The sequence below is a fragment of the Platichthys flesus genome, chromosome 19 (assembly GCF_949316205.1).
Source record: "Platichthys flesus chromosome 19, fPlaFle2.1, whole genome shotgun sequence".
Taxonomy (NCBI): Eukaryota; Metazoa; Chordata; class Actinopteri; order Pleuronectiformes; family Pleuronectidae; genus Platichthys; species Platichthys flesus.
In genome coordinates, this window is record NC_084963.1 from 1476466 (window position 1) to 1546944 (window position 70479).

Here is a 70479-nt window from a genome sequence, read left to right on the forward strand (position 1 = left end):
GAGGCCAATAAACTGTGTGTGTTTACATCCACGCAGCTCACACACCGGTTCACGTCTTATTGTGATTTACATGATTACAAACAACAACATCACCTCTTTGTCGTACGCAAGAGTCAAACTGATCTTAGCTGCACCTCATGTCAGACATCTTAGCACCTGACCTGGTGAAAGAGGACATGAGAAAAAAAATGATATTTGTGTGCACGTACCAAAGATTGTGCATATTTGTGTTGGAGCTGAAACAGGATGTTAAGTTTCTGGTGCACATGTTGTTACACTCCATGTAAACAGGAAGTCGTCAAGGACACATTAGTGACGCTCAAACAATCACAATTTGCTCATTTTGTTGATTTAATGGACATTTTGATTTGTAGGATTTTGTAATTTGAATATAATCCGTCCATCAGGTTCTGTGATGTCCTCTTTAAGATATTTGACACAACACATCTACACATCACCTGATTTCTGTGTGTGTGTGTGTGTGTGTGTGTGACTGCATGAATGTAAACACACCGACTTGATTCGCTCGTCAGGAAGGAAAAGTCCCTTAAAGTTCGCTGCTTCTCAAACTGACTTGTGTGTAAAAAGTAAAAAAGAAAACGTTCTATCTCGATAGTGAGAAGCAGAGAGGCTACCTCACTGACTTCCCTTTGTCCTTTTAATCGTGTTGATGAAACCAAAGAAACCAAAGATTCTTTTCCTCTTCAGTACGGTCTGCGCTCACCTCCATGACTCTCTGCCACACTCTCCTCCTTCCCTCTCTCCTCCTTCCCTCTCTCCTCCTCTCCTCCCTCTCTCCTCCTCTCCTCCCTCTCTCGGCAGCCTCCTGGTGAAGAACACGTGTGAAGTGTGTTAGCGTCGGGTCGGATGCTGAATTTCAGGGAACACGGGCTGAAACACACAGATTGAACTCTGATCTGCACGGTTGCATCTATAGTTTAACATCATTTTACACTTGTCGTTGTTTTAATTTGAAATTCAGCCAAATGTCAGGCAACAAAGAGACTTAAGAACTCGTATATTCTGGATTCTTTCTGAAGCCACGGGACCAGAACCACAAACCAGACGCTACACAAACGATACTGAAATACTTTTTCATTCAATTAAAACAATATGCAACTAAGATTAGTTTTCTGGGATCAAGACTTAGAACTTTGCCCTTTTGCTTCCCTTCTTACGAGCTTGTGGCTGTAAAATCAAACCAGGGAAGCCAAATGGCTGAAGGGACGAACCTGTGGCTCAAGGGCTCGGTCAGTTTTCAGTCTTCAGTCTGTGCTTCAAAACGTTTTGCTCTGGTGCTTTGCAATCAACACAAAGACTTCCAGAGGGATTCCAGAGGGATTCCTCTTCTGCCCCACGATACTAGTTGTGATCATAAAACTAAATTAATCAAACACACATAGAAATCCGATTCTTTCAATCCACACATATGAATAATTCTCTCACAAAACAATGAAGATGTTGAAAAAACGTCCAATCGCACGACGTTAAAGAAAATAAACAAGATTTCTATAAAACCTCAAAATCATTTTGAGAAATAGACGAAATTATAACGAGAATATTTCCTTGGAATCACAGGAAATCGTGTTTACATAAAACGTGTCCTAAGAAAACGAAGCCTGTTCATCAGAGATCTTAATTTACCACGACAGTCTCTTTACCTTGTATCTGTTTGAATCTAGATTAATACCTGGAGACTCCGCCCCCCTCCCTCTCCTCCCCTCCTCCTCCTCTTCCTCCTCTTCGTCTTCCTCCTCCTCTTCCTCCTTCAAATGGTTGCAAAGCTTTAAATGATGAACCCATGGAGACAAGCGTGTGCGCAGACCGTGCTCTTTACCGAACTGTTGCAGATATACCTCATAGACACTAGTGGTAGGATGTTATAATAGCGTATGTCATAAATTATTCACTTGCTCTTCTTCCTTTTTTTTTTATGGTAACTGTAACTTAAAAATGAAACAAATGTGGGAAAAAAAAGCTTTATACATTTTTAATTTTTTTTTTTGTAATCGTTAAAAAGGTGCGCTAAAACCAAAAATGAGAAATGCTTGTCTTCTTCTATGCTCTCTCTCTTGTTGATGTATTTCCTGTTTGCTCTCCGTCCTCGTGCCGTGGACGGAGAGATGTATGCTTTCAAATCTTGTTTTATTTTTTTGGGGGTTATTTTCCAGGGGACGCTGTTATCCTCATGTGGATAATAGTTTGTTTTTTTTTGGGGGGGGGGGGGATCGGGTACATTGTTGGAATGATGCCAGAATAATACCGGCTTCTCTGATCCATCGGTTTCATTTTAAATCCGAGTTTCATGCATCGTTATTTTAAAATCTGCCGTCATCACAGCTTCACTCGCCACACAGCCGCGCTATAGCCCAGACCTTATGCATGAGTATATTTACGATTAGCTAGCCGTGTAATGCATTGTGATTATTAATCTCATCTTTAGCTCCCTCTCATTTCATTTCACACTCTGTTTGCTCGACCACACAACTTTACGTTGCATTAGTCTGACCTTTGACCTGCTGAGATGAAGCATGGAGCAGGAATCAGGGGATAGAAAATCTGTCAGCGAATGAGGACACTCAGGATTAATGTGACGTTGAGATGAAGCACAGCTCCACTGACCTGGTTCAGCTCGAGCTCCAGGTCCATGAACACCACTTCGTCCCGACCTGGAAACCCCAAAGAGAAACTGAGGTTATTACGAGGTGCATTCAAATTATGAAATGATTTTTACATGATTGCCGAAGCAGAACATACCTGAGAAAAGAAGAAAGTCAGGTGAATGGGAAGGTTGGTCTTACTGGGGCCGTGAAATTATTCTCTGTGGTTTTAACCACTTTAAAGTAGAAAAGTGGAACATTTCAGCCACTAGGGGGCATAAAGTGACGACTTCACATTTGAACAATGCAAAAAGAGCGAGAGAACAAATGAGCAAAAGAACAAATCGAACACAGACTCCCGATAACAAGAAGATGATTTTCTTCCAGAGTTTCCTCTGAATCCAGCCTCGAGATCGTTAGTGACGAAGAAGAAAACTTCTGATTTTACAGTTTGATGCTCGCGTCACATCGAGTGTTCGAGGTCGACGAGTTCGACCAAAGGCCGAAGGTATTTTGAGTTTTAATAGTGTTCATAAAAAACAAAGCACTTCCATATTCGTACACGTCTTCCATCGTTGATCTGAGTCTGAGCATCAAACAGAAACTGATCCCAGAAGAGACTTGAACTGATCGATGACCCTCGGGTCGTCCATCTTGATTCACTCTGCGTGGCTGTGCCCCCTGACGTCCACTAGGAGGATTTTTATTTACTTTTGCAAAATCAGAATCAGAAAGGATTTATTGCCAAGTAAAAACACAAAAGATCTTTTGTGTAACAAGATAAATCTGCATCATTTTTCTGGATATGATTTAATCGTGTATTAAATTTGCATTTTCAGAACAAAAACAACAGTTTTGATTTGATCATCAGCAATAACAACAGTGAGAGGTCAAAGGTCACAGGGTTTTTGAACAGAACGTTTTTTTTAAATTCACTCCCGAGCTGAACATCCACCGTCATCAAAGTGTTTTCTATCCAATCACAATCTCTCCCGCCAAAAACCCATCAATCGTTCATTCCTTTCCATTTACTGTTGTTTTATTTGTTTTTGTTTTTTTTTACATTTTCTTTCATGGTTGTCGTACAGTAATCAAGAATCAAATTATGCATTTTTATTTTTTTACATTTGGTTGGAACAGAAAAGAGACGTGACTGAAAACTTGTGGTGTGGAATAAAAAACGATGATCAAACATGAAGGAGATCTTTGGAGAATTAATGTTGTTCCACTCTATGTATAAAAGACAGAAAAAAAAGACAATAAAGAAATCACAATGGTCTGATCCATGTACAGCTGCCCCCCCCCGTGTCTTCTTTACTATAAATACACTCAGATTTTATATCTTGTGTTTTCAAATGTGCTCTTTGTTACGAAAAGACAAAACGTCCCCATAATTCCATGTGTCCTGTTCATTGTTAGGCATTATATCCACTAGAGGGCAGTGTACCTCTTAAGAAAGGGAAAAGGCGATGTGTATCGTTGTGTTACTGCAGGAAGTTTCTCACTTGGTACCTTTAAGAAGTTCTGCCATTGTTGACGTTTCTTCCTCGTGTGCTTTCATCGTCTCTCTCTTTATGATCCTCTTCGTTGGCCTCCTGTGATTTATCTGCCGGTTCTAACGCCTCCGTCACCTTCCGTCTTTTCCTTTGTCTCTCGTCTCCATCACTCACTTCTCTCTCTCTCTGTCATCACACCAGCGTCCATCTCCTCCCTTCAGTCCAACCTGTCCCTCGTCCCCTTTAACCCTCGTCCTCGTCCCATTCAATCACCCGCTCCTCTTCCTGTTAATAGGGAAACAGCGGTCCATCCTGTCACTGTTAATCAAACGCTGTCTTTCTATTTCCTGCCAGTCAGATGCCTGATCAGGAGGCCGGGGGGGGGGGGGGTAACCACAGAACAACTGAGTTCTAAAGTGAAACATCGGTGTTCTTCAACCGGACCTGCAGCGCCACAACCAACCTGCAGGGGGAAACGTCGGCTGTGGCAGAAATAGATTTTATTCTCATCAATCCGAGCATCCGACGAGCTGTCTGTCACGCTCCCCCCCGCCCCCCCCCCCCAGCTCCCCCTAAATATGGTAACTAAAAAAACAAGATGGCGCTGATCACATTGTCAAACCACGTCCCGGTGGTTCGATGCTCGGCTCCACGTCCGATCTGAGGGAGCAGCGAGGATCAAATGAATTCATGAAACACATGGAAGTACCGTACAGGACATTTTCGCTCTTCTTCTTCTCCAGAGGTTTAATCGTGTTCAAGGAGAAGATGAGCGCCACCTGCTGTTCATCTTATTTGCATGTTTGGAATTTGTCCTAGATTTAGATGAGAAATTGGAAACTGAGGATTGAATCGTGTGAAAGATTCCCATCCAACCCTGAGAGCTCCCTCTGACGCCCCCTGGTGGACGGGAGCAACAACCTGACAACAACACGTCACACTTTTTGGAATCGTGAATCAGCAGAACAGATTTGTTTGAATCCAAAATGTCCTTCCCTCCCTGTCCGTTCGTCTGCCTCCTCTCTTCTGTCCTTTGTCTCCTTCCCTCCTTCTCTCTCCTCCTTTCATCCTCCCACCTCACCTCTGTTGCCTCCCTTTAATTGTTACCCTCCTCTCCCTCCCTGTTGTCTTTCATTCCTCTTCCTCCCATCTTCTCCCAATTTTTTTTTTCCAATTTCTCCTTCACTTTATTCCTCACTCCGTCTCTTTCTCTGTAGAAATCAATGGTCGTTCTCTAAATAGGAGGTCACGGGGGTTGCAGGCGCTCGCGTCCCGGCTTTTCAATTACTGGCAGCCTGCAGTCACCGCAAACACACACACACACACACACACACACAGACACACAAACAGCCCCTCCCCCTCAGAGCTGCTGGGCCGACAGAAAAAAAGAGTCCAAAGAAAAGATTTTAGAATGACAGAAAGATGTGAACGTTTAAGAGTTCGAGAAGTTAAATACTTTTGGTGAGTTACTGGACATATTCCCTTTCTTTACTCTGTGTGTCGGGCTGTAGGTGGCGCTGAAGCACAGCATTAAAGGTCCAATGTGTAGGATTTACTGACATCTAGTGGTGTCCAGTGTCACTTTCTTCAAAATAAAAGATATTGCACATTTTCCGTTGTTTTCTCAGAGAATAATTCACGGATCTTATTGATATAATTCAGAAACATCTAGACGACGGATGTCAATGATTGTGGGAAAGTTGATGCAGATTCAAATAAAAATCTAGACTTAGTGAATTTAAATGTGGTTTCATGAGGAGACTGATATTTTGGCTCTGAGGTTTGTTCGAACATCTACGAAAGTCTAGAAGCAGATCAGATAATCTGATGTAGTTTGTCTCGTGATCCACCAGAGGGCGCTCACTGTCAGCTCGACTCATTGGGAGGGTGTATTAATACGTTTGAACGAATTGAGCTTTTTTTTTAATTCGCTTAAAGTTGAGTTTCGGAAAATATCCCAGAACCGTCACCATCTGTGAGTGAAGGTGAGGAAGAGGAGGAGGAGAGAGAGAGTGAGGAAGAGGGGACACGGGTTGAGAGGTGATGAGAAGACAAGGAGACAAGGAGAGGAAAAGGAGGGAGTGATGATGAAAAGAGGAGAGAAAACAAGGAGACAAGAGGAAAAAGGAAGAGAGATGAAAAGGTCATGGAGGAGAACAGCAGAAAAGGTGAGGAGGAAAAAAAGAAGGTGAATTGAACGGAGGGATTGTAGCTGGCTCAGATGGGGGGGGGGGGGGGGGGGGTGGGGGAGGACGGGTGGGGGGGGGGTGGGGGGGGAAGAGGGGAGGCGCCCTCAGGGGTTATTGGGTCGTGGACAGCCAATCTCTCTCAGCTTAATCAACAGCAGCAGAGGTGATTGCAACACCGCAGGGGACTGCTGGGAAAAAAGAGAGATGGAGGGAGGAGGCGGGGGGGTGAACGAGAGAGGAATGAATGGGAAGGTGAGGAGGGGAGGAGGGGGAGGACGGACATGGGAGATGAGGAAAAGATTGGAATGGGGGGGGAATAACAGGGGTGAGGATGAAGAGAGATGGGGTGGAGGGATGAGAGGGAGGACAGAAGATTGGAAAAGATAAGGAGAGGGAAGAGAGGGAGAGAGAGAGAGAGAGAGAGATGCACAAGGAGGAAGAAGAGGGGAGGAAAAATGAAGCGCTGGGAAAATGACGGGAGGAGAAAGAAGAGTCTAATGAAGAAAAATGAGAATGAGGGGGGGAAAGAAAAGAGGTGAAAAACAGACAAAGGGAAGAGAAGAAAGAACAGAACCTGAAGGAAGCAAGGAAACAACTTCCATCCTCAAACCTGAAGCCAAATCATCTGGAACGCCCCCTGGTGGCTGGATGCAGTATATATCATAAACCCTGCCTCCTCCATGTTAGCAGATGGGACATGACCACAAATTCAAACTACACATCAATGTACACTATATAACTTCGGCCACTAGGGGTCGACTCAACTAAATAAATATGACCTGGTGCAGCAGCGTGGGATCATGGGAGATGTTACCAGTACAGATATATTTTGGCTCAGATACAGTAGAGGCCGGTCGTCCATCTTTATTCACTCTGTGGTCATAACCTTATGATAATTGATGTTTCCGAGCAGTTGACTTTGTCTCTAAAGATGTAAACAGTGTGAATCTCACTCAGTGAACAGAAGAGGAAACCAAACAGAGCAGAAGCCATTCTGTCTTTATAATATTTTATTAAGCAGGAAGACTCTTGGTTGGACGTCATCGCACTGTTAGCATCATGTCTCTCAAATAAACAAAGAGACAGAACAGAGGAGACACTCTGTGCACATCGAAGAAAACAAACGGAAATAAATAAATCCAAACAACCCAAAATATACTGGAGCTGAGGCTTCTTTGTTTGATACACACACACACACGACAGAAGCTTCCCACAACAAACCCTCAGCTACACACTCAACAGAGTCGTCAAAAACACACACCAAATAATTCAAAATAATACAGAAAACACGTTTGTGCAGGAAAAAGCAGCCGAACTGACTTCAACAAACTGGACTTCTTCCGTTGTCACAGTTTCAGTGAAGAGACAAATTTCTATTTCTGTTTTTCTTTTGTCAAACTGATTCGTGTTTGAAGGTTTTGAGCAACAACAAAACCACCAACTGTTGGTTTTAGCTCCAGAACACATCGGAGAAATCGTTTCTGGAGCTCGTCTGCGTCTGACTGGTCCTCGACAGGAACATGTGGGACCAGTCAGGGGAGGGGCGGAGCCTGTGGAGCGGCAGCACTGCTCCTCTTCTTCATCCTGAGAGACTTGGATTCTCTTTCTGTCCACAGAAGTCATGAAACCAGCGTGGATCTAAAACTCACTGGGGTCTTTGAGGCGCCGCCATGGACTCAGATCCCAGCAGCAACGTGTGAAGTCAGACTTCAGGCTGGATTTCTCCCGGCAGCGTTTGGTTAAGCACATATGAAACGTACATAAAGCACAAAGTCCTGTATTTCTAATCAGCCAGTGTAAAGGCACATCGTCATGGAGTAAGAAAACTTAAACAGCAAGAGATAGGGGGGCAAGGTCAGAGGTCGAGTTACTCCCCGTGAACAGTGGAAGATTTCACTTTGATGGTTTACACATTATCAGAGCCTCGTCCCGAGGGGCCGGGGCAGCGTTTGGGAATCAACCCAGCAACCTAAGAGACATGTTCTGGAGCTGAAGGACCAGCGATGAAATAAAAACAGCAGATTTTTCACTGCACCGAGTTTCAGGAGGTATGACAACAAACAGACTGCATCCTGGGAAATCTGTCAACGCTGAAGCTAAACTCTTACACGTCAGTTCTAACTCGAGACGAGAACAAAAAGTTTATTTCAGATTTAACTCCCCTGTGGTTTATGTTTTTATGCTTTTCCTGCAGAAAGTGACGACATTTTTTAACCTAACATATTTTGTGATTTAATGGTAAAAACCTTATTTTTCATCTAAACGCCTACAACTGAAAACTGTTCGTCCGAAGCCTCTATAGCTAAATACTTTATTAAATCATACATCTATTCCATTATCAATAAGTATTAGATAAGCGTCTGAGATGGAAAGTAGTGATTGATTTTAGCCTTGAGGCTCCGAGTGTCTTTCATGACATCTGAGAATTCCATGAAGCGCCACCTACTGGAGAGCGTCTGAAGGACCCATGACCATCGGTACAAAGATTTTCCCTTTTCACCGTCACAGAGAGTCAGTCGTCTGTTTCTTTACTCGTACGATAACATTGTGTTCTACTCGGAGTGGAAGCTACGGATGTTTGCTCGGATTTTCTCACTTTTCGTTCGACGTTATTTCGTAGCCTTGACTCTGAGCATCGTGAAGAGGAAGCTGATAATCGACACTGACATCACACAATGAGGTCATTAGTTTGAACTTTAAATCCTGAGAATTGCAAAGTGAGGGACCGTCATCACATTTAAAGCAACAACACGCAACTTTAACTCAACGACAGCGCCCTCTACAGACACACACAGGGATTGATTAATTTGGGCTGGCACAGTGTTGCATTCATAAAGAATTCCTTTGCATTTCTTCTCATCACGTGTACAGATACACATCATCACTGCTAATTACATCAGTGACTTTACTTTCAGATTCATAACCGGTTGATTCTCTGTCCGCTTGCACTCGAAAAATGAAAATAAAGAGATGACGGTAAGTTTGTTTTAATACAACAATTAATTTACCTTCTTCTCTGGAATCCACTTTGTGCATCTAAGTTTAGTGATCGGGTTTCACTGACATCTGGCCTGAACGTAACATTTCCCTTTTAATCATGTGATCTTTTATTAGCGTAAACAGGAAAAAAAATCCAACAGCACTTTAACAAACATGTTAATGAATTTGTGTTCCGCAGTGAAATTCTCCTTGTGAGTAAACCAACGTTACGAAACACTTTATCGTAAAACCTCAGCTGACCGACAGCTTCTCTCTGATCATAGTAGAAATAATGCGTGGCCTCTTTTTACTCGTTTGCGCTCTTCAGGAGGAACGACACAGTGACAGACGCCAACGTTCACATGAATAAATCTGTGCGTCGTGACAGGAACAGGAAAAATCTCATGAATTATTTTAAGTCGGCAGAAGCAGTCGAGCACCACCCACCTCCACCAATCACATTGCAAGGATTTCAGCAGGATGGGCGGGGTTAGTAGCACGAGGGCCGGTGACGTGAAGCTGAGATGGTGAGGAAGAGGAACGGCCAACCAACCAGATCCCATGTGCGATTGATTGAGCACCAGAGGGAAGTGAAACAGGGTCTCTGATAGAGGTTTGCAGGGGGTGTGTGAACGGAATGTTAGCCACGAAACGTTAAAAAATAAAGTAGTGCAAAGCCTGTTTCGATGTAGCTGAGGTGAGACATGAACAGTTTCTGGAGAGCGACAGTTCGTCTCTCGAAGCTAACGCTCGACTAATAGTTTCTGCAAATCCCCACAGTTTCTCTTACTATCATTTCAATTTAAACGTTTCTTTATTATCGAGCGTGTTCTTTCAGTTTGAGAACAGGACTTATTAATGCTTTCACTCAACACCCTGCGCTTACACTCATTTACCTGGATCGATTTCCTCCAGCTTTAGCTCTTCTCTTCTAGACTTTCTTCCCCATTGAAGTGAAGGTACCGCACTGACAACAATCAGGCGGGACAATTTAATTTCTTCATCACCACAATGTGCATTTTAGCGGTTGGGGACGAGGAGACTAGAGGAGCTCAAGCAGAAGAGCTGAAGCTGGAGCAACAACAACATATTTAAGTGCAGAGTTTTAGTTAATCTAATAATAAGTCCTGCACTCAAACTTAAAATAACCTAAATTCAGTTGCTTGAATCTGTTGAACCATCGAGATAAGAGCCGACGGCTGCTCTCCTCCAACCTGCAGCTACAACAACTAACGTCTCAACGTATTTGCAGAAACTATTTGTTCTGTTCTTCACATTTTCCCACGGACTCCTGCTGCAGAGACACGAGAGAAGCTCCTGTTTGTCGAAGGCCTGATGTTCACAGGTGTCCCTGCTGCACGTCAGTGTGTGTGTGTGTGTGTGTGTGTTTCTATGAGAGTTTCTGGCTGGCGAAGAAGGCCTTGGTCTCTCCACAGGTGGGGTTGACGCACAGCGGGCAGCGCAGGGTCAGCTGACGGGAACACGGCTCGTTGGACTTCAGGTGGGACTGGACCAGGTCAGCCAGCGCCTGTACGGGACAATCAAGACACAAAGTCAACATGGGGAGACAGAGAGGGGGAGAGAGAGAGAGGGGGAGAGAGAGGGAGGGAAAGAGAGAGGGAGGGAAAGAGAGAGAGAGACGTCAGCAGTTGAAACTACCGATTGGCGTTATAAAGTCAGAAGTAGAGTCATTTTCTCAGTTCTTGTTTTCGTTAAACTGAATTTACCCAGTGAGACATTAGAGACAGTTAGCTCCCCCCCCCCCCCCCCCCCCCCACAACAGGAGGAGAACTGATGGAGGAGAAGAGTCACAAGCGACTCAACCAGAGTGAAAAGAGTAACGTAATTGTACAAGTTTGTAATCTGACGGAGGATTTAATCTAGAAAACCCCCCCCGACACGGACCAGACTCTGAGCTGATGAACTTAATTTTCGTTATTTTCCAGACACTGCAGCAGCAGAGACCGATGCAGCTCACTGGGAAACTAGAACCACACCGAGGAAACCATCCTTCAGTAACTACCAACTAATCATCCTCTGGATATTGATTTATACGCTCTCACTCTCTCACACACACACACACACACACACACAAACAGACACACACAGAGACTTGGTGCGAGGTCTCTGAGCGCGGCAGGTTTGACCAGCGAGCCGTCCGGGCGCTTCAGTTTTACTGTAGTCAGCTTTAAAGGTTCCCATTGATCTGCCCCCTCACTTTAATAAACCCTACACACACAGCTGGAGCTGCCTGTTGTGAGAAAGGTTGTAGGGTTGAAGATGAAAGGAAGGAGGGAGGTAAGACAGGAAGGAAGAAGGGATGGAAGGAGGTAGGTGAGGATCTATACACCCTCTCAGAGTTCACTTCACAGAAGCTTCCCTCCTTCAATCCTCTATAGTTCATCATCTTTCTCCCTCTCTTCTCTAGTTTGTACAACACAGGGATGTTTCTTTATTTTGTAGTTACCAAAGAATAAATAACGATGGACGACACATCTCACTTCCTCCAGCTGTACAGGGGGCGATCAAATATATTTGGCCTCACTTCTTGGAGGTGTCATGTCGTCCATCTTTGTTCACAGCCTATGTGACTGTGTGTAGAACTCACCCTCATGAAGATAGGATTCCCGTTCAACGACTCCGCTCTCCTGATGTTCTCCACACCGCACTGAGGAGAGAAGACATTTTAGAAACACAATGATCAGTTAAGAACAACAGATTCTAATGTTGCATCACCCACAAGAACAATTAAAGGAATTCATTCCTTTAATTCTTTAAATGTGGACTTGATGAAGTGGCCCAGAGTGTGTGTGTGTGTGTCTTCTATCTTTAAGAGGATCCGTGGAATATACTTTTGAAAAGTGAGGACATGTTTTTCCACAAAGACAGACGTATAAAAGGTTGTTTGTGTCTTTGTGGCACCAGTCACATTGATTTGTTGCTGCCTCACTGGTGTACCTTTACACACACACACACACACACACAGACACATACACACACACACACACACTCTTACCTCCTCCCCCAGCACCTGTCCATACTCGATGTCCAGCTCGTGTAACGTCTCGATGTGGTCGGACGTGAAGGCGATGGGAACCAGCAGGATGTTCTTCTTTCCCCGTTCACACAGACCTTTGATCACGTCGTCGGTCTGAGGGCCGAGCCACGCCATCGGTCCCACCTGAGGGACAAAGAGGCGTTCAGGTGAGGACAGGAGACGTCAGAACGGACAGATATTAAACATGTCTTCCTGGTCCTCTTGTGTTCTGTGGGAACATCTGATGAGCGACTGAGACCCAGCACCAGGAGCTCTGCTGCAGGATTACACAGACAAGTGGCTCCATCTTGTGGCCAGAACAACAACTGAGTTCTACTGTGACAGCATCATGAAGTTATATAAAGCTGAGGTTACATATTAAAGACTCTGTGGTTATGAAGTAAAGATAATCAGAGCAGTTAACATGAGCTGCAGATGGTGAATATAAAGAGAACTATGGAAAGTAACATGTTTTCAAAGTCTACTAACTGAAACTTGTCCAACACTTTTAACACAATTAAATACAATAAGGAACAAATCAGCTGTTGGTTGAATCAGAAATCATAATTAATGAATTAATTAATAAAATAAAGGAGAAAATCTATCAGCTCAATTAAATGTACACAGGACCCAAGTCATACAATGACATGACACTGCACCGGTGTGTGTGTGTGTGTGTGTGTGCGTGCGTGTGTGTGCGTGCGTGCGCGCTCACTCTGGACTGCCACACCAGTCTGTACGGGTTACAGTGTCCCAGTCTCTCCATGACTCTCTGAACTGTGGCTCCCACTTCCTGAGGATACGGGTCACCTCTGTTTACGACCTGTGGAGTAAACAACAGTACGGCTGTAGTACTAATACCATCAGTACCAGTGGCTGTACACAGTTAAAGAAGCAGGTACTGTAGAAACAACAGTATTATAATCAGCAGTAGAACCCAGTGGTTCCAGTAGCAGCAGTGGTGTCAAAGGTCATGAAGGTTCTGTGAACAGGAGCTGGAACTTTACACACAACATCTTTGAGATTCAGCTTCTCGATTAGTTGATCCACAGAAACCTTTTCAAAATAAAACGAGTCCAAACTGGTTCCAACTCCTACGAGCGTCTCACCAGTGGTCGGACCAGTTACACGTTTCATTCATTATTAAAAACACACAACTTACAGCCATGGGCAGCGAGTGAGCCGAGAACAGAATCACCACGTCGTCTCTCTTCTCTTCTGGAAACTTCAGCAGCTCGTTACTGACGTGTTCTGCAAAACACTGCACACACACACACACACACGCACGCAGACACACACACGCAGACACACACACGCAGACACACACACATTGAAATGTCAAGACTATAACTTTCCCTGACTCATTAGTCACTATGACGACCAACCATGGTTATTTGGAGCTCATTTGTTTCTATGACAACTTCTTGTCCGAGTCAGATTGTGTGTGTGTGTGTGTGTGTGTGTGTCTCACCTCCACCAGCAGTGGGTGTGTGGGCCAGCGGTCGATGACACTCCAGCGCATCTTGGGTCTGTCCCCTCTGTTGCTGTAGTAACGGTAGATGGCGTTCAGACTGCTTCCTGTTTACATAAACAACAAAACAACAAACATGTTTACGTTGTAATACACGATAGCCACAGACTCGACCACTGCACAACTCCCCTTCAGATCTTCAGAGCGTTCACACTCGTTTTGAAAAACGTGATCAAACCCGGGAGAAGAAGTCAACACTGACCATCTCCTGTAAAGAGGCTGTGAATGTTGTGTGTTCAGTTTGAACTGTGTGTTGTGTGTTGTTGTGTGACAGTGACCTGTGGTGGAGCAGCTGTACTGAGGATACTGTGTGAAGGCCACTGCTCTCTCCACTCCGTCCTTCTCCATCTCCTCGATGGCCTCCTCCGTCAGCGGGTGAACGTACCGGAACCCGATGTAGAACTTGTGAGGAGCTGACGAGACGAAGGCAAAATGGGTCAGTAAGGCTGAGATTATAATAATAATAATAATAATAATAATAACAGCCATGTCAAACTTAGGCGATAAACATCTGATAGTCATTAAATCAGAATCAGAAACGTTTGACTCCTGATTAACCGACTCAGCATCGGCCCCAGAACATCAGATATTTCATCAAGGGAAATATTCTTCATCTCGATATGTTGGTTATGTTTGGAAATGTTGGTATTAGATAAAAAATCTCTGAAGTCTTTGAATTAATCAAATGTAAATAAAAACACAACTAAAGAAAAGATGAATGTCTAAACAATGTAATTATGCTGTGACTGTTTATCATCTTCTGCTTCTGGTGTTGTTTACAGGTTTGTTTTTGAACGGTTGGTTTTCAAACCGTCGCTCTTATCAGGGAGGTGTGTTTGAGGCGTGAAGAGGAACTCCTTCATCGAGTCGCTATCTCCCTCTCTCACACACACACACACACACACACACAGACACACAGAGAAACACACACACAAACAGAGAAACACACACACAAACAGAGAAACACACACACACACACAAACCCTCACAGAGTCACACACAGAAAACACAGCCGTCCTGCTTGTTTTGAAATTTAAAACAACAATAAACCATATCAGTTTGTAAACTGAACAAACTGAAGTTGGCTCTGACGGGTTGGACAACCCTCCCCCTCCCTCCCCCACTCGCTGTCCAGGATGCCTCACCCGACTCTGGGCTCATCTCGTCCAGCAGCTTCACCATCCCCTCCCCCTGCATGGAGGTCCAGTGTTTGATGGGCGAGCCTCCTCCGATCCTACTGTACTGCTCCTGGATCTTTGGCGTGCGGCGCTTGGCGATGAGCGGACCGAGTGTACTGAACGACAGTGAAAGAAAAACACTTCAATAACGCAGCTGCATCTCCACAACTTCATCTCTGTACAATGGGAGGAGAAGATTCTCCAAAATCCTCCGACAGGGGACCCGACTGTGTGACACGAATTTCAAGGTGCTAGATTTGTTATATGACCAAAGTCTGAGAAACCAAAAATAGCCACTTTTTTGTTGAGAGGGAGAGTCGTTGTATGTGTGTGTGGGTGTGTGTGTTTGTGTGTGTGTGTGTGGTACCTCTGCACAGGGAGTTTCATCAGGTCTGTGTATGTGTATGCTCGGTGTGTGTGTGTGTGTGTGTGTGTGTGTGTGTGTGTGTGTGTGTGTGTGTGTGTGTGTGTGTGTCGTACCTCTGCACAGGGAGTTTCATCAGGTCTGTGTATGTGTGTGCTCGGTGTGTGTGTGTGTGTGTGAGTCGTACCTCTGCACAGGGAGTTTCATCAGGTCCGTGTCTGAGAAGAGTCGCAGCAGGAAGTCGTGGACGTCTTCCAGTTTCTCGGGTCCTCCCATGTTCAGCATCAGGATGCCCGTCTTCGGTTTCCTGCAGAAACACGAGATTCAGAATCAGCTCATTTGAAACGATGCCTCCAACCCATCTCGGGATTATTGATCTTCGCCGTCTGATGATGATAATAATAAAATTATGTATTTCAAGGCAACACTCAGACTGTGGAGCTCTGCCTGATAAACGTCCACTCGCTCTCTGGGAAGCTTCCACACATTGTCCTGATGTTTGCTCACATGGACTCACTATGACATGTTACACACATTTCAACAAGAGGCTGCAGGAGAAGATCCAGAAAGTATCCAGAGACACTGACTCAGACATTTGTTCTCACACACAGAACACGTGAGGACTTCGGAGCAGGTCTGAAAACCCCTTTATTTATAGGCACTGAATATAAAAACTGCCACAGAGGTGTTACCGGTTAGTTGTGTGTCTGTGTTTGTGTGTATCTGTCACCTGTTCTCCACTGTCTCTGGGGTTGCAGCCTGTGCTAACGCAGCAGCGCTGGAGCGGCTCCTCACACTCAGACCGACGCTGCTCCTGACAACTGAACAAGAAGAAACACAAGTTACTCACACAGTCATTTATCTAAACACGTTATATTTTATTATCTCCATCAAGGTTTTAAGTTCAGGGATTTCCACAAAAGACAGTGGAGGGATGGAAGCTGGAACATGGGAAGAACTCAAAGAACAAAAAAGTTTCTCAAGAGCTGGATTTAAGAAGTCGGGGGAAAATGGTCTCAATCTCATATTGATCCTAACATAAGCTCAAAAAGTTAGAATTTGACATGAAGTTTGATGAACATTCGGTCAAATAAACAAAGTAATGATGTTTAACAAGAGAAGAAATGATAATACACTGAAAACAAGTGTTGGTTGGTTGGATTTGTGTTTAACATTCTATTAAATTACTATTCTCAGTTTTTCATATAATACAATTTCACACACTCTTTCATAATGCTGCAGTTCCCTGGCTCGCCACCAGGGGCCCTACTGCACACATTACGCAAGTTGACAGCGCTGGAATTGTGTAATTGTTAAAGTGTTGGTCCCCTCGCGGCGTCCCGCGGACACACGGTACCGGGCCTGCGGGACTCGAACGGAACCTTCGGTCGCTTCGTAACGCGTCGCGGGGTAAACCCGTTACGTAAGGTTAACGCTAAACTGTCAAAGTCATATGGCGCCGCGTCAAGGCTGCGTGTGTTAGTGACGGGCCGGAAACCACACGGTTTGTTTGTGAAATAAAAGCACGTGGATTGTTTCATTACAGCCGGATACGATAAAAACAACCAACATGGAGCCGGGACGAAACAGTGGAGCCTGGAGCACGCGTTATAACGAGAAGCTGAAGTCAAACAAGTAGATTCAACACGTTAAGAACCGAGGGTTTTATGAGGTCGGATTTACTGTGAAAGCGCCGACAGGAAACTGAGCGTTAACTCCGATGCTAGCTTCACGACCCTTTACGAAACGAGTTTGATCACAAACCGCAACTCGGCGAACAAACTGCGGCTCCGAGGCCGAGAAACACGCGTCCACTGCGGGCACAGATCCCCCCCAGAGTCCGGCCAACTTCAGCTGCTGTGTCACTCACTGTGGAGGAAGCGACCGGCGCTGCCCAGCACCGCCATCATGCTAACGTCCTGCTGCCGCTGGAGAGCGGCTGAGCCCGGGGAAGTGAAGCCTGGAGCCCGGGGAGAGAGCAGCTGGAGTCCGGGGAAGAGAAGCCTGGAGCCCGAGGAGAGGAGCCGGTAGAACCCGGGGCGAGGAGCCGCTTGAGCCCGCGAAGTGGAGCCTGAAGCCTTGGGAGAAGAGCAGCTGTAGCCCGGATAGAAGAACCGATAGAACCCGGGGACGAGGAGCCTTGAGCCGGGTAGGTGAAGCCTCTGGAGCCGCTGGATCAACGAGTGTTTCCCGGTTCATGTGACGCGCTGCTCGCTCGTGCGTTTCCGTCTCCTTCAACCAGCGCCTGGTTACTACAGGAGCTTCCGGTTTAAGCACTTCAAGATAAGATTCGACGGTTGTGATGTAACGTGTCAGTTGAGTTGTCATCTGCCTTTTCCACACTTTGGTAGTTAATACTTTAAATTGTTTGTATGAAATAAAAAGGGTTGGCAATTTTTCTGAATAAAAAAATAAAAGAATCATAAAAAAAATATAAATATTCTAATGTCAGATTGAAATAACGGTTGGTGTTACTATATTAAATATAGTTATTGGTTCTAACTGTGATATGTGACAAGACTGGAGTTCATTGTAGTAGTTAGCTTTAGTCAAGAGTGTTTTCTTACAGTTTTGCTGTGTAATTGTGTTTCACGTTTATATATTTGAAATGTGACTTGTTTCATGCTTTTATCCTGGAAGACGTTCGGCGGTATTTCCGGTCTGAATCTCATTCAGTCTGGTAGTCTTAATGCACTCTCACTGTGACGTCATTACTACGTTCGTCTGAGGTCGCAGTTACAAATAAGACCCGCCCCTTTCATTTCAGACCACGCTCATGTGTGTTTGTGTGTTGAACCTCTGGTGCACGAAGGAAGTGATGAGGAGGAGAGAGGACATACAAAGTAATCTGATTACATCTATGTGAAACCAGTCACACAATAAAGAGTCATAAGTGGCAGAAACCCTTCACACAAGCGTCCAGGGGATTTGAATCAGGTTCAGTTTATTGAGTTTTCCAGGTGAAGAGCAGAACAGAGACAATCACAGGTGAAGCAGTTTAATTTGAGCTGTGGTTCCCTGACACGTGAAAGCATCGTCGTGATTAAAGTTTGATCTGAGACAAACTGAACCACGAGGGCTGGGACGGTGATCGTGTGACAGCACAGTTTGTTATTCTTGATCTTGTGATTTTGAAATGTTTGACACAGAATTACTTCCTTATTCTGTGAATCTGAACCAAAACGATTTACCAACAACAAAACAGACAAATTCAGTGTTTTCTTCGTGAACATTATTTTCCGCTTCTTGCTGATTCTTCATTTGTGCAATTTTCTGCATCAGACAGAACTCGATTGATGAAGAATTATTTTACTGCAAATTCCAAAATTTGCAAACATTAAGCTAAAAATGAACGATTCTGCAGGTTAATTGAATTTTTAAGTCCTTTTTTTCGCAAATTCCTCCGGATTATATTAACAAAATATACATTCAATCTATTATTCAGCAGCACTGAAGACCACAGGGGACGTTTTTCTATGTTTTCTCGGACTTGCAGACTCTGTGTGATGACAGGATACAGCCGTGTTTATGGCAGGATAAATATCAGCCAATGAGCATCAGCAGAGGCAGGAAATGGTCAGATTCACGTTTCAAGTCAGAACGAGCGACGACGAAACGGAGAAGAGGCAAAGTTTAGCAGAAATAGATCGTTATTTGGATTTTTTTTTTTGGGATTCATCTGCACGAGCCACATCCAACCACAGAATGTGTGTGTGCGCTCAGGGGCGGCAGCGCTGGATGAAGCGAGGATACAAGCAGACGTCTCTGATGTGATGTCTGTTCAGCATCCAGGTGAGGAAACGCTCCAGACCCAGACCGTAGCCGCCGTGAGGACAAGTGCCGTACTTCCTCTGAAACACACACAGATCCACACAACAGCCTGTTAACACACAAATCCTGAAACACTAGATATGACTGAGAATCAGCAGCGTCTCGTGGACGATGAAATGTCGACTTCATTCAGTGCAGGTCTGAAAAACAGCTCAAAACACACAGGCGGTTTTCCTTTACCTGGTCAGTGTACCAGTAGTATGGGGTGGGGTCGATTCCCTCCCTCTTGTATCCCTCCAGCAGCTCCTCAGAGTCCCAGATACGCATCGAGCCTCCGACAATCTCACCCACGTTTGGCATCAACATGTCGACCTACAAAGCAAAGAGGTCACTTCATAATACAAAGCTCCTATAAACCCACCACGGACCCACAGAGGCAGAAAACATGGTACATGAGTTTGCCATCAGGGTGAGATTGACCTTTACCCAGAGTTCAACTGTGTTCAGGTGTGACTGTGGTTCGTACCGACTCAGTGAGGCGCCGGTCCTCGGGGCAGCGCATCATGTAGAAGGACTTGATCTCCGTTGGGAAACGACAGAGCAGGATGGTCTCGTTGATGGCGTCTGTCATCAGCCTCTCTGGAGCCTCAGGGATGTCCTGAGAGAGACGAGTCAAACTGTCAAAACCAAATCCTCTCATCTCTGACGCGTGAGTAAAGTTTGTGTGTCGTGTTCAGTCGTCACCTCTCCGAACTCGTAGTAGGTGCCGTCGTCCTTCTTGACGTCGTGCTCTTTGAGCCACTTGATGGCGTCAGTGTAGTCCATCCTCCTGAACGGCCTCTTGGGCGGTTTGAAGTCCTGGCATTAGAGAAAAGATCATCTTTATAACACGACCACATCATCCATACAACTGCTAGTGAGGAGCATGTGATCAAAGCTCCAGGTACCGGGTTGATGTCGTAGACCAGCTGTCCAGCCGGGGACTTGAGCACTCGGTCCACCACGTCACACACCAGCTCCTCCAGCCTGGTCAGCAGGTCCTCGAACGAGATGAAGGGACACTCCGCCTCGATGTGAGTGTACCTGACCACACACAGTCGGAGACAGTCAAACTCAAAGCTTCTATTATTCATAAATCTTCAGTTTGTTTTCTCTTTTATTTCCAGTGACGCTCAGACGTTCTCTGTGGAACAGCAGACTCACTCGGACAAGTGCCTGCGGGTGCGGGACTGCTCGGCTCGGTACGACTGGGCGATGGAGAAGCTGTCTCCCAGGGCGGGTATGCAGGTCTCCAGGTAGAGCTGGGAGGACTGCGTCAGGAACGCCTGCTCGCCAAAGTAGTCCAGGTTGAACAGCGTGGAGCCGCCCTCCACCTGAGTCTGCACCAGGGTCGGAGGAAAGATCTGAAAAGATGGAACAACAAACAGAGGTGAGCAAAGAGTCCGAGATCCTGAAGCCGCCGGGCGTCCCGGGCCTAGAGGTTCACCTCGTGGTAGCCGCTGTGGAAGAAGTGGTCCCTGAAGCACTGGGTGACGGTGGAGCGCACTCGGAGGATCTTGGACACGTTCTCTCCTCTGAGCATCATGTGTCGGTTGTTCAGCTGGACGTCCACGTCCGACTCTTCGTTCACCAGGTTGTCGGTGCCGCCGGCTGGAGCTAAGCCAATCAGCTCCCAGAAGTCACAGTGCAGCTCGTGGCCCCCGGGCGCCTGAGAGAGGAAGACGTGAAGTCAGTGACGAGCTGCTGATCCGGGCTGTCGGTCTCCGAATGTGTGATCTGTGCATCAGGAGTGTTTACCTGCTTGCCCTCAGGAACGGGGGTGATGGTCCCGTACAGAGCCACCGTGCTCTCGGTGGACAGCACCAGGCCGTTGTAGCACTGGCACTGAAGACGAGAGGAAGTCACAACGGAGACGAGACGTTTTATTTAGATTTAAACATATGAAGCAGCTTTTGAAGATAATATAAACTCTTGAAAGTAGTTTTTTCCAGTGTCAATTCAGTGCATTTGTCGTCCTTCGGCTGATTTCAAATCAATAAGAGACATTTCGTACCAGTTTATCGTTGAGGACACACTGGAGGAAACCAGTTCCGTCTCTCAGCACAATGAACATCAGGTTCTTCCCTGTAGGACACAGAAATATACATTGAACTTTAAAAGTTAAAGACATTTGGTTTTGTGTGTGTTGTTGTATTTTTTGGGTTCATTCTAAAACGGGTCAGGTGGATGTGAACCCATTATTTTGGTTGTCGTGTTTTCTGCTGCTCACCTTGTCTCCTCAGGCGATGAATCCATCCAAACACTTTGACCCTTTGACCTCTCTTTGGCTCCAGATGACGAATTTTAACCTGCTCGATGTACAAATGCAAATCATTCTCTAAAGCTTTAAATTTAGAGCCGAGCACTGAACCTCATCTTCAGTGTTTCCAAAAATAATAACATGTAAACAGAGATTCAAAGGAGCTGGGGGATTGATTTGATCCTGAAAAGGTCTGAGTAGTTTGAAGGGTTAAAAATAGGTTCAAATGAAGGGTTAATGTCAAAATCATTAAATTACAGTTAGATGTGTATTTTCACAAACATCCAGTGAGTGAATCAAGTTGATATCTGAGTAGGAACTGACCGCTTCAGGCTCAGGGAGACTCGGGTCTTTCTGAATGACGATCTTCTTGGCTTCTTCCAGGTTCTTATCTCTCCTCTCGGTGTCCTCAGCCTGCACCACATCACGCAGAGTGAAAAACAGAGATCCAAAGATTTGTTTTATTTGAGCCTAGCTATCTTACACACCTCCTTCTGGTCTTTGGCATCACTCTTCAGCTGCTCACGGCCAAAGGCCTTTTTAGCGCTCTTCATCTGCGTCTTTGAGATCACCGCCCAACGCTGAGAGACAGAGAGCAGTGGATTAATGAAGGAAAACATATGAAGCGGTGCAGCTTAATGTTGTGAAGTGGAGAATGTCAATGTTTGAAGCCGACTTGGGCATTAAACAGTAATAACTACTTATATCCTTATTTCTGCTGGTTCACAGGCATAAAAAGAAGAAACGAGATTATTTGTTTTACCAACCTCATCCTCTTTTTGCGAGTCCACATAAATGGTGGGAAACGGCTCCTTCCCAACGGACAACAGAGCCTGTGAGGATTTGACAATAAACACAATGACACACCATGTAAACAATGATTCCTTCCACTGTTTCTAACACTGACAACTAGAAGATCAAAATACATGAAGCCTTTTAAAAGAATCAAATCTGAAAACGTATTTTCAGTGGACGACACATTCTTACCCCCAGAGGAGTTTTGAAGGGTTTCTGCTCCGAGCCGTCTCCGTCCTGGTCGCTGCCGCATTTGTCCGACACGTACAACTGACCTGAGGAACAGAGTGAGACACCGGTGATGACTCGGATTCATGGACCCACCACGACCACAGGGCAGAGACAGTGTTATGTAGATACGATTGTGGTGAGCGAACTTTCACTTTCTCTCTCTGGTTTGTAACCGACTCACAATCGAACCAAACATCAACCTGCAGGATCACTGCTGAGGTTGATGGCAACTAAAATTGCCGTCTGCATGCCCCCTGATAAGATTAACCAAAGAGGACCTATTTACAAAGCTGTTTGGTTAAAAACCACTTGAAGCAGCATCATCAACACCATCTGACATCAGATACGTCACCAAACCTCACACAAAAAATATTTAAAATGTCCTTCATTAGATTACACTCAACATTCCACTGTAACAAAGAGAAAACATCCTTTAACGATTGAATAAAAAGGAAAAACTATATTTTGACACTTCAGAATTTAGCTCAGGCGCCTTCGACGTCTCCATATCGTGGTAATCATGGTTTGTGCAGAGAGCTGCATTACAGGTAGTTATAAATTGTCGCTGGTGGGTCAATCTGTCACAGTGATGGTTAGTCCAGTTTAACGGCTGGTTTAACATGTTCCCCAGCTCATTTACAGTCAATCTGATGTTAATTCATAACTGTCCCGCCCAATTTATACATAAATGAAACGAAACAGAAAACTGTGAGGCAGGATGTGGCTGACGACACACTCTGGACTCTTCTGTGCTTCTTCAGCCTGATTATTGTCAGAGTCAGCAACAATATTTACAGTTAAATTGTATAAATCAATAAAAACAATCACTGGGGTGGGGGGGGGGGGGGGTAAATAGCTCATCGCACCTGGAATTTTATTAGCAGCAAAATATCAAGTGAATAAAGCTCCAGCAGCTCCTGACTAATCATAACGGATCACGTCAGTAGGGTTTATATTGTTTGTATTTGTTATTTTATTTAAAAGAACTGTTATGGAGGCACGAGGCACCTGACCCCGGCTCATTTACATTAATTCTGATGTTAATTCATAACTGTCCCGCCCAATTTATACATAAATGAAACGAAACCAAGAACAACACTCAGAACGAAACAGAAAACTGTGAAGCAGGATGTGGCTGACGACACACTCTGGACTCTTCTGTGCTTCTTCAGCCTGATTATTGTCAGAGTCAGCAACAATATTTACAGTTACATTTATTGAATCAATACAAATAGTCACGCCTTCGACGTCTCCATATCGTGGTAATTATGGTTTGTGCAGAGAGCTGCATTACAGGTAGTTATAAGTTGCCAGGTGGGTCAATCTGTCACAGTGATGGTTAGTCCAGTTTAACGTGTTCTTCTAACCCTGACGACTGAAACTGAGCTCCTAGCGTCTCAAGGACAAAACAGTCTCTACACATTTCATTCTAAACATGTTCTAAATAAAATCCTTCGTCTAACTTATTAATAATCAAACAATCAGAACGAAACAGAAACTGTGAGGCAGGATGTGGCTGACGACACACTCTGGACTCTGCTGTGCTTCTTCAGCCTGATTATTGTCAGAATCAGCAACAATATTTACAGTTACATTTATTGAATCAATACAAATAGTCACGGGGGGGGTGGTAGACTATTATATAGCAGAATATCCAGCAGCAGAGGAACACCGGCTCATCGCACCTGGAATTTGATTCGGAGCAAAATATCAAGTGTATCCAGAATAATAAGTGAATAAAGCTCCAGCAGCTCCTGATGGATCATAACGGATCTCGGTCAGTATGAGGGGTTGGGCCGGTGGTGGTGCACCGGGTTGACTCCCCGACTGACGCAACCCTTCAGTGTCGGTGCTGCAGGTTAACCTGAGCTGACAGCTGTCGGTTCTGGATGAGAGCTGTTGTTACCTGTGATTTACTGCGTTAGCGAGTACACACACATACACATACACATACACATACACACCAACCAAGCAGAGTGACAGACCAGCGTTAGCCGCATGCTAGCTGCTAACGTCAGGGAAACTGATGCAATACGCGAACACATGTCTTCGGGAGCTAGCTGGCTAGCTAGCTTCGGCTAAGCCCCTTGCTTACCCACGGAAACCTGCTCCACGCCTTTGATTAGCGCCGCCATGTTAGCCGCAGTCCGAGCCGGAGGCGCACAGGAGGGTGTTTGTTGCGGGAGAAGAGGGACACAAACCCGGGGAGCGAGGGACAGTTGATCCGCTGCAGCCGAGGAACTGAAAGTGTGCGTCAGGATGTGACGTAGCGGCGCTTTATAGGTTCCGTGCGGGCGCGGTGTCCTGAGGAAAGGTTCCGCCCTGATTATTTCATACAACTTATCACTAATGTATTTCTTGTTATTATCAACCGGGATTCTGATAATCAATAAATACTAGAATACATAGATCAATACATCGTTTAATACTAATACTAATTGCACATATAAATCAAATAGATTCAAACAACAAAATGAACACAGAATATTTCAAATATATGTTTTGCATTGGTCTTATTCTTGATGTTGGTGCTCTCATGCCCTTGATCTCCCTATTTACCAAAGAAGAACGTATTGGATGATAACACTTATCTTTAGGCATTTTCTCTTTGAAGATTTCTGTCTTTCAAGCCCTCTTTATACGTTTTATGTATAATGCTGCCTTTGTTAGATTACACCTGTCAAATAGTGTTGAACACAAGAGGAGGTTGTGTTATAGATACAAGTAGTTCACCACTTGCGTCTCTAAACAAATAGAAGTCATAACAAGAGTTTCAGAGAAGTCTAAAAAGCAATGGAAGCAATCACCCAGTCAGATATTCAACCTGATATCAAAATGGAGACCATTCGCCCGCTCATTGAGAACTTCTTTACCAGAACCACTTCAGAGGAGTGGGACCTGTTAAAGCGAGGCGAACCCGACAACACCACAAAGGTTCTGCTGGCAGAGCTTTTTCTTGACATTTTAGCGACTGTTTCAGCAGCTCTGCTGAAGAGTCAGGAAGATTCCTTCTCAACTATAACTCAGGAGGATGTTCGGACCTGTCTGGGCGACACAATCAGGGCGAGTTTTGCACCTGGCGGCAAACTGGAGTCTGTGAATTTGGCTGATCTCACAGACCTGGTTGTGGAGGAGGTGACGGACACCATCAACTCCAGCCTGAGTAATAGTCCCATCAGTGTTCCCCCTGAGGAGCTTCTACTGACCCGTGTCACAGACCCAGGCAAGCTGCACCAGATGATCTACATCATCAGCAACATGTTCAAGGTATTCGCTTCCAACATCAAACGCCTGTACGGGGGCAAACTGCGACAAAGGCGAAGCAGGACGACTCCCTCACAGGAGCAGAACCCTGCAGAGAGCTTCAGGAGTGAGATCTCCTCAACATCAACAATTGAGACAACAAGTTACTCAATGGGTAGCTGCAGAGCCAGCAGCGTCCTCAGTGTGGAGGAGGTCATCGTGAAGGAGGTGACTGACATCACAGAGACCATTTTTGATGAGATCTTAGACATTGAGAACATCCAGCAGAATGATTCTGTGGAGATCATAAATGCTGCAGAGGCCATTACTAAGCCAGCCATTGAGGCAAGCATTGAAATTGCAACAGCTGAAAGTAACAGCCTCAACTCCGAAAAGAGAAAGAGCTCCAAGAAGAGCAGCACAGGAAAAAGGAGGAAGATCAAGAACATTTTTGCAAAGACATTTGCCACAGCATGGGTTTTCAAAATGTTGACACAGATCAAGAGATGTTTCAAAAAGAAACCAAAAGTCAAGAGCAGGAAGTCAATCGATCTGTTGATGGAGGACATTTACGCTCTGCTCCAGACGGAGGTGAGGCTGACAGCTGAAGACGAGACTTGTGTGTTTGAGAAGGTGAACAACTTTCCACCTGACAGAGTTCTTCTGTTCACTAAAGAAATCGCCGGTCTCCTCTACATGTACGTCACCAATCAGACAATCGATCCAGATTGCCCATTGGTTGTTCCTGAGTCAAATACCGAACTGTACTCAGACATACTGAAGAAGGTTTCCTATTTCCTGTCCATCATGAGCTGGTTTGTGAACAAGCAGGTCGACAGCCACACCAACAGGGTGATGGCGGCTTGTAGAAGCTCACGAGTAACATCTGAGATCCCAGAGGTCAGTGAACCGGAGAAGAAGAACAAGAAGGACAAGAAGAAGGACAAGATCAGGAAGAGGAGAGCAAACGAGCTGACAGACCTCCAGAAGAACATGTACGTCCGTGTACTCGTGAACCAGATCGTCACCAAGACGCACACCAAGACCAAAGTGGCAATAACGAGTTCGAGTGTAGTGGAGATAATTGAAAATCTCTTCACCAACACATTGACGGAGTTGGGAGACTATGACCTGGTTCTCACCACCAAAAATATTACAAAGCTTTACAGAACCGTTTTCAAGGACCTATCCAAGAAGTGGAGCTGTCCTGAGCTGCTGCTGGTCGCCATGCGTATGAAGGAGCCCGAGGTGGAGCAGTGCATCGCCAGCTCTTTGAAACGTCAGCTGTCCAGGGGGGCCGTCTGCAAGTTCTTCTAGGAATGAGAGAAACATCTCACTCTCTCTCTTGAGAGTCTCAAGGGCATCTCTAGCTCTTATGACTATGGTGTGACGTGTAGGGTTGTGTGGGTTTACTCTGAGTGCTTCAGTTTCCTCTCACATCTATCAACTTGTATTCGAAACAAAATTTAATAAAAAAATATAAAATCAAAAGGAGATGTCTGACTTAAGTTCCTTTTCCGTGGGTTTTTCAAGTCGGTTTTAAGGTTTCTTCTTTATAAAGAAATACATGTTTTATCTACACTAGACCTTGGTCATCAAAGTAAATGCCCATGTACTTAATAATCTAAATTTGGCACTGGTGAGTATCATTGCAAAAAAGTGGCAACATATAAATATGTAAACTTTAATTATTTAGATATACAAAGTCCGATGTTTCGAGCAACATTTTAGTCCGGACATGGACCTACTCAAGTGAAGAACAAAAACACAAGGACGTAGAACTGAGGATGTCCTATTTGATTAATAGGATTTGAACCATTGTGCTCCAGAGTTCAGCTCCACTCTTCAACTGACAGTGGAAGCTATGACTTCTCACAGGAGATCGAACCCACTCTCCAAAGTTACAACATACCTTCAGGGTGAAGAGTGGGAACATACCACAGAAGCAGCCACACACAGAAAGTGTTAGTGCACTGTTCACTTGTGCAATCTAGTGCAATGCTCGTGGGCTCAAAGTGCAAACAGTATTAAACAATGCATGATGCAATGTGGGGACATTTTGCAGATCCTTCATGAGTCATGGCAGCATGACAATCCAATTTCAGCTCCTCAAACTAATAATATTAGAGCAAATATCTCAAATAAATCACTTAGTATAGGACTGTTTGTTATTAGGATGATTTTACTTTTAAATTTTAAAAGTAAAATCAATTTTAAATTGATGGTGTCAGATCATGGATCCAGATCTTCACTTCAACACGCTCCTGACTGTGAGCGTCTCGTCTAACTGGCCCGTAAAATGTGGACAACTAATTTTTCCTGATGTTTAAATGAGTCTCATAAACCGTGGAATCAAGCCAACCCTTCATGTGCTTATCAGGTCCTGATAACTAGTGTTTATTAGTTGAAGTGAGAGCAGATCAGAGTGGAGGAGGAAACAGAAACTCCAGCTCGGTGCAAACCTTCTGATCATTGAGCAGCTGTGAAAAGAGAAACTCTGTGTTTCCACTGTTCTTCAACAATTCAGATATCGCCCCTGGCAGACACCTAGTTCCCCTGTATGGAAGCGGGGCAGTGGTTCCTAGTGATTCCAAGTGGTTCCTAGTGATTCCAGTGCTAACTTCACTCGTCCTGCTCCTCGTCTTTCTGAACATGGGTTCCCACAAAGAGCAGAGCTGACGCACATGCCTTTGAAAAAGGATTGTATTTTATTTACAGTGATTTTCATCAGAATTACAATACAAATGGTTTGTAGACGCCACAGACGGAGAATTCATTCAGAGCATGAGGAGGACAGCAGGAGGCTGAGCGTGTGTGTGTCTGTGTGTCGGCAGAGTGTGTGGTGGCTTTGGCAGAGTGAAAGTTCTTGGGTCATGTATCTGTAGCCTTCTTCTCATCCTCCTCTTCTCTTCTTCTTCGTTCTCCTGTTCAGTGACTCTCTCCTTTCTTCCCCACGACCTACAACAGCCCAAAATAAAATGGCCATGAATACAACTCACTCACAGACAAACAAACACTGAACACAAAGTCACACAGGCGGCTCCGTACCCGTTTGAAGTCATTCATGTTGGTGGCCTGTACTGGGGTGCCTATGAATGTCAGGTAGTTGATTTTTGTCGTCTCCTCGTCTCCTTGGTTTGACTTGACAAACATCTGGTAAAGAAAAGACAAAAACAAATCAACACTGTCAATAAGCACAGTGACCTGCAGGTTTTTATGAATGGTGCCAGGACAACTTGATGTGAGCTCAGAGCAGCTGCACGATTCTCTGCACGTGTTGAAATGATGACTCGTGTCTTTACCGTGACGCTCTGTACGTTCTGGAACTTGACGTAGCGCAGGGGAATCAACCCTTCCTCTTTGTAGTCTTCCTCAGACAGCTCCAGAGCCTGAGTGGCTTCACTCCGCTCGGCGTCGTCGAAGCTCATCGACCGAGGGAGATTGATGAACACCTTCACCACCTTAGGGGCTTGGGCTGATGGAGAGACGGACGGGGGGGAAGAAGTAAGTGAGACAAGGGGGAAGACGATGTTGGTTTTCAGAGAGGAACTTCAGATTAGTTATGGATGCAGAATAAAACTCACCAAATTCAGAGGCCAGTAGCTTCATAGAGAAGAGTTTCACAGGTTGGTTGAAGGCAATAGTTATTAGCAACTACACAAGATAAAAAAAAGATATTAGAGAAAGCATCTTCCCACGTTGTTCAGGTTATATGTTAAATTCTAGTTTTGAATAACAAACGATCAGATTCTGAATGTTTTATTTGGTTTAAATATTGACAGCTCCTACCTGTTCATCACAGTCAGACTCCAGGTAGGAGGAGTCTTTGATTAAGCAGCTATCAAAGCCACAGTCGTCGCTCTCGTTGAGACACTCGCAGCCGGCTTTGCTGACAAAAGGCATGAGGTCCATCTGAAAACAAAGCAAACAAGGTTCAGGATCTTTAATCGATAATCACACACCTCCCTTTGAAGCAGCTGCCTGATTCATGTCCAAAACCCCCCACCAGACACTCACATATCCCTTTGGAATGTCAGAGTCCTCGCTGTTTCCCGGGTCATTCTCCGTGTGCTGCTTGACCTTCTCCTCAAGACCCGAGGCATCCGCCCCCTGATACTGATCCACCCGCACCCGGTTCCTGAAGAACAAGAATGTCGGCGTGGCAGAGATGTTGTTGGCTGCCGCTGTCGCCTGAGAGAAAGACAAACAGTTCTGTGAAGGTAGGACCACACCCACGGGGGTACACGCTAAACAGGGGAGCTATCCGAGGTTCAGTTCCAACTTGTAACTTTTCGATGTGCGTCTTCCCCGTTCTCTCTCAACTTTCAAGCGTGAAGTCTGTTCTGCGTTTTGTAAAATGTTAACTAATGCTGTAGAACCCATTAGTAAATGTTTGTTGTGATCTGCATGTACACAAACCCTGATAGTCTGTGTCGTCGTCCCTCTTGAGAATCTACAACCCTTTTTAGGATCTGAGGTGGCGATGGCAGTAAGAGAAGAAACGTTCCTCTGATTTGTGATGGATTGTCACTGACCGACGGATTCAGGTGTAGCCACAGGGTTCAAACTGGTACTTGACATATGTAATCAGTTTGGGATCTTTGCTTTGTGTCATCAAGAAGCAGTTTTTTGGTCTGTGCAAACATGTTCACAAAATAAAAAACAACTAAACATTTTCATGCAGATATATTGTACATGTTTACAACCAAAACCTGGATTTATTTGTGAGGCTCAAATCGTATTCATTACTAATTTGAGGCCATAACAGTTGAGACTTACCTGACACACGTGAACATCTACTTCAAGGAAGACGACATGTGGGTATTTGTTACTCAACATGTTGAAAGCTGGAGATATTGTGACACAGGGCCGACACCTGAAGAGGCGAAGGACAGAAAGTTAGTGACCTGATCTCATCCCTCAAGGCGTGACAAAATTAAAATCGGACTATATCTGTCTATTGAGCTTTTATTATCTGACAGTCTCCAAACAACTATTTTAAAATTCAGTTATTACATGATAATACTGTTCACAGTCAGCGATACGGATTTTAACAAGCGTAGATTTCAGTCAGTCGATTTTTTTTTTTTTTTCATTTCCACATTACTGCTCTCTGGTGGACAGACTATGTCCAATCCAGTCACAGAAGATACAATAAATCTGAAGAATTCTAAAACTGATTACTTTGATTCAATGATAGTGATTTGACCAAATACGATACAACTTTGTATGGACGTCTCACACTTCCGAAACTAACCAGGAACCACTTCATCCCTGTGGCTCCTACTTCAGTATTATTCTAACAATATTTAGTGTTATTTGATCAACAAAGCAGCTTCATTTTCTAAAGACCTGTTAGTGTCATCTGCTGGATTTAAACAGGGGAGGTTTAAAGAGATATACCTCATAAATCCCTTGATTTATTTAAGTTACTTAAATTATGATATGTGGACAGTTTCCCTGTTAGCCATAAATACCAAAGACAGAAACACGCCTCATTACGATATATTGACTGGAAACTAGGACTGGCAACTAAAACCATATCAATACTTAACACATTGTAGTTTTCATCAGTAATAACATTAATAAAATTAATTTCTTCTGCGTGAGATATTCCACGTGAGGATGAATAACACGTCATTGATGAGCCTCAGGTTTGTTGTTGTTGTTTTCGGCTCATAAGAGTTAAAACCTTCAATCAAGAGCAAAAACCGGTCTTCAAAAGTAAATCACTTATCGCAATAATTATCGATATTGACTGTTACGATCATTTGTATCATGATATATAATATTTGGCCATATCGTGATACTACGAGTGATTAATCGTACAACATGTTTATTTTTGTATTACATCATAATTCCTATAAACTTCCCCCAGTGATGAACAGGCGGTGGATCCAGTTCAACGTTCAAAGTCTGGACACCGGAACAGCGAAGTAACTGTAATAGTGCTAAGTCATTGTAAGCAACAAAGCTAACCTAGCATGCTAAGCTAGCTTCCCTGAGCCGCTCCTGTCGGGGAACTGGACTCATGTCAGCTCCGCTAAACATCCAGCCGCTAAGCTCCGGCTATTTCACGGTCCTACGACACACCGGGGGACCGGTGAGTGGATCACAGGGCTACCAGCGCGCCCGCGGAGCGGCTGAGTTAGCTTACCCGGCCATTGTGAACTTCACCACGGCGAGCCTGGAACCGGCGGCCGCTAGCTCCGGCTGGAAGTCCGGGTCGCTCCCGATCACTTTCACGCCTACCATGGTGGGGTTAGCGGCGGCGTTGGGAGCAGTGTGGCCGGCGACGATCAGGACGAGACGGAGGGTAAAGAGGTAAATAACGCGTGTTGTGTTTTTAGCTTTCTGTCAGCGTGCTAGCGAGTTAGCTTCTGAGCCACACTGCAGCTGCAGCAGGAAGTCCCCTCCTGATTGGTCCACGCACAACAGAAAGGACCGGGCTTCCTTCTTCTTCGTCGTTCATTCTGCCGCAGTATAGATGTTGCTACGCACTTTAGCGCCCCCAAGAGGATGAATGGGAAAACAATAAAAGTAAAAAAACAGTACATCAACCCATCAATTAATAAAATAAAGCCCCCAAATCCGCCCATGAATAAGGTAGAATAAAATAAGATAAGATCCACCAATTCATCAAATATAAAAAATTATAAACTACAACCCATAAGTCCAGTAGAATAAAATAAATCTGCTTGTGAAATCATGTGTTTAATCCTGACTTCATTAATGTTATATCTGGTATTTAAGGTTAGTTGTGGTATCATGGCAACATATATCTTTAACTTCATACATTCAGCTAAAACGAATCTGCTCCAGTAAACGATCACCTGACCTCATTAAGAATTCAATTAGCTACCTGTACCTGCACGTCACGTGACCAGCACACCTCCGCGCGCACTTCCGCGGTCGCAGCCTTCCCGGATGTCGCGTTGTTTTTAAACGTGCTCGTCGGGAGGAGGCGGAGAAGTCGGACCGGTCCGGCAGGTTTCCAGCGGGGCACAGCAGCGCAGGCAGCGGGGGAAGGAGGGCGGGGAGCCGCAGGAGAACCGTCTGAAAGCAGGAAGGAGCAGACAACATGGTGCGGTGACCCAGCGTCCGGACTGCGACTGACAACCGGGATTCTTCTTCTTACTCGATAGAAACCGATCCACACATCAGGTGAGAAGCGTCCATCGTCCACATGAACCCGAGAGAGAGAGAGAGAGAGATTAACTCTACAAACACCTGGAGGAGGACCGGAGTTTCACCTGGGCTGCTGCTGCACCTCCTCCTCCACAGTCGCTCCTTTTTAATTGTTCTGACAACTTGATTTAAACACGTTGAAACAGATTTTTACTCTTTTCTCTTCGGTGTCGGGTCAGAAGGTCTCACAGAACCAACAGGTTTCACTGTGAAATACTAGAAAATCACGTAAAACGTCTGAAATGTGAGAATAAAGTGATTGAGGACGAATTTGAAATTTGAATTGAATTGAATTTGAATATCAGCAAATATTGACACGAGACAAAGAGTTGAGAACACCTGGAGGAGGATCTGGGTTTCATCTGAGCCGCTGCTCCTTCACCCCCCCTCCCAGTTCCCTCATGGAAATCCTGTCCAGAACATAATTTTGTATTTACACACTTGCAAATTTGACATTGTGAGAACTTTGGCTTTCATCGGAACGTTTAGACTGTTTCCTAATCCAAAACAAAATTCCTAGAACCTGTGAGCTTCTTTCAAATTACCTGTTAAAGTAAAGTCATATTGTTGAGGGTCACTAAATAGGATGGAATGGACATTTCCTGAAGAACTAGTGTGGAACAAGTTGACCGTAGTACAAACGCCTCTTGTTCAATATAGGTCAACAAGCTGCAGCCTCCATCATGATCATCTAGTCAAATCAGGTTCCTCATAAACTGTAGTGAAGCTGTGGGATTTACTGCTGCGTTAAACTGTGGTGTTGATTCAGCTGTACCTAATAAACTGACTAGGTGAAGGAGGCGTGTCCTGATCACAGCCGCCACCTGAAGTCTTTTGTAGGAACTATGAGTCTTAATGAAAATGTCACGCAAATTGCATCCTTCGATTTTGAGAACATTTGTTATTAAAGCTTCAATCCATGAGTTTCTGTTTCCAGTTCTCCTGGTGGTGATGTCATTCAGAGAGGTAGTATGAACAGTAGAGATCCGCACGTCGGTCGTTTCAACAAAATAACGAATCGAAACCCAAACTTATCAGAAACATCTTTTCTTGGTTTGGTCCTTGTGCCCATTTGCTAACATGGAGGGGACGGGTTCAATGAGCTGTAATACATCAGCCGGCCACCAGGGGGGCGGTTCAGACGAGTTGGTCTCTTTTCGGGAGCTGTCGGTCTTCAGCAGAACGGTTGATGGATACTTCTGATCAGATAGGGTCGTGTGGATCCTCAGCCACACCCTCTCGCTCTCAGCTGTTGTGTCTGAACACAGTGACGCATCAAACCCAACTCCGTGTTTCTCCACAAACAAGCATCTCGTCTTCTGCTGACAGGGCACCTCTGAGTCCTTTGCTTAGGGAAATGTCGGCCCCCTCATGGAAATGGTCGAACTCGAAAACGCTGAGGGAGAATTTGAATCGTGACTTCTGAGGCAAATGGAGGGAAGGTTGATCCGAGGTGAAGGCGTCACTGCAGCCGTTTTAAACCTTCAGACGTTTTCCATACGGACCACACGGTTGATTTCCTGTTTGAGAAGTGTCCTCACGTCTTCGGGTTCCTTGGCTTCATTTTGCATATTGTGAGGAGGATCAGCTTCTCCTCGACCCGGTGCCGAGACTCTTGTACCGAGAGTCGACCACAAACTACCCTCAAGAACTTTCTTCACATAGTTTGAAACGTGCACTGAACTCCGGAGGATCATCGGACGTTCTTCGTATGTAAGATTGCAAATGCCCCCCCCCCCCTTGTCTGAACGCTCTGGAGATTTCTGTTTTGTTGAAACCAAATCAGCAGGAAAATGTCACTGACGTCTGTGAAGGTTTGACCCCAAAGTTTGAGGACATCCTCATCTTGCATGAACCTCTAACTCGGGTACAGTAGGTGCCTTGCTCCTGGGCTCTGGCAGTGTGGGAGGACATGTTGCAGTAGTAGCTGGTGTCTCTGGGGTTTGTCTGTCTGGACTCCAGCTGTGAGCAGAAGACTTCAATAAGACACACATGCTTCTGTTAATAACAATATGCACCAGTTGTGAAACCAGTAGCAGATTAATGGTTTTGTCTATAATGATAAATCTCTCTTGATATTCAGAATCATCACAGGATCAACATGATCCTCGTTGTTTCTGTTCCAAACTGAACCAACAGGAAATATCAGCAGAGGTGTTTTTGCTCTGTCATTTCCAGGGGGCGGGGCCTGAGTGGCACCGGCCTCAGCTGGAATGTGATTGGTCCCTGAACATGTTGGTCGACTCTTTACTGAACATTACAACCTGAGACATTTGTTCTTTTGTTTTAAACAAAAAAACAAGTCTTACATCCCCCAGTTTAAAACACTATAACTTAAAATTAACTAGAAATAATTTGTTAAATGACTGTCTGATAAATGTGTCTGATATGTTTTTGCTCAAAGCTTTGGAGCCAATGTCAAAATGAGATATGACTTTACTGAATAAGGAATTGTACTTTATTAAACATGTATTGGGTCCCCCTGTTTGTTATGTGGCCCCTGAGTGAGGAAAAATCCTACCTCCGCCTCTGGTCAACAATGATTAATAGAAGTAAACAAACTCCTAAAGTAATTATCATTAAAGCCACATGTTGTGTTGTAGTATAAAATAATAGTTGACCTAATTATTTGACCAACACTGTTTGAATGAGGTTTGAGCTCAGTGTCACAGAACAGACCCCCCCCCCCCTCAGGTGCTGCAGATCTGTTCTCGCCCGCCCAGGAGAATACTTCACATTTCAGTATTTCCTCTGGCTTCAGTCACGAGCAGGTTCTCGTCTTGAGAAACACTTCAGATTTTAAAAAGCCATTTACAGGATTTTCTTCTGGAGGTTTATTTTCCATTTATCACTTTGAACTCAGGACGTGTCAAACGTTTAGGGAAATTTGTTTAAAAGATTTGCTTGTGGATTTGTTTAGGACCAATACTGATCCAGGGAGTAAGCAATTTCCCAAAATAAATCATCTCTGTGTTGTTCCGATAACGAAATGTACTTGAGTCTGATATTTTTCCATTTCACCATCAAATGAATGATAAATAACTCTGTGAAAGGCTCATATCATTCAACTTATAAATAATAGGTTGAAATAATAATAAATCGGTCGGGCTCCATTTAAAACTTCAGCTAAATGCAAAGAAAGTAAAAAGATTTAGTGAATAAGGAAACGAATATTAAAAGATGTTTTGCAGAATTCCTCAATAACATGATTGAATAAAGTGGTTTGGCTCTGGGACATTACACTTTGGAGTGGATCAGGAATCTGCTTCACTTCCTGTAACAATGTGAGATAAACGTTTTCAACACTTTCTTGAATTTCTAAAGAAATTACACAAACTTAAGATTAAGATGCAGTTGTTGTCCCGAACCTTGATGGAACAAATTAGGCTTATTTCAGGGCAGATATTTGAGTGAGTGAGTGTTACTGTGTGAATTGGTGATTTTGACTGTTGTGTCCTCTATAAGTGTTATTTCTATTTCTGGGATATTTCATTCCATTTTATTAATGGTGAATTTACAAACTTGTGGTATTTAACAAATATAATTCTTGAGATTTCATTGACACACCAGGAGAAATGAGAGACTCTACCTCGCCTGCTCTTCTGAGCACTGAACCTCCTCCCTCCTCTCAGGTTTCACTGTCGTGTCTCAGGTATGTTGTCCCACTGCCGGAGCCCCTCCCCCCGCCCCCACCCCGCTCATTGTTGTTGCCAAAGCGACGCCCTGGCCCCGATATCAAAAACCTGTTCTCCGGGATGAGAGAAACCTCGCTGTCCTGCTGCCGCCGCCACCGCAGCTGGGCCTGCGATTGGTCGGTGGCAGAATGGCGAGCGTCCTCGGGGGAGAAGCAGTTCTTTTTTAACGAGGCTGTTTACCGGCGCTGGTGCATGTCGCGGGGGGGGGGGGGGGGAAGTGTTGACCAACGTGTTTTCAAACTTATTAATTTACTTCAATACAATAAGCACTTCCTGTTTTTTAACCCCCCTCCTCGGGTTCATTAATTCCTCTCGTAGCAGCTGCTCTCTAACCTGATCGTTCAGGCCACTTTTCATCCTGCAGCCACACTGTGTTTGTCAGATCTGCTGCTGGTGTCCAAACTGCTCATAAGTTCTAGACCCACTAAAACTGAGAAGTTTGAAACTGACCTTTAGTTTGAAAACTCCTGGACGAGCAGAAACTGAGATGTTTGGAAACTCATGGATCTTGATCTGGAACAATAACATTTAGATGACTTATCTCTGAGTTTGTGTAACCTGCTGCATCTTGATTGAATGCAAGTGGCTGTTGACTCTGTGTGTCGTTCTCCCTCTGATACGAGTTCGACCAACGCTTCCTCCATTTAATCTTTTGTTTCCTGTTAGAAGTTCGTCACTCTGCTGCCTGATCAGCTTCTTCCTGGACTCAGAGAACCCTTGTTTGCTTCCTTCTTCCCACATGATTCAGATTTCACATTCATTCTCCTCCCTGGTCACGTACAACCCCTCTGCAGCAGCCCCCCCCCCCCACACCAGGAGGGGATGGGGGTGAGATTCTATCAATTCAGCTCCGTGGTTTCTCGTCTCTGTTCGCCCTCTGGAGTCTGATCTAATTAAGTATTTAAACTAAGAGTTTTACTGCAGCATCAGGTAAAAAGGATGAACTGGGTTATTTCCACACTTCCTATCTGAATTGGCACTTAAAGGAATGAGCACATTTAAAAACATGTTACTATAAAATACATAGATTGTTTAACTTAGTGACTGATTTATTTTCTCATTCAATCACTTTGTTATTTGGACTAAACATCCTATGATTACATTTCTGGTTTTTCCAGTTTAATAACTCAATCATTTGACCTTTACCCTTTACGGGCGCGGTGTATTTTTAGTCTCCCTGGCGTGCCGGGCATTCCTCCAGTGATGACACTTTTCTAAAGGAGCGTCGCAGCCGACGTTATATTTAGTCGTCTTTTAGGTGTGGTACATTGTTCTTCTGTCGGATGACGACACTGAGCTAACACAACTCTGAGTGAAGATTGGATCTCAGGGGAAGACGTGTGATATTCAGATTTGTCCTTCAGTCCAGTGGAGACACTGACACCTGACGTCCGACTCGTCAACACGACTGTTGATCTTTATGAAGTTGGAGGTTTGTTGTGTCTCTCTCTCTCTCCTCCCTCCCCCTCCTCACCGAGCCTTCCTGTGCAGACTTGTGTGACCACCCCGAGCTCATTCAGTCAAACTGCAGTTTCTTCACATGACGTTTGCTTTAAAGCAGTTGGTTGAGAAACAGTTAAAGTAGCTGAAGGTCTAATTTCACAAGTTTTCATTCGTTGATATTGGTCCACATCCTCTGAAAGCGAATGCAAACAGGTGAAACAAATGAAATAGAGAAGTACCAACAGAAATCATGGATGGGGGGGGGCACTAGATACACCATTTCAGTAAATAGTGTATTTAGTGATGTTTTCAATGGCCTCAAACATTGAAGCAGCACAATGAGCCTTTACACTGGTTGGAACTTTACTGCAGATATGGATTAAGGTTGTGAAACGTTGATGATGAAGTTGCACACAACAACACAACACACAGGCTGTGGAGGGACGGAACATGGGTGTGTCACATGACCACAGACACACAAAACAACACAAGGTGTTTGTGCATTAAACATGAAGCTGATGGGGAAATGTCAAGTTAAACACCAGGAGCCGTTAGACAGGATTTCCCAAGAGACAGGTTCATTACATCACTGGTCACCTGGGGGGGGGGGGGGGGGGGGGGGGGTCATTGAAGTGTTTGACTTAACTTTCTCTGGAACGATAACATTGGATGATGTGTTTTCAGGAGTATGACAGAAGCAGTTAGCATTGGTGCGTTTCACGAGGTGAACGTTACACGTGTTGATCCGCTGAAACTCTTTTTGTCTTTTCTCAGAAATAACCTGAGGTGCAAAGATGAGTCGGCGGTTTGCGCCGTCCCTGAGGCCGGACGATGAGGTCATGCCGTACAGTGACGATGAGACGGACGATGAGCTGGAGGTGAGCTCGGAGGAAGAGGAGGAAGAAGAAGTGGAGGCACCAGGAGTCCCACAACCTCCGGTGGAAGCTAAACCCAGTGGTGAGTCACTGATCTGGATGAGAGGATGGAGATGTGCACAGCTGAGCACGGAGGGAACAAACATGGCTCCGTCAGAAGAGAGAGAGAGACAAAATTAACTTATCACATTCTGAGGATTAATTCAAGAATGACTGTTTTGTTCTTCAGAGATCGGTTGGAAGGTGAAAGCCAACGACCGACCGTACCACCACCTGCCGGAGTTCGAGAAGAAGGTCTTCCTGTGCATCAAGAAGAGCAGATACTCTGTAAGTTCACATGAAGGAAACTGTTTATTATATAAAGGCACATGGAGTCGACTCTTCATCATGAGGACTTCTCTTCTGTTGAAATCATCCGTCAGGCGTTAGATCCAATTCCAGCCTTTTTGATTCAGTTCATTTCTAAAATCAATCAACCTGCTCCATTTATATATTCACGATTTAAAACTTCCTCGAGAGGCGATGAGATGATTTGTCCAATTACTTACAGAAATATAAACTTACTTTAATAAACTTTGTTGTATCCTGTATCTGAAGGTTGATATTAAAAGTCTGTGAGGGATTTTGAAAGTTGAATATTTAACATTTCGTGAGACGATGACGAAAAGGGAATAAAACCCCAACGAGGAAGTGTCCAGTTTGTTTCCTCGTGACGTCACTCCTCTGTTTGTGCTGACTCATCTCCATCAGGGCTCCCGTGTTTAGATATGCATCCACCTGTTAATGCCTCAGTTCTGTTGTTAAATGATGATTAATTAGGAACAGGGATGAGAGGTGGGACGAGGAGGAAGCTGTGCTTTCTGTAGATCTTCAGTTCGTCTGTTCCACCGGTGGAGTTGACGTCCTGTGAAGTTCTCTGTCCGGGGACGTGAGGCTCCAGCTCTCTGGAGTGACTCAGGGACTCGGATCAGTGCCTTTGTTTTGTTTCAGGAGCTTTTGTGTTTTCTCAGCAGAGGCTGAAACCCGATCGTCCAGCAGGTCGACCTGTGTCTCACTCAAAGACACGTAAGACGGAGTGGGAGGAGGTGGAGCTGAAGCCAGAACATGTTTCGAACAATTTGATCTTTAAATTTACATCTGAATCGATCCTCCTTGTTGTTCCTGCTGATTTAGTTTGTATTCTCTCCACAGGGAGGTCGTTTATTTAACTTGTCATCAGTTTCCCAGACGCTCAACTTTATTTAACCAGGAAGTTCCCGTTTGGATTCTAAATCACTTCTTCCTGGAGTCCTGGTCCAGATGAGCAGCAGATCAAATAAAAGATTCACGTATAAATAACGAATGCTGACAGATGCAGTAACGTGTGAATCGTAATGGCAGCGATGGCCGACCCCGTGCTGATGATCTCTGCCGCTGTGTGTTCCTCGTGCAGGGAAACGCCATCAAGACGTACAAGTACAACGCCCTCACCTTCCTGCCCCTGAACCTGTACGAGCAGTTCAAGCGAGCGGCCAACCTCTACTTCCTGGGTCTGCTCATCCTGCAGGTAGAGGAAGGAGCGTGCACGACCCGAGTTCTCATTCACAGAAAGACACAGATCATCCAGAGCCGCCATGTTTTCTCTCCTGTCAGATTATTCCAGACATTACCACGTTGCCCTGGTACACGACCCTGATTCCCCTGGTGGTGGTGCTGGGAGTTACGGCCATTAAAGACCTGGTGGACGATCTGGTAAGAATTCTACACACATGCACGGTTCTATGTATTTAGATCTATAACTAGAGGAGTTTACTGACTACTCGTACGTGGTCATGTGATTGTACTGGTTGACTATTCGATGTAACTGGTCTTAATGGGGAGTTTTGTTTCTCAGGCGCGACACAGGATGGACAAGGAGATCAACAACAGGAAGAGCGAGATCCTGCTGGACGGCAGGTCGGACCTCATTTCATATTCTGACAGCTTTGAGTTTAAAAATCATGAAATCTCTCTCCCCCCCCCCCCCCCCCCCCCCCCCCCATGTTAAAGACTGATCTGCTCTTCTTCAGGTTCCAGGAGACCAAGTGGAGGAACATGCAGGTCGGAGATGTGGTCCGTCTGAAGAAGAACGACTTCATTCCGGTACCTGGACGTTCATGTAGAGACTTGTGTTGCACATTGTGTTGTTGATCACTTTATTCACACGTGTGTTGTGTGTCTGCAGGCCGACATCCTGCTGTTGTCCAGCTCCAACCCCAACAGCTTGTGTTACGTAGAAACAGCCGAGCTCGACGGGTAAGTGTCCGTTTGACTTTCCACCTTAAAGGACACACACACACACACACACACACACACACACACACACACACTGATTCTCTCTCATCTCTTTTGATGTGAATATGAAAGTTCTGTAAATTTAAAAGCTCAAAGTCCAGAGCTCCTGAAACTCTTCTGCTCCACATGAGATTCAATAGTTACTGTGATAAATAACTTTTTTATGAAGCTGCTCACTCTGGTTTGAACTGTAAAATCAAACTGATGAGTCATCACCACGGCTGGAGACCTGTGTGTGTGTGTGTGTGTGTGTGTGTGTGTGTGTGTGTGTTTGATCAGTGGTTTCATTCAGCGTTGGGTCAACACTGATAAGAGGAAGGTAAACAAGTAAAGAGCTTCTGGAGAGAGAGACACCTCGTCCTGTGACACTGAACATTCTGCCACCAAGAGGGAAACGCCTTCATGGAACACTCCGGTCTTCACTGATGGAACCAACGCTCAGCTCATTATATTATTAACAGATGTGTTTATATATTAATGTGTAGAAACTTGACTTGTGTTTTAGTTTCCTGAGGTTGTGTTCTCCTCTCCAGTCGTTCAGTCTCTTGTGTTTTAGTTTCCTGAGGTTGTGTTGTCCTCTCCAGTCGTTCAGTCTGTTGTGTTTTAGTTTCCTGAGGTTGTGTTGTCCTCTCCAGTCGTTCAGTCTGTTGTGTTTTAGTTTCCTGAGGTTGTGTTGTCCTCTCCAGTCGTTCAGTCTGTTGTGTTTTAGTTTCCTGAGGTTGTGTTGTCCTCTCCAGTCGTTCAGTCTGTTGTGTTTTAGTTTCCTGAGGTTGTGTTTTAGTTTCCTGAGGTTGTGTTGTCCTCTCCAGTCGTTCAGTCTGTTGTGTTTTAGTTTCCTGAGGTTGTGTTGTCCTCTCCAGTCGTTCAGTCTGTTGTGTTTTAGTTTCCTGAGGTTGTGTTGTCCTCTCCAGTCGTTCAGTCTGTTGTGTTTTAGTTTCCTGAGGTTGTGTTGTCCTCTCCAGTCGTTCAGTCTGTTGTGTTTTAGTTTCCTGAGGTTGTGTTTTAGTTTCCTGAGGTTGTGTTGTCCTCTCCAGTCGTTCAGTCTGTTGTGTTTTAGTTTCCTGAGGTTGTGTTGTCCTCTCCAGTCGTTCAGTCTGTTGTGTTTTAGTTTCCTGAGGTTGTGTTTTAGTTTCCTGAGGTTGTGTTGTCCTCTCCAGTCGTTCAGTCTCTTGTGTTTTAGTTTCCTGAGGTTGTGTTTTAGTTTCCTGAGGTTGTGTTTTAGTTTCCTGAGGTTGTGTTCTCCTCTCCAGTCGTTCAGTCTCTTGTGTTTTAGATTCCTGAGGTTGTGTTGTCCTCTCCAGTCGTTCAGTCTGTTGTGTTTTAGTTTCCTGAGGTTGTGTTGTCCTCTCCAGTCGTTCAGTCTCTTGTGTTTTAGTTTCCTGAGGTTGTGTTTTAGTTTCCTGAGGTTGTGTTTTAGTTTCCTGAGGTTGTGTTCTCCTCTCCAGTCGTTCAGTCTCTTGTGTTTTAGTTTCCTGAGGTTGTGTTTTAGTTTCCTGAGGTTGTGTTTTAGTTTCCTGAGGTTGTGTTTTAGTTTCCTGAGGTTGTGTTTTAGTTTCCTGAGGTTGTGTTGTCCTCTCCAGTCGTTCAGTCTGTTGTGTTTTGTCCTCACAGAGAAACGAACCTGAAGTTTAAGATGGGTCCCAGAGTGACCGACGAGCGGATGCAGGAGGAGCAACAGCTCGCTTGCTTCAACGGTAACAAAACTACAAGATGTCAAACCGCTTTTTATTTATCTAAATTAAAAACACATTTCTATTTTGAAATTGGAACAGAAAACACAAGTTTATTAAGAGACACAGATTTTTTTTTTTTTATACACCCACCACAAATAGAGGAACTCTTTCTTGCGGTGCCAGTAAATAAAGATACGAGCTCTCTCTCTTTTTGATAAGGTTTGTAGTCATAGATAAGAATTCAGATAAAGTCTGTTTGTCTGATGAAATGTTCGTTACGCAAGAGTTTCACAAGCGTTTTGACTCGTTTCATTTTGAAGAAGAGAAACAATACATAATCCATTTATTATTAAGTGTGGACGGGGACTAGAACATTTTATTTCATAATTATTTTGTATTTTAGCTTTTAAAATGTATGAGAGGAATATTCTTGAAGTAATTTTGATTAAGTTGAATTAAACTTGTGTACAATTTGCCACCTAAGTGTTTATTTAATTTATGTTAGAGCCAGTTATGTGTTTGCAGCTTTTGACAATAAAATGTAATTGTACTTTTTATACCGACGTTTATCTCTCAATACTTTGTAGCTCCACTTGTTCATGCTTCCCAGTAGATGAACCCTTTTCTGTTTCTAACTCTCTCTGATCTCCTCCGTGTCTCTTTGTCTCTTTGTCTCTTTGTCTCCTTGTCTCCTTGTCTCTGTGTCTCCTTGTCTCTTTGTCTCTGTGTCTCCTTGTCTCTGTGTCTCCTTGTCTCTGTGTCTCCTTGTCTCTTTGTCTCTGTGTGTCCTTGTCTCATCGTAGCTCTGATCGAGTGCGAGGAGCCGAACAACCGTCTGGACAAGTTCATGGGGACGATGACGTGGGAGAGGGAGCGCTACCCTCTGGACCTGGACAACCTGCTGCTCCGCGGCTGCAAGCTGCGCAACACAGAGGAGTGCCACGGCCTGGTCATCTTCGCAGGTGTGTGTCTGTGTGTGTGTGTCTGTGTGTGTTCAGATCAAATAGCTGATGAATTTACACTAACTTTGAACATTGATCTATAAGAGGTTATCGATGGTTAATGGTACAAGTGATCCGTATTCTCACTGCTGTGTTTGTGGTGAAGGTGCCGACACTAAGATCATGAGGAACGGAGGGAAGACGAGGTTCAAGAGGACGAAGATCGACGAGCTGATGAACTACATGGTTTATACAGTGAGTTCAACCAGTGGTCACATGATCAGGAAACAGTTTTACCTCTGTGTCATTAAGGTCACGCGTCAGCAGTGATCTGTACTATCAGATTTATATTGTATGCAACGGAAGAGATTTGTTTATATTTAATGTTCGTAATTCAGTTTCTACGACCTGTTCCTCAGCGTGTGTGTGTGTGTGTGTGTGTGTGTGTGTGTGTGTGTGTGTGTGTGTGTGTGTGTGTTTGTGTGTGTGTGTGTTGACCCTGTAGATCTTCGCCGTGCTGCTCCTCATGGCCGCGGGTCTCGCCATCGGTCACAGCTACTGGTACGAAGAGATCGGCAGCAAAGCGTGGTATCTGTTCGACGGCAAGTACCAGAGCGCCGCCTACAGAGGCTTCCTCAGCTTCTGGGGTTACATCATCGTGCTCAACACCATGGTGCCCATCTCTCTCTACGTCAGGTCAGTGAGACACACACACACACACACTCGTCCAGATACTCAACAATAACTTGTGTCTTTTTGCAGTTTGGCCGGTGAAGCATCGTGACTCACACAACGTTTAGATGTTTATTGTGACTTGACGAAAAACCCGGCGCAGCTTCAGTCTAATGAGAGAATTCCAGCAGGAGCTTTGCCTCAGTGAGAAAGCGTCAGACTAAGTTGTGTTGTGTGTTTGCTTTTTGTTCAGTGTGGAGGTGATTCGTCTGGGGCAGAGTAAATTCATCAACTGGGACCTGCAGATGTATTACGCAGAGAAGGACACTCCAGCCAAGGTACAATCCCAAAGATTGAAGACTGTATTTTCACTTTTTGATCAAAATGTTCACAAGATTCTGTGACTTCTTTTTAAATTAGGAAAGAAATAATTCATCTTCCCGAAAATGTGTCATGAATTACATATTATTGCAAGTGAACTTTTATAAGATGAATCATGGTAATAAATACTAAATAATAGTAATAAGATAAAATGAGCAGCACTAGAGTAAAACTGTTATTAATAAAATATACAAAAAGGATCTAAGAAATCAGCACAAAGACGTAATTTAGAAAATATAAATATAAATTTTAAAAACAATCTTTATTTATAGGAAAAAGTTAAAAACAGGAAAAACCATACAATTACATATTCTTGCAGATGAACTTTTAAAAGATGAATCTGGGACAGTACAATAAAAGTAAAAAGATCAAACGTACAGGAATATAATTAAACCCGTATTTATACAATTTACACTGGGAAAACTAATTTATAAGATATAGATATAATGTGAAATGTCCTTTTGCAGGCTCGGACCACCACGCTGAACGAGCAGCTCGGGCAGATCGAGTACATCTTCTCCGACAAGACGGGAACTCTGACTCAGAACATCATGGCGTTCAAGAAGTGCACCATCGCTGGACGCAGCTACGGTACCGAGCCGCCCGGCGTCTTTTCACACTGACGCACAATCACTCTCCTCATGCACCTTTCAAACACCTGGCTCTAAGATTGTGTTCAAGCAGGAAGTAGAGTTGTGTGTTTACCGTGTGTGACACCGCCTTGTTATCTGAAACATTCAGAAAGAGTCACGCAACATATTTGTGTTGTAATTATAGAGTTCAGTTTCTTTACAGGAGAGAACAAAGGAACAAAGCAACGCCGTGAAATTAAATAATGAAACTCACACGGAACTGATGTGAAATAAAACTGATAAAGTGCAAAGAAGAAAACGACTTTTGTTTTCTGGTGATGTCCTCAGGGACCCCGACCACAGCCGAGGGGGTGACGCTGGACCGAGGACGGGTGAGACATCACAGACACTGATTTAGAGTTTCACAATAAAACAACTGACATGTGACTAAAGTTAGTTTGAGCTTCGTTTGTAGAAGAAGAAAACTTGTTATACCTGGTTAAGACCAATACTTCAGTTGGGTACTATAAACTGCATGTACTGGTGCTACTCTACCAGTTTAGTATGTACTTGTATAGTGTACTAGTATATAATAATAGTTAATCTTAAAACAATCATCCACAACATATATATTTGTATGTATAGAATACTGGTATTTATCGTATGTAGTATAGTAAAGTGTGTATGTAGTTTATAGTTTGTTGGACTGATCCCCGTCTGTCCCGCCCCTCGTCAGCCGGTGGACTGGAGCTGGAACCCTCTCGCTGACAGGAAGTTCCAGTTCATGGATCATCAGCTGGTCTCTGTGGTCCGATCCGGGAAAGACCGAGACGCGTCGGAGTTCTTCAAGCTGCTGTCGCTCTGCCACACCGTCATGGTGGAGCACAAAGACGGTAACCACACCCCCCCGGGCCTGTGATTGGCTGTGGCGCCTGTCAGTCAACCTTTAGGGAGGACTGGTAATGAGCTCCGCCCCTCTCTCAGGTGAACTGGTGTACCAGGCTGCGTCTCCTGATGAGGGCGCTCTGGTGACAGCCGCCAGGAACTTTGGCTACGTGTTCCTGTCCCGCACCCAGGACACCATCACCATCAAGGAGATGGACCAGGAGACCACCTACCAGATGTTGGCGCTGCTCGACTTCAACTCGGACCGCAAGCGCATGTCCATCATCTGTAAGAGGGCAACACAAACACACAACTACACACACACACACGCACGTTCAGGTTCAACTATCTTTATAATGGAATCTTCAATTTCAGTTTTTTTTAAATAAAGAAAAGTCCCATTTCTCTGATTCCAGCTTCTTAAATGTGATTTATCTTCTCCACAGTGAAGTGAATGTCTCTCTCTCTTCTCTACAGTGAAGTGAATGTCTCTCTCTCTTCTCCACAGTGAAGTGAATGTCTCTCTCTCTTCTCTCACAGTGAAGTGAATGTCTCTCTCTCTTCTCCACAGTGAAGTTAATGTCTCTCTCTCTTCTCTCACAGTGAAGTGAATGTCTCTCTCTCTTCTCTCACAGTGAAGTTAATGTCTCTCTCTCTTCTCTCACAGTGAAGTGAATGTCTCTCTCTCTTCTCTCACAGTGAAGTGAATGTCTCTCTCTCTTCTCCACAGTGAAGTGAATGTCTCTCTCTCTTCTCTCACAGTGAAGTGAATGTCTCTCTCTCTTCTCTCACAGTGAAGTGAATGTCTCTCTCTCTTCTCTCACAGTGAAGTGAATGTCTCTCTCTCTTCTCTCACAGTGAAGTGAATGTCTCTCTCTCTTCTCTCACAGTGAAGTGAATGTCTCTCTCTCTTCTCTCACAGTGAAGTGAATGTCTCTCTCTCTTCTCTCACAGTGAAGTGAATGTCTCTCTCTCTTCTCTCACAGTGAAGTGAATGTCTCTCTCTCTTCTCTCACAGTGAAGTTTCCTGATGGACGGATTCGTCTCTACTGCAAAGGAGCCGACACGGTGATTTATGAGCGACTCTCCCCCAACACCCGACACAAGGAGAGCACCCAGACGGCTCTGGATGTGAGTTCACCTTCTTCCTCATTCACACCAACGAGTTTCACACCTGCAGGATGTTGTGTAGAAACATAAACGTGTGTGTGTGTGTGCCTGGTTGTCGTTGCAGATCTTTGCCAACGAGACCCTGCGGACGCTCTGCTTGTGTTACAAAGACATCAGCGCGTCGGAGTTCGAAGCCTGGTCCAGGAAACACAAAGAAGCTCAGGTGTCCATGAGCGACCGCGACGCCGCCCTCGACCACGTGTACGAGGAGATCGAGAGCAACCTCATGGTGAGAGGGAACCGCCCACATACAGAAGGAACCCCTTTTAGACGAATGTCGCAAATTTGCCTCAAACCCCATTCCGGTTTTAATGCCGAGGTGACGATTGTGCCTGATGGTGCAAATACTACACATACCAAGGAAGGTAATGGAAGCACTCAGCTGCCATCTAGTGGTCGGAGTGGGAAATACATACTAGCCTCTTGGGACTGTGCAGCTAAGTTATTTTGAGGTATTAAGCTGTATTTGAAATACTGTGACAGAACAGAAAACATATGTTGTTCAATTTCAAGCAAAAGCATCAATATAATAATCTACATACATAAATTTGTTAAATTAATGTTATGCCCATTATGGCTAATGCCGCTAATTGGCCTCATACCCAAATTGTATCTATTGTATATGCTATATTGAAATTAACAATCTCCACTTAATTTAGCATCTGTATGACAGGCCAAAAACACAATCATATTTTTTTTTATATATATGGACTTTAATTCAGACATTAAGGTGTTAACTTAAATCCTTAAGTACAAGTTTGGTGTCCGTGGAGAATTTGTAATTTTAATAATAATCACAATTTATTTTCAAATAAAAAGTTGATTGGGGCGACGGCCATCGAGGACAAGCTGCAGGACGGAGTTCCTGAGACCATCGCCATACTGGCCAAGGCCGACATCAAGATCTGGGTCCTGACCGGAGATAAGAAAGGTAACAGAGGAGAGTCTATTCCCAAGATGCTACGAGACAAAATAGAATACCACTTAAAATACCAATGTTTTAATGTTTTCCTCCAGAAACGGCAGAAAACATCGGATATGCTTGTTCACTGTTGACAGACGACATGGCCATCCACTACGGAGAAGACGTCAAGTGAGTGGATTCAAAACATCTCAGCTTGTACAGAAATCCAATCAGAAGTATTTATTGCCAAGTAGGTTTACACCCACACGGAATTTGCTCTGGTTATTGATGCACACAATGAACATAGAAACATAAAAACACAATAAATACAACACATCAGAAAAGCAATAAAAATAAACTATATATATTTACTCACTGTCTACTTCTTATTTACTCTTTACCCTTTTTCTAATATTTATACAAAGTAACATTCATTTAGACATAAGCGTATCTAAATAAAATGTGTATATATATATATATATATATATATATATATATAAATAAAAGATATAAAAAGTGAAGTGAAATGCAAAACACTTGAACCGAAGTCAGCTGTTTCCTGCTCTCGGTTGAATTCCCTCCTCAGCCGTCTGGTTCCAGCTGGTTTCAGGTGGTTCCAGCTGGTTTCAGCTGGTTTCAGCTGGTTTCAGCTGGTTTCAGCTGGTTCCAGCCAGTTTCAGCTTGTTTCAGCTGGTTTCAGCCGGTTCCAGCTGGTTCCAGCCGGTTTCAGCTGGTTCACAGGTTATTAATGAATTCCTCTGTCTCCAGTGAGAAGCTGACTCTTCGTCAGGCCAACAGGAGAAACCAGCCCCCCCCCTCCCGTCTCAACAAAAAGAAAACTCCGGAGCCGTTCTTCACCGAGCCGGGGAAGAACGCCCTCATCATCACCGGGGGATGGCTGGTGAGTTCCCCTCAGGACCAGTTCTCCGTACGACCAACATGGTGGATCGAGCTGACCTCTGGGGTTTCTCACTTTCTTAGAACGAGATTCTGTACGAGAAGAAGAAGAAGCGCCGCCGCCTGCGTCTGCGTCGCCTCGGGAAGAGGACGGCTCCCAACAACCCTCAGGACGGACAGCCCAACGACGACCGGGAGAAGGAGATGAGACAAGTACACGTTCAGCTCTGAGCACGGAACCTCCAGATGTTCTAGCCGCTGAGCAGACCATGTTGTAACCGCTGTTTGTCTGCAGGTGGACTTTGTGGACATGGCCTGTGAGTGTGAAGCCGTCATCTGCTGCCGTGTGACGCCCAAGCAGAAAGCCAACGTGGTGAGTTTGGTGAAGAAGTACAAGAAGGCCGTGACGCTGTCGATCGGGGACGGAGCCAACGACGTGAACATGATCAAGAGTAAGAGCTGAGTGAATCCCTGCTTTGACCTGAACGCTCCTCAGAGCTCCTCTGACCTGTCTGCTCCTCTGACCTGTCTGCTCCTCTGACCTGTCTGCTCCTCTGACCTGTCTGCTCCTCTGACCTGTCTGCTCCTCTGACCTGTCTGCTCCTCTGACCTGTCTGCTCCTCCTCTGACCTGTCTGCTCCTCCTCTGACCTCTCTGCTCCTCCTCTGACCTGTCTGCTCCTCTTACCTGTCTGCTCCTCTAACCTGTCTGCTCCTCTAACCTGTCTGCTCCTCTGACCTCTCTGCTCCTCTGACCTCTCTGCTCCTCTGACCTCTCTGCTCCTCTAACCTCTCTGCTCCTCTAACCTCTCTGCTCCTCTAACCTCTCTGCTCCTCTGACCTGTCTGCTCCTCTGACCTGTCTGCTCCTCTGACCTGTCTGCTCCTCTGACCTGTCTGCTCCTCTGACCTGTCTGCTCCTCTAACCTGTCTGCTCCTCTAACCTGTCTGCTCCTCTGACCTCTCTGCTCCTCTGACCTCTCTGCTCCTCTGACCTCTCTGCTCCTCTGACCTCTCTGCTCCTCTAACCTCTCTGCTCCTCTGACCTCTCTGCTCCTCTAACCTGTCTGCTCCTCTAACCTGTCTGCTCCTCTGACCTCTCTGCTCCTCCTCTGACCTCTCTGCTCCTCCTCTGACCTCTCTGCTCCTCCTCTGACCTCTCTGCTCCTCTAACCTCTCTGCTCCTCCTCTAACCTCTCTGCTCCTCCTCTAACCTCTCTGCTCCTCCTCTAACCTCTCTGCTCCTCCTCTAACCTCTAAGATCTCCTCTAACCTCTCAGATCTCCTCTGACCTCTCTGCTCCTCCTCTAACCTCTCAGATCTCCTCTAACCTCTCAGATCTCCTCTGACCTCTCTGCTCCTCTAACCTCTCAGATCTCCTCTAACCTCTCTGCTCCTCCTCTAACCTCTAAGATCTCCTCTAACCTCTCAGATCTCCTCTGACCTCTCTGCTCCTCCTCTAACCTCTCAGATCTCCTCTAACCTCTCAGATCTCCTCTAACCTCTCAGATCTCCTCTGACCTCTCTGCTCCTCTAACCTCTCAGATCTCCTCTGACCTCTCTGCTCCTCCTCTAACCTCTCTGCTCCTCCTCTAACCTCTCTGCTCCTCCTCCTCTAACCTCTCTGCTCCTCCTCCTCTGACCTCTCTGCTCCTCCTCCTCTGACCTCTCTGCTCCTCCTCCTCTAACCTCTCTGCTCCTCCTCCTCTGACCTCTCTGCTCCTCCTCTAACCTCTCTGCTCCTCCTCCTCCAGCTGCAGACATCGGCGTGGGGATCAGTGGGCAGGAGGGGATGCAGGCCGTGATGTCCAGCGACTACGCGTTCGCCCAGTTCCGTTACCTGGAGCGCCTCCTGCTGGTGCACGGGCGCTGGTCCTACATCCGGATGTGCAAGTTCCTGCGTTTCTTCTTCTTCAAGAACTTCGCCTTCACCCTGGTTCACTTCTGGTACTCGTTCTTCAGCGGATACTCGGCTCAGGTCAGCGGAGACTCTTAAACCTCGGCATCATGTGAACGTGTTTTCCTCATGAGTCCAGTCGTGAGCGTTAATATTCTTTAGGATCTTAAAGTTAGTAGAATGAAGTATTGACTGAACTGGATCCACGAAATGGACCCAAACAAAGTGATTCTTGGATTTATCTTTGATCCGTTTTCCTTGTTCGGTCGGGCCAATCAGATTTTATATCCCATAATGCATCATGTTTCCACTGATGTCTGCAGGTGGCCTACGAGGACTGGTTCATCACACTCTACAATCTGTGTTACAGCAGTTTACCTGTTCTGCTCGTCGGACTTCTCGACCAGGTAAGAAACACCAAACACTTCATGTGTGTGGAGAAGGAGAAAAGAGAAACTCATCTAGAACCTCTTCCTCTTCCTCCTCCTCCTCCTCCTCTTCCTCCTCCTCCTCCTCTTCTTCCTCCTGCAGGACGTTAATGACAAACTCAGCCTGAAGTTCCCGAAGCTCTACCTTCCCGGCCAGACGGGGTCGATGTTCAACTACAAGAACTTCTTCATCAGCTTGTTCCACGGCATCTTCGTCTCGCTCATCACCTTCTTCATCCCGTACGGGGCCTTCCTGCAGACCATGGGCCAGGACGGAGAAGCTCCCTCTGACTATCAGTCCTTCGCCGTCGTCCTCGCCTCGTCTCTGATCTTCACCGTCAACCTGCAGGTCGGGCACATCGTGTTTTACATTCTTCTGTGAACCAGAAAAAAGTTGACGATGCAGTGAGGAATAGAAACGATTGATTCACTTCCTCCCCTCGTCTTCATCAGATCTCTCTGGACACCTCGTACTGGACCTTCGTCAACTGCTTCGCCGTTTTGGGAAGCATCGCCATTTACTTCGGCATCGTGTTCGACATCCACAGCGCAGGGATCCACGTCATCTTCCCCTCGATCTTCACCTTCACCGGTCAGAGCACATTCACATCGTCTGGGCTTCCCCCCAAAGAGCTTTAATCACACTGGTGTTTGTTCAGCTGTTGGTTTTAATTGGTTATTTGATGATGTGAAATGTTATGATTGACAGCTGAAACATAGATTTATGCGATTGAAGTTCAACCGGCCTCTTCCCTCCTCTGACGTGTTGTACGTTTTGAAGGTGTGTCCTCGAACGCCCTGCGACAGCCCTACCTGTGGTTGACCATCATCCTGACCGTGGGCATCAGTCTGCTGCCCGTCATCTGCATCCAGTTCCTCCATAAAACCATCTGGCCGTCTGTTGGAGACAAGGTGAGACCTGCAGGGAGTCACGGGTTTGATTCCCGGCTGGTGGGACCATTAACAGTGTCCCGTCTCTTCTGAAATGAGTCTTATGAAATTAAGAGTTTCCAGTGTAACTCGAGTCTTTCCCTTCGTCCACCAGGTGCAGAGAAACAGGAAGAGGTACGAGATGGAGATGTTGCAGGATGAGAAGAAGAAGAAGCCGCCGGTGTTCCAGCGCGGCCAGCGCTCCCGTCGCTCGGCCTACGCCTTCTCTCACTCCCGGGGCTACGCCGACCTCATCTCGTCCGGGAGAAGCATCCGGCGGCGAGCACCGGCCCGGGGCGGCGCCCAGGACAGCATCAGGGAGTTTCCACAAAGAGAGGCAGAAAACATCTGAGGAGCAGGAGAGACGGAGCAAAGGGACGGAGGAGGAGGAGGAGGAGGAGGAGGAGGAGGAGGAGGGTTGTAAATATTTGGGATTTTCATTTTATCTGTGGCGTCGCAGCTGAATCGGTCCCCGACGGGACGTCTGGAGCCGGCTCAGCTTGAAACCTTCCCTCGGGAAACTCCAGCACTTTACGAGGGGATGAACAAACGTTGCCGCCTCCTGAAGTCGCTCAACTTTTAGAAACGAAACCAGCAGCTTCTGGACCAAGGAGCCGATTTGCAGGAAGTCGAATGAAGCGTGTGACCTGGACGCCACTGCCTCCGGCTCCTCCCTCTGCACAGGAGCTCAGAGGAACCCGCCCAGCGAGGAGATGGCGGCCGGGCACCGGGTCCAAGCCCTGCAGTCGTCTTCGTGACTGACAACGTTGTTTAACTCAGGATTTTAAAAATCAAAGCTTTGTTTTTAGTCAGTTTTTTCCGGATGTAAAGACGCTGTGATACTTTTAAAGGTTCAGTTCTTGCCCTGAGGTCTGCACAGCACTTGATATGAGGCTGTTTTATTAAATCACAAGATTCCAGTTAATTTGTCCGTTAGTCACGTGAAAGCTGAACATGTCAGAGGATCCTCTTTTTAATGTTTTATTATGAATAATGGTGGGACCTGATTATACCGGATGTTATAAAGTGCATTAATTTAAAAATAAATTGTGAATAGTGCTGTTTTCTCCTCTGCTGTGTAGAAGTGGCCTTAGAGGTGTGACCATGCCCCCCCCCCACAAGTGTCTAAACTTCAGTGCTTCTTACTTCTAAAGGGGAAAGTTGGTTTATCTTTTTATAAACATTTGTTCTTTCTTTTCTCTCCTCAGAATTAAGCCACACGTTTAGAAGGTCGTTAAAAATTGGGATTACTTTCTGTGTGTGTTACTGTTTGTTTACAATTTACCCAAGAAGACATTTGTTGTGTGTGTGTGTGTTTGTGTTTTCATCTTATCTGCTGAACAGTGCGAAGCCGAACCTGACACGCTCTGACTGCTCCTGTGTTTGATTCCTGAATGAATGGAGTCTGTGACGCTGTCCATGGAACCAGCAGCAGCTCGGCCTCTGATGGGATTTTAACGTGTGGTTGTTAATAAAAAGCCGAGGGCACATCTAGCAATCTGACACGTGTTTCGAACTTTATTGTGGACACTGACACTGGACTTTAGAATAAACTACCACTACTGTTATTCTAAAGTTGGACCAGGTGTTTTTGCAGGGTGACACTGATGAAGAAGAGGATGAGTCTCCTGATGAAGAACATCAGGACTAGGGTTGCCAACTCCCTGAAAAATAAAAAGGGGCCCCTCATTGGCCAGCCGACCCGATGCCTTCACCCTTCCTGGTGTGGTGATTTTTTTTTTTTTTTTTGCCCCTTTTTTTTTGTGAGTGAAACAGTTTTTTTTTTTTTTTTTAACTATTTGACCCTGAATTGAATTGGATGCATATTTTTGAGTGACATGAACACATGGAAAACAAATTATTCTCCAGCAATTCACTTTAATAATAAACTAAATTAGCTGAATAAAATGAGAATCTTTCTTAGACAGAAACCTGTTTTGCTTAACTTAAAACTGTGTACATTAATATAAAACAATTCAGGGTCAAATAGTTAAAAACAAAAAACAGGTTTCACTCATAAAAAAAAAGGGTGAAGGCATCGGGTCGACCGGCCAATGAGGTGTCCCTTATTTATTTTTTAGTGAGTTGGCAACCCCACCCGGGAAAGACCCGGCAGAGACCCGGCTAGCAGGTTAGCATGTTAGCAGTCCCGCTTTTTAACTATAACTTTATTCCTGTAACTTTTAGCTTCAACAACCTCAGCTAACTTTTTTATTCAGTTAACTAACAGTTAAACGATTTAAGTTGTTTTTAGCTGTATCACCCTAAAAATCTATTAGGCCTAGATTCCAATCCTTCTTATATTAATTATGTATTGAAATAATATTTCTTCCCTCAGTTTTCATGTCATGTGACCCCTGGACTATAAACCAAAGCTGAATTGTATCATTATACTAGATAAATATCAAATCTAAATTTATTACAATTGGTTTCATTAATTGATTATTAGGCTCAGAACTCACCTGACTAAGAGGAAGCAGTACTGTTTTCAGCCTCAAGATGTCACTGCAGGACTGTGTGTGTCCGTGTGAGACTCTCATGGAACCACAACATCTCACTGGTCCCACAGCTTCCCAGTCTGAGGCCTGTTCAACACCTGATCTGTTTCCTTCCTCTTGAGGAGTCAAAGCTCCACCAGACGAATCAGGATTCTTAACATAAGCATCTTTTATTCTGTAAAACATGAATATTTCCTTATTTGAAGAATTTATACAATCAGCATCATTTCAGCTTCAGGATCTTTAACATATAAAACATCAAGCTTTCAAACCTGCATGTGAAATAAGATGATGTTGTGCACTTCTTAAAAAGGTAAAGTTTGTCCCTAAATCCTGAAGAGACAGGAAATAACCTTATAAAAAACAATCTGAGAAGGTTTTGTTAACAATTTTGTTTGTTAAGCATTTTTTAACAATATTTAAATTAAATTGTATAAACTTGGAGGTAAATCAATGTTTCTGTGGTGCGACAAACTAAAATTCATTCACATTTGAGTCCTCATCCAAAATACAATATTAAATCACACGTAACCATCCTCTTCATATGTTTTACATGCTATAAAACATGGCTTTTGTTCTGAAAATCCATCCTGTACCAAAACATAACTAAAAACATTGTTGAATTCATCCGTACAGCCAATAACATTACCCCTGTAACGCCGCTAACAGCTTGTTAGATCATCTTTTTTTTTTGGCCGCTATCTCTCAGCCTCTCTGTCAAACCTGCCTCGGTTCCACGTCGCGGCCCCGGGCCCACGCAGATAATGCGCTCCATATTTACAGTGGCAGGAGGATTGGGAGGTTTTTGACTAGATCCCATTTGTGTGAACCTATTAGTGCTGAGCGCTCTGAGCTCCCTGTGATACGCCTCTGAGATTAGGCAATGGTATTACTGTAAGAGGATCGACTCGCCTGGAGGTGAGGGCCGAGCGAGCAGGAGAGAGGGAGGGAGAGAGAGAGAGAGAGAGAGAGAGAGGAACACACACACAGACGTGCACACACAGATAGGACCACACACTCCCCTGAAACAAACCAGGAGCTGGCAGCGAGAGCGGGGGGGGGGGGGGGGGGGGGGCTCTGAAGATGATATTTGATTTTTTAATCTAAAACACTGGTGGTGATATTGATTAGATAACTCCATCCGCCCCCTAGTGGCTGGACGTGTGCTCCTAACTCTCCTGCTTGTGATGACACACAGGAAGAGCTGACATGTAAATCCTTACCTTAAAGGTGTTAGGGTAAGGGTTAGGTCCGGTTTAAGTTAAGTATAAGGTTTACTTTGTTAGGGTAAGGCTTCCTCTTTAATTTAAGAGTAAGGGGAAAGATAAGGGTGAAATTTAGGTTTAGGTTAAGGTTAATCTTAACTTAAGGGTTAGGTAAGGTGAGAGTAAGACACGACTGTGTGTGTGTGTGTGTGTGTGTGTGTGTGTGTGTGTGTGTGAACCTGGGTCAGGAAGAGGAAGCTGGATGAGGAGGAAGTCGCAGCCCCCCCCCCCCCCAGCAGAGAGAGAGAGAGAGAGAGAGCCTCGTCATAATTTATGACTTAGAAAACATGAATTTTTCAGCGCACAGTGGCAGAGATGGCACTTCATGTTTACGACAATCATTTCCTTAGTGAATGATTCATGTGGATGTGGCGCTCATGAATCTTTCAGTGAACAAACAGAAACATTGATGCTCAGAGCTTTAAACTCCGCTCGGCGTCCGGGACTCGAACACAGTGCGAAGCGGGTGAGGGAATCAAACCCGCTACCTGCTGCGTCCTCAACTCTTTATCTCTCTCCTCTCTGTACAAAGCAGCCCTCAGGGTCACGGGGATTCTACTGCAGCTTCCGGCACCGCTTGGATATTCTCCTCACTTTTTTAATTCTGGAACAGTGTTGATGAATTTAGATTTTATATATTATTCCTCGAGAAAATAACTTGCCCTTGATTGGTCTATACAAATCAGCTGATATGAGACTTTTGAAATCATCATTATCTGCTTTTATGTTTCCAGATATTCTCTGATACGAAAAGATTTGTTTAATAGAATAAACAATGCAGGAAATCCAAGTCATTTCTATAATTTATTCTTCTTATTGTTGTCGGTAGTACTGTAGATGTTTACAAGTACAATAGTCATATTTACAAAGATGTTTACAATTAATAACAAATTGCATTCATCTCTAAATTCAAATTCTCCATATTTAGTTGTATTTTAGTTCTATTTTTATTTAATGGTTCTGTATATCAAAGTTTACGGATAAAGCCTAAATTAAATTCATTTTTCACAAGGCCAATATATCAATATATTCAATTTATCAGCTGATAAATCAGTATCTGAAATGTTCTGCTCCCTGATGTTGGCATCATGTGAAGCAGCTTGCCTCATGACCCAGCAGAGGGCGCTCACTCTGAGTTTGACCTATTGCACGCCCTTTTGACCCATTAGTAGAGGAAGCCAGCATCGTCACGTTGCTTTGCCACAAAATGGAGGACGCCAGCCGGCGAACCGACCCAGAAGGATTCCTCTCTGAAGGACTGTGTGTTGTTGTGATGGGATCTGATTGGATATTGGAGCCGATATGGATCCGTGGTTATTATAAGTGAACGTCAGTCGGGCGGCCGCCCCCCCGATGGTCACGGTGGGTCCTGCTTCACTCTCTCTGCTGAGTGGAGCTGCAGAGGCCTGGTGGAGATCTGTCATCTCGGCTGTGTGGAGCCCTTCAGAGGCCGACCGGCTGTTTGGAGATCAGCCAGGGTTACTATAGAAACACACAGAGGGAGAAGCGGCTCATGCTAATGGAAACACACACACACACACTCACTGAGTCACACAACAAATCACACACACAACATCAGATATGAGGAGAAGGGAGCACTGGGTTTGTTCCTTATGAAAAAGGAAATTTAAGGATTGATTGAGTGCGTGTTGAGCTGATTGATTGAGTGATTGATTGATTGATGGATTGATTGATTGGTCGAAGATGAGAGATTATTATTATGATCATAATAATGATTATAAGAGTTATAAGAATTAATAAAAGAATAAAAACACTAAACACGTGACTATCTCCCCCCCCCATTGAAAGAATAACAACTAGAATCAGGTAAAATCAGGAAATGTGATAAAATGAAAGTAAGATTTAAAGCAGAGCTCTGTGTGTGTGTTTGTGTGTCTGTGTGTGTCTGTGTGTATGTGCGAGGCCTCAGCGGAGTGCGACGCTCTTTGAGGTGAGTTTGATATTCATGGGAGACACCTGCACAGATCACAGCTGAAAAATGAAACTGGTGTTGACGGTGAGAGAAGGGAAGCGACGGACGAACGAGTGAACAGATGAATGAATTAAACTGTTGATCAAACGTGTGGTTGATTAAAATGTATGTTTGATTGAAGTCAGCCACACAGCACGCTCTCACGTGCATATTAAAAATGATGAACATGAATACATGCACGGCGGCAGGAGAGTCGATGGATGAACGGATGAACGAATGAGAAGGTGAATGAAGGAGTGAGTCAAATAAATGACAGAGTGAAGAACGATGATGTTTTAACTTTAACATGGAAACGTCGTTAATGGATGAAATGTGCAGAACGTGTAGTTATTTATGGTAAAGTTAAAAGATAATATAATGTAAAATATCAAGCTTCAATTACAATTTATAAATATTTATATATCTTAAATTTTATACATGAAAATATCTGTACTAGGGTCGGTTGGAGTTTTTTATATATTAACTGTAAAACATTTTACTTGATGTACAAAGCGAAGTAGTATTCATCATAATTTGGATTATTCAAGGTGAGAAAATTTATGATGCATTCATTGTAAATGGGAATTTCTGCTTCTGCTGCCATGTCGACATGTTGACAAATGGAGTTGATGTCGTTATTAGTCACGAGTGTAGCTGTGTGTGTCACAGCCATGTTCACCTTCGAGAAAATATCATAACACAACAAAGTATATCTGTCACATATCATACAAACATTGCAGTAGATTAAATATCTTTAATCTTTATAATTCAGGCACATTTTTTAGATTCAGATTGAAAACAAAGTCTCGGCTTTAATTTGTGAAGGTTCAGATCAATATGCAGAGAAGTTTGTGTCAAGATGATGGAAAGAGGAAAGTTGTGAGAAAAGAAACGAGTCATGACTTCATCTGTCAAACTGGTTCTGTTGGATTTGACCCACTGGCGTTTATTAATGTTCCCACTGGACGTTCTGACGACCTGTCATCATTCAGCAGCAGAATGATCCTTCAGGCCTCAAAAATACATCCATGACTTTAAACTCATGGTATTTTTTGCAGTGGATTTTAACAATATTTAGCTCAGACGTGGATCAGAGCTCAAACAATGACGCCCTCCGATTATTATGACTCATATTTACGTGTTATTGTGAGACGACCTCCAGCAGCCGAAGGAATTACATCCACCAAGGAGGTTGTGTTTTCAACCTGTGTGTGTGTTTGTGCGTTTGTGAGCAAGAATACACAAAAACAACTGAACAGATCAATCTCGGTGAAAAGACGTGAAACGAGTTGGAGGAGAACACATTCTGTTTTGAGGCAGATACAGAAATTTCTTTTAAACTTTCTTTGACATTGTTAGATCAACATTTTACAGATATTTAGATGTCTGGTATGTGAGTATTTGCAAATTTGAATATATTGCAGTTTCAAGAAGACAGGTCAAGCTAGTGGTTAGCGCCCTCTGCTGGATCACAAGCTGCTTCAAGCTTAGTGCCATCCTAGTTCTTCCTGTATATGAAACGGAAGAAGACAATGATATACAGTTCACTGCAGTATAAATACATAAACTACTGTGTTGCAGGAAAAGGTCTCTGAAGACTAATATTCTTCATTGTGCTTTCTCATCTATTCTTCATAACGTTTAAATCCGCTCGGTGGATTTCCTCCCCGGAGGTTTCTCACGCGTTTGACTCTCGTTCTCTCAGATTCAAACACGACCACTTTAATATCATTAAACATAAATAATAATACGTCCCACTTAGACGGACACTCATTTCTAGCACGAGTCGGCCCACTGGGAGTCGAACCCTCACCCGGGCTGCGTTCGTGCCTCGCTCCTCCAATTAGAGACAGTGGATCAGTAAAGTGCTTCTCCCGGGGGACGGACACAGAAACAAGAGAAGAAGAAGAAGAAGAAGAAGAAAGAAACAAAAACAATAAGAGAGGAGGTGTGGACTTGAACCCATAAATCAAACTGATGCAGGATCATTATGTAGATTTTGGCCTCGGAGGTCGGTTTCACTTTGTACTGGTGTGTGTGGGTGTGTTAGTGTGTGAGTGTGTGTGTGTGTTTGTGAGTGTGGACTTGTACGATATTTCTAAAGACCAACTGGAATTTAAAAGTTTGAGTTTGATTTAAGTTTTGGGTTAGGACGTAAGAGTGTCTTCACATGAGACACACACCTTCCTTCATTTATTAATTTATTTGATTCCTTCCTTCCTTCCTTCCTTCCTTCCTTCCTTCCCTCCTTCCTTCCTTCCTTCCTTCCCCTTTAATGTGGCTATTAGTAATAAACAAATTTACCACAAGGACAAATAGGACAAAATCCCCAAAGGACCAAGGACATTTTTTTTTTGAACATGATCTGTGATGAATAAATAATGTTTATATATTTCTTTCGCTGCCAGTAGATAAATGTTTTCTGTACGTTTCAGCAGCAAAGTCGTGTTTGTTTGAAAAAGACACGTGTGTTCATATATTTCTCTTTTTCCTCGTGCTTCATTACATGTGTTCTGAACATTGACAGCAAGGGACAGGGAGGGGGGTGGGGGGGGGGGCAGAGGATATTACTGTAAACCTAATAAAAAACAAATAATATGTAAGATTTATGGTTCTCATCAATAATCAGATTTACGTTAAAAACTAGCAGGAGAGATCAGGCAATAATATCAAAACATAAACAGGTCACAGCTTCTGTTCATCTTTCACTGTCTCTCTCTTTTTCTCATTTGTTTTTCCATCTGAGATCAAATCTTATTGTTCCTTTAATTTACAGATCTGGAAAAGTTTATATTGTCTTTTCTCTTCCTCTCAGTTATTGCAGCCTCCTCATCTCTGGTGTGTCCCCCCCCCCCCGCTGCTCTTCACTGTTTACACGTGAGTTTGATCATTGTTGTTTTTTATTGTGTTGCTTCCTGTTGACTTCATATGAGCCTGATCTCTGCATGAGGATCTGAATGCTTCCTCCTGAATCTCGACCTCTCTCTGCAGGTGACTGGATCTTTACCGTCCAGGCCCCTCGGCCGGTTAACAAACTCCAGATCCTCTTTTAGAAAATATATATATATATATATAAAAATAACAGGATGACTATGAGTCCTTCAAAGCTCTGAGTGTTAGTGATCTGTTAGCTCTGGTTTCACTTTGTGATTTAAGGACTAAAGAGTTCGTCCTGTGGTCATCCCCTGTGTGGGCGGAGTCTACCTGTACTGGACTCTGATTGGCTTGTAGACGGCGTCTGAGGAGGCCATGCTGTCAGTTGTTTAATTCTGTCTCTACTTCCTGTGATTGGTCCAAAAGTCCAAACTATCCAACAAAGTGTTTTCACTCTGGAACAGACCCAGGTTCAGTTTGATCCAGAACCAGAACTCCTCCTCTGCTCGAGGAACCATTCACACCTGATGTTTAGTTTGAAGTTCTAGAATCTCCCAGTAAAACCATTTTCCTTTTTACAAATGTACGATTGTCCGACTTCGTCTGATTGTTATATTTCTTGAAACACGTCCAGATGTTCCATATCTCAGATTGTCAAATTATTAATGTTTTCAAACTAAAAGAACGAGACCAGAGTTAAATCAAAGCAGTAAATATAAACATGGCAGATAAATGATGTGAAATGATGAACGACCCGTTCTAATAAGATTAGTTCTTAAAACCAGGATCACAACAAATACATTCTGTGCCCCCCCCAACACATGTATCAGCACACACACCTAATACTTCCTATCCAGATACTCATCTGTGTGTGTCTGTGTGTGTGTGAGAGTGAGATCCTCATCTTCTCTCTTTGAGTCTTACACACACACACACACACACACACACACACACACACACACACACACACACACACACACGCACACACACACGCGTGTGCAGTGAAGGATGCAGAAACATGGAGCTCCTCTCTTTCCCTCTTCGCACGTCAGAAGCATTTTGCCGGGTGATTAATCGCCGCAGCGAGCGTTCGAACCCTGCGGTCGACCCGGGGGCGTCGCCACGATCCTTGCACCTGCCACTCTGATCCACTGACCCCCCCCCACCCCCCCACACACTCCAACACACACACACAGGCTGCATGAGCAAACACACACACAAACACACACTCATGCAACTACTAGATACATGTACAAATGAGCAGGATATGCACGTTTTGTGAAGAGAGGATGAACTAATCCAAACACACACAATCTCACACACTCACACATAAACACACACTAACCGAGGATGAGAAACACAGAACAGCAACTTAGATAAACACAAATGAAAATGGCTCAAACTACAAAACATAACGTACAGAACTGTTTATAAAGATAGTTGACAGGAAGCCCAAAGTGTCTCGATCGCCCCCTGGTGGCCGGCTCCAGTACAGAGGTGCGACTCAAACGAACCACACTCCTGAACACATCGCCACAAACTCCACACACATAAACTCCTGCTGAGCTTCGAACCCACGACCTTCTCTCTCTGAGCAGACACCGATCTCCACTTCTTAATCACATCTGTTCCTCCAGACACAAACACACAAACAGGCTTTGTTTTTACACATTTGTGTTTTTCCTCCTCCTCTTAAAATTGTGCGACACGATAACAATGTGCTCTGTTCGGGTTCTGAGCCGATATCAAGGAGCAGGTGTGGAGAGAGGAAGTTTGTCGTTTGTAGAGAAGTGGTTTCGGTTGTGTGTCGTGATGTATGTGATAAGTGTGATGAACAAAATTGTTTCGACACAAATCAGAAAGAATCATAACAGTGATGACACCACAGTGGACGTGTCACTGGCTGGAGGAGGCTCCACAGGTTCGTTGTGTATTTGTAAAATAACACTTCATATATAAAATGATAAAAATCCATTGAATGGACGTGAGGACTCGTGTTCACTGTCTCTGCTCCATCAGCACCTGAGCATGTGTCTCAGGCCCACTCTACATCTGCTACACTCCAACGTGTGTGTGTCGCACCACCAGTTAGCATGTGTGTTTGTATATGATAGTGGTGGAGAAGAGAGTGTGTGTGTGTGTGTGTGTGTGTGTGTGTAGCAGCAGATGCCATTTTATTCTGAAATCAGCAGCTGGATCCTAAGTTCCCGATGGGACCTGTGTTATGTCTGCAACACAAACACAGGTTGTGTCCTGTTGGTTGTGGACATAAAACAGTGGTGTGTGTGTGTGTGTGTGTGCGTGTGTGTTGGTATTAATGCAGCTGAACTGCTGACCATTATGGAACAGTTAACCTGCATAAATTAGCCACACACACATACACACTCATACATACACAGATTAATTCGTATTTTTTAACAAAGACTAATAGAAACTAGTGGAAATAGGACGTTTTTAGTTTAATATAAATAATATAATAAGGCATATTAATGGAGGTTGAGTAATATCTGCATTTCATTAAAACTCATATTCTTATATCTTTGGAATAATAATGTCATCGAAACTAATATTTGCTCTTTGCTTAATTATTGAATTAGGTGATTATGTTTATTTCTTGTCACATTTTATAGGAAAACGTTAAACTGTAAATACAAGACACAGGAAATGAAATGTCCGAATAGCAGAAGCATGAGATCAGGGAGAAATGATAATAGTATTTATATGTTTGAAAACGATCTGGGAATATTTTAGAAATCTGTCACAAATAATGACCTCAGCGGTGTATTAGAGAGTAAATGATTAAAATTGAAGTTTTAGTTCATTTGATTTAGGCTTAGGTGAGGTCGGACTGTGAAGACACATGTTGCACATCTGGAAAACAACTGAGCACAAAAAGCAACTTGAACTAAAAACGTTTAAACTCCTTATATATTAAAACATATTCCTCATCATCACTTGCTTCTTCTTCAGTCGCGTCAAACAGGACTCGAGCGGCTGAGGAACATTAAAAGTATTTTTCTCTGGAGTTGTGATTTTCATCTGCTCTCTTAGACATTAAATTAAAATTTCAGTTCCAGTCTGTGGTGACAGTTCAGCTTTACCAGGTCCCCCACTTAAAACCTGTGTGCCGTCCTTTGGTACATAAAGAGTTTTATTAGTAAGAGATCAATAAACATGGGGAGGAAACCTCAGTAAAAACAGATTCAGTAGTTTACTTAAACCCCAGCTGTGTTAGTTCATGAAAGTTGACCCGACTTCTGTCTGAACTGAGTTTCTCTGAGTGGGAGACAAACACCGTGCATCTCATCGTGACCGTTCCACAAACATTCACCTTAAAGAGCCCGAGGAGCTTCGCCCTGCAGCCGGGCGCCATATGGCCGCCGCGTCCAGGATCCACCCTCGTCCTGACAATTAGGACCACGGGCGAAAACCCTGCTGGATCTGGAGCACGGCCAGACGAATGGGGGACAGAGAGAAACTGAAAGAGAGAGAGAGAGAGGGGCGAGGGGGAGAAAGACTCGACAAAAAGACGGGAGAGCGGAAGAAAAGAGCTCAAGTGAAAATTGCAGAAAGAGGCGAAGACGGGCCAAGATTCATCTGAGTGGAAACAAAAGGAGAACAGAGCGAGGTGAGGAGCAGGCCGGCAGCTGGAGGGATGGCGTCACCGCCATGATAACGATAAGAAGAATGAAAGTAAAGGGGGAAAGAACTAAGTGGGCTAAACAATGTTTAGCTGATTAAGCGTTGCAGAGGAATCCATGTGCACAATGAGACACCCATGACTGAACGCAGAGACAGAGGCAGAGCTGCTTAATTACAGCCCGAAGAGACGGGAGGCGTCACCAGAGCGGAAACACACGAGGAGAGAGGGAAGGAGGGAGGGAGGAAGGAAGGAAGCAAGTGTCTCAGACTCGGGAAGGAAGTGAAGGAATCCACATGAGCTGAGTCAGAACAAGTCACTGTCACCCGTTCTGGATTTGTCATTAATTTATTGGACGTACTTGTGAAACATAAAAGAACGAGACGTGTAAATCGCTTCACAGACAAAACAAACACTCGTGAATAAACAAATAAAACAGAGAGAGAGAGAGAGAGAGAAAGAGAGAGAGAGAGAGGGTGAATTATGACAGGGATATAAAAACACAACAACCCAGGAGGCTTATAAAAATCATCTCACCTCCAGAAGAAAAACCACAGACACACACGCGACGGGACTCGACAATAAATGTCTCACACAACACAAGTTTATTCAGGTGTAATTAATTCCTCTTTATTCATCTAAAATTGTTAAAATTTAACAACTGCAAACAAGAAGTCGAAGTCACAACGAGTTGGAGAGGCTATGAAAAGATATGAATACACTTTCCACTGGATACTGGAGTTTACTGTGAATAGAGAAACTAAACTGGGAGTTAATAAAACCCACTTCACAGTCTGCAAACCTGCAGTCAATACGACAACAACCCACGACCAATGACAAATTAAAAAAGTTGTGTTACATTTCACTGAAATATGAATCTTTCTTTATCAGAACAGAAAAAGGTTTTAAACTTTACAGTAAACAAGCTTCCAGTTGAACTCAGGCGTGAAGAACCAAGTTCACAGATGTCATTCTGTCATTTTAAGTTTTAATCACATGGACGTTTGTTCAAGTCTGGTTTTAATTAATGATTTGATGATATAAAAAGATGATTGACAGGTTTATGCTTAGCTCTGGTGTCCACTCGGTCTCCACGCGGCTCTGGCCTCACGTAGCGTTAGCATACCGTTAGCTAGTAGCTGCTAAAATACTTTCATTTGTCTCGTCCTCACGTGTTTCCTCTTTATCGATTTGTAACACGACCCTTTGTTATGTTGCAGATAAAAGATTTAATCAAATAAAGTTGAATGAATGAATCATAACTGTCATAATAGTGATTAAATACTCACTAGAAGGACATTACTCAGTTAGAGAACCAGTTTGTTCAGTTGAGTTCCAGAACCCAGAAGCAGTGATTCATCTCCAGCCAGTTAAAAGCAGTTTGAACCTGGTTTAACGTTTCACATTAAATGCACAACGCAGTATATTCACTTTACACGTCTGAGCGTACGCCGCTGAAAGTGGTGGAATTAATAACACTGAGCGTTTAGGCTGATGCTAGTCGCCCCCCCCCCCCCCCCCCCCCCCCCCCCCGTCCCCCTGATGTACGAGGGTTGTGTTGCAGAGAAACTTCTTCATTTGTTTTCTGCTGCGCTGCCTGGCACACATGTTCAGCCCCGGGTGACGGCGAGCAGGAAGTGTCTCTAAAAACAGGGCAATTCTGGAAAAGTCACTGGCAGGGACAAATCTACCCCCCCCCCCCCCCCTCAATGTCTTTGGCTGGGTCATTGCATAATTTAGTAATCAACTAAATTAAGGCACGGAGAGATGAACTCGCAGCTCGTGAGCATTCGTGTCAAGTTCATCGGCTTCTGCAGGAAAACAGTGTCCAGGCGCCGCCGCCGCTTTAATGACTCTCGACCCGCCGCCCGTCCTCACTGCAGCGGCGAGGGAGGGAATTAGCTGGGGCCCCTGTACACACACACACACACACACACACACACACACACACACACACACACATAGGAAACAGGCACCATTTGGTGTTTATGTAAATGTGCAAAAACAAAATGGCTGACTGCCAAATCCTGTCAGTAAACAAAGCTGGTTGGAGTGCCAGGCGGAGCGTTGTTAAGGTGGACCGCTCGGGATGGAGCCGGAGAGACGCGCAGCCCCACGAGGACCAGGCACCTTAAACCAGTTCAGCGCCGACCATGGCAAACGACCAGTAACCGGTGATCGGGTGTGGGAGCGCTGGCCGGCGTCTCTCGAACAGGAACATTGTTCAGAACCGAGCAGCGGATCAGCGGCTCGTCGGGTCTGACTGACGGTTACATCATGGGTTCTAATGGCAGAACAATCAGAACACTTACATACCGGAGGGAGGAGGGATGTGATCTAGCACCACTGGGATCAGAAATCATATCGATCACGACAAATATTACTTTACTTTATGTCAGTGAGAGTTGATCAAGAAGCAGAAACACCTTTCAGAAGAATTCAAAATGAATCCACAGCAGCTGAAACCAGAGAAAACCAGAGAGTCGACCTCAACAGGATCGTACCAATCTGAGACGAGGGGTTGAATCTGTTTCTGAACATGATCGTCTTCACTTCTAACATCTCAACTTGTTTATTCCTCCTTTATACGTTTCACCCAAACTGCTGCTTTAACCTTACTGAGGGCTTTCACTTCACCTCTCACTTTCAGGGCTGACTCTCAAACTGCTGCTGGAACTCCTCACTTTTCAAAAGACACTTCAGCTTCTTACCAAACGAGGATAAAACAGAAACATCCACTCGTCTCCTTTCAGTAAATCCACCACCTGCTTGTTTGTTAGTGAGAAGTTCAACCTGTTTATCCTCCTTCACTCCAAACTGCACTCTGAGGCCTTTAAATACTTCATGTTTTACCTATACATATATTTATATGGTATAACATTCATATACTTTTAGTCCTCAAGTCTTTAAAAGCCTCACATGTGAACTTGCAGTGATTAGTAGTTAGTTACCTAGTTAATATAATATAATAATAATAATAATCTTCTTCACATTCTTACACATCCAATAACACGTCAACTCCTTTCAGACTATATTTATTATATTTAAACTGAACTTATTTCCACCGACACTTTGAAAAGCTTCATTTAACACCACCTGATAGTTCTACACTTCCTTACCATCCATCCTCCCCCCCCTCTCTTCCTTCATCCCTCTTTTCTTTTCACATATGAAGAGGAACAGTTCACAGAACTGGAATTCCAGATCTTATTGTTAACAACAAAAATGAATATGTTTTTTCTATGTTTAGATATGTAATTACAGCTAATTACAGATGTCCAACTAAACACCAGCTGATTTACACGTTAATAGTATTTCACAATTTCCTTCACAACCCTTTGCCCCCCCCCCCCCCCTCTTATTCCTTTCTCACTTTGATGTTATCACCTGAAGGATCCTCCTGGACTCGTGGTAATTAGCAAACAGGGACTGGATTCAATTGGTCGAAATGAAGGCAGCAGACGTGGCCCCGCCCCCTGCGGCGTGGCCCCGCCCCCTGTGGCGTGGTGCTGTTTGCTCAGCTCGTGAACGGACGAAAGAAAAATACACCGGCTAATTATTTCAGATAACGCAATTAAGACATGCATATTTAGCACAAACTCTACAATGGAAACGTAGACGTCAGCAGATAGTGTGTGTGTGTGTGTGTGTCTGTGTGTTGTGTGTGTGGTGTGTGTGTGTGGTGTGTGTCGGGCAGAAAGTAGCAACATTAATCTCACCCTGTTTTGGGTCTCACAACTACACAGAGGTTAGGTGTGTATCTGAAAGTGTGTGTGTGTGTGTTTTTTCCTGGACTAAAAATAAGCACATTTGAAACCTTTTTTGTAAATGTTTATTTATCTCTGTCATCCTCAGCTCTGTGTGCAGACAGACACACACATACAGACACACACACATGCACACACACATGCACACACACATGCACACACAGGCAGACGTTCCTGTACTTGTATCTTAGTGAGGACACTCATATGTATAATGCGTTTGTCATCGTCTTACCCAAACCTAACCCACCACAACTAACTGCCTAACCCTAACCCTGAGCACCAGTCCTAAGACAAGCCTTCGAACAAGTGAGGACCGGACAAAACGTCTGTTCTCTGTAAGGACTATGCTGTAATGGTCCTCACAAAGGTACAAGGACACACACACACACACACACACACACACACTGAGAGTATGCAAGAGGCCAGGTGCAGGAGTATGTCTGTCCATGTTTGCGTGCACACAGTGGTTGGTGTGTATGTGCATCTACCTGCTTCACTAATGATCTGCAGCTGTCAGCAACACACACACAAACACACACTGGAGAGTGGAGAGAGGGGGGGGGCAGGGAAAAGGAAGAGTAAAGGAAAGAAGGAAAGGAGATAAATAAGGAAACAAGAAAGCTAGAAAACAACAACACGAGGAGATGGAGAAAAGCAACAACATCTGGAGTGAATAGGAAAGGAGAGGAGGAAAGGAAACAAGTGGGGATGAGATGAGCGGCAGGAAGATGGAATAATGAGTAGAAGTAGAAGACATGAAGAAGTCGACACAAAGGAGAGGTGGAGGAGCAGCAGAGGAAAAAGAGGAGAGAGATTTGGCGTCTGTCCAAACCTCTCCGTCTCCTCCGTTCTGGTTTGAATGCGGTTGCATGTCATTAGAGCTGAAGAGCTAGAACCAATCAGCAGCTGCTCTGCTGCGGCGTGCAGCGCGGTGCCGGGCGACAGCTGCAGCCGACGCACAAACACACAGTGCCGTGCGCCTCCACGTTCCTAAATGGGCCTGCAGGGGGGGGGTGGGGTCAGCAGGTCCTGGTCAGAAGCAGAATCCTTACACCTGAGTCCCGTGTGTGATGCAGGATTCAAGTGTTTTTACTGAAAAGGAATTTGTAATTTAATTTTTTCAGAAACTATAAGAAATGTAACGTAGACTTCGACAAATGTAATATACACACACTAATGAGTAATAACCAGTTTAGCTTTAAAATGCCCGTTAACATCTATTACCCATTAGTTTCACATCATCTCCCAAAGAAATATGAAGCCTTAGCTGTCACTTTATATATTATATATCCAGGACGTTATGTTTTCGTCTCCGTCTGGAGGTTTGTTGGTTTCGATGCTTTCAGATGTTCTTAATGATCCAGAGGGTCTGAGTCAGTTTTATGGAAAAGGTCCAGAGCAGCAGATTGAGTCCAGGTCAGAAGAACCTGATCATTTACATTGTGTACGAACCAGCCTCAGTTTGAAACCTGGCATCGCTCAGGAAAGAAGTTATTAAACTGACATTCTAGTTTTAATCGTGTATTTTGAATCAATGTCACGGTTGAGTCATGAAGAACGATTCGGTTCCTTCAATCAGACGTTCAGCAGATTTAACATCGGACCATCCAGCGTCTATTTGAGAAGGTTTCAGTCACACACCTGCTTCAGGCTGGAGGAAAGAAAAACCAACAAAAGAGCAGACAAATCCAGAGCGAGACACAAACACAAGGTCGGCTGCGGTGGGATGTGAACCGGAGACCCTCGTCCATCAGGGCAGAGTTTTCCAGACTGGAAAACACAATCGTTAAAGTACTGGGACAGGAAGAATGTCTGTGGTCCTGGCAACCGGGTAAATATTGAAGGGTATGGAGAGTGTGATGGTTGTGCGTCGCCCCCCCGACCCCTG

At 44.5% G+C, this 70479-nt stretch overlaps 4 protein-coding genes across 5 annotated transcripts; 1 reads left to right on the top strand and 3 right to left on the bottom strand.

Moving 5' to 3' along the window:
• Positions 1–7263: 7263 nt before the first annotated feature.
• Positions 7264–17612, bottom strand: fech (ferrochelatase). Of its 2 annotated transcripts, XM_062412753.1 has the most exons (11): positions 17245–17612; positions 16105–16195; positions 15562–15681; positions 14978–15126; positions 14111–14245; positions 13773–13879; positions 13464–13562; positions 13017–13124; positions 12281–12445; positions 11873–11932; positions 7264–10792 (listed from the first exon to the last, which is right to left on the bottom strand). In XM_062412753.1, the coding sequence occupies exons 1-11, from the start codon at positions 17282–17284 to the stop codon at positions 10655–10657; spliced, it is 1212 nt and encodes a 403-aa protein (XP_062268737.1). In that variant the 5' UTR covers positions 17285–17612; the 3' UTR covers positions 7264–10654. The 2 variants fall into 2 exon arrangements, with proteins under 2 accessions (XP_062268737.1, XP_062268738.1); XM_062412754.1 differs by lacking the exons at positions 15562–15681; positions 16105–16195; positions 17245–17612 and adding an exon at positions 15378–15407.
• Positions 17613–18301: 689 nt separating this feature from the next.
• On the bottom strand, positions 18302–24742 carry nars1 (asparaginyl-tRNA synthetase 1). Its single transcript, XM_062412689.1, has 15 exons — positions 24566–24742; positions 22432–22514; positions 22212–22277; positions 21933–22025; positions 21769–21858; positions 21415–21493; positions 21199–21269; positions 20943–21029; positions 20632–20853; positions 20349–20548; positions 20093–20228; positions 19890–20003; positions 19672–19803; positions 19386–19517; positions 18302–19225 (listed from the first exon to the last, which is right to left on the bottom strand). Exons 1-15 carry the CDS (start codon positions 24603–24605, stop codon positions 19094–19096), a joined length of 1677 nt encoding a protein of 558 aa, XP_062268673.1. The 5' UTR covers positions 24606–24742; the 3' UTR covers positions 18302–19093.
• Positions 24743–28398: 3656 nt separating this feature from the next.
• On the bottom strand, positions 28399–32156 carry txnl1 (thioredoxin-like 1). The gene is made up of 8 exons (XM_062412600.1): positions 31871–32156; positions 30493–30589; positions 29731–29904; positions 29503–29625; positions 29298–29367; positions 29016–29188; positions 28762–28866; positions 28399–28671 (listed from the first exon to the last, which is right to left on the bottom strand). Exons 1-8 carry the CDS (start codon positions 31966–31968, stop codon positions 28642–28644), a joined length of 870 nt encoding a protein of 289 aa, XP_062268584.1. The 5' UTR covers positions 31969–32156; the 3' UTR covers positions 28399–28641.
• Positions 32157–32678: 522 nt separating this feature from the next.
• On the top strand, positions 32679–54078 carry atp8b1 (ATPase phospholipid transporting 8B1). The gene is made up of 30 exons (XM_062412602.1): positions 32679–32877; positions 38814–38996; positions 39144–39241; positions 40347–40460; positions 40547–40645; positions 40788–40849; positions 40963–41035; positions 41118–41188; positions 42839–42921; positions 43704–43862; positions 44008–44096; positions 44347–44537; positions 44767–44851; positions 45362–45485; positions 45815–45858; positions 46203–46359; positions 46451–46639; positions 47370–47482; positions 47586–47750; positions 48341–48452; positions 48539–48614; positions 49194–49326; positions 49407–49535; positions 49618–49774; positions 51075–51298; positions 51541–51624; positions 51749–51994; positions 52099–52237; positions 52427–52557; positions 52691–54078. Exons 2-30 carry the CDS (start codon positions 38834–38836, stop codon positions 52925–52927), a joined length of 3747 nt encoding a protein of 1248 aa, XP_062268586.1. The 5' UTR covers positions 32679–32877; positions 38814–38833; the 3' UTR covers positions 52928–54078.
• The last annotated feature ends 16401 nt before the right edge of the window (positions 54079–70479 follow it).

Bases quoted from the DNA above. Each gene is read 5' to 3' on its own strand.
- nars1 (XM_062412689.1), bottom strand. From the start codon at position 24,605: ATGGCGGCGCTAATCAAAGGCGTGGAGCAGGTTTCCGTGG. The intron at 22,278-22,431 runs GTAAGAATGTGT...AAATCCTCACAG, and splicing joins CCTTCAAAACTCCTCTGGGG to GCTCTGTTGTCCGTTGGGAA. The intron at 21,030-21,198 runs GTACGAAATGTC...TCTCGTCTTCAG, and splicing joins GTGTCCTCAACGATAAACTG to TGCCAGTGCTACAACGGCCT.
- fech (XM_062412753.1), bottom strand. From the start codon at position 17,284: ATGATGGCGGTGCTGGGCAGCGCCGGTCGCTTCCTCCACA. The intron at 12,446-13,016 runs GTGAGCGCGCAC...TTTGTCCCTCAG, and splicing joins GACTGGTGTGGCAGTCCAGA to GTGGGACCGATGGCGTGGCT. The intron at 10,793-11,872 runs GTGAGTTCTACA...TGTCCCGTACAG, and splicing joins GGAATCCTATCTTCATGAGG to GCGCTGGCTGACCTGGTCCA.
- atp8b1 (XM_062412602.1), top strand. From the start codon at position 38,834: ATGAGTCGGCGGTTTGCGCCGTCCCTGAGGCCGGACGATGAGGTCATG. The intron at 51,299-51,540 runs GTCAGCGGAGAC...TGATGTCTGCAG, and splicing joins TCAGCGGATACTCGGCTCAG to GTGGCCTACGAGGACTGGTT. The intron at 51,995-52,098 runs GTCGGGCACATC...CGTCTTCATCAG, and splicing joins TCTTCACCGTCAACCTGCAG to ATCTCTCTGGACACCTCGTA.
- txnl1 (XM_062412600.1), bottom strand. From the start codon at position 31,968: ATGGTAGGCGTGAAAGTGATCGGGAGCGACCCGGACTTCCAGCCGGAG. The intron at 29,189-29,297 runs GTGAGTTTTATT...TCTCTCCATCAG, and splicing joins GCTACTGGCCTCTGAATTTG to CCCAAGCCCCTAAGGTGGTG. The intron at 28,867-29,015 runs GTAAAGACACGA...TTTCTTTACCAG, and splicing joins AGAACGTACAGAGCGTCACG to ATGTTTGTCAAGTCAAACCA.